Genomic DNA, 60,948 nt, shown 5'->3' on the forward strand with positions numbered 1-60,948 from the left:
TGAATTCCACACGTTTCTTTTCTAATAAAAAGTTCTAAAGTACATCATGATTTGCAAAAGCCAGTTGTTCACTGGTTAATACAGGGGGAGAATGTGAGACACTTTTGAGTCAGCGTGGTCAGAGTGATTTTCAGTCTGGGGTTCAATGGAAAAGAGGCCCATATCTGGTGAGTAGGTGTTCATAAGACCTATTTTTGGCTAGAGAGCCGACAGACAAGCTCAAGTGTTTCCTCTGTTTATTCACACACACACACACACACACACACACACACACACACACACACACACACACACACACGCATGGGCACACACAGAGACGCACAGTAACTCACAGTAAGAAAAGCCACACACTGTGATCACTGATAACCACGATTTGCGCGCTCACACACACACACACACATACACCAGCGCTGCAGCAATGCCGTGTTGTAATCCTCACAAACACTTGACATGGGAGGGAGTGAAGTCTGATAATACACAAACAGACACACACACACAAACAGATTGAAGTCAGTATTTTGAAGAGGATATTCAAGGGGATTTTCAATAAAATGCTCCTGCAGCTAATGTTGCATTCCACATGTAAAAAGAGGCCTCCTTCCATAGACTTCCATTATAAAAGAGACTTTTAATAGCACAGGCCAGGGCTTCTCCAACTCTATTATTGTTCTTTGCATCATGTTTTTTTTTTAGTCGAGGAAGGTCTCGTAGTTCTTTTAATACATCCATGATACTTACTCTCTATCAAACCCTTCAAACCTAACCATGAAATAACCCTGAGTGGAAAGCTAGTGGGGGATCATGTCTGTTTAATGGAGGTACTTTCTGTCAGGTGAAACGGAGCTCAGGTTGACTCTGTCTGTATCAGAGGAGACGATTAGCATTGAAAAAATGATGTGTGGCAAACTTCAAATAGCAACTCAAGACCCATCCGTTCAAACCTCCTTTTGTTGGGTTTCCATTTTTGTACATGTTTAAATATTAATGTAATTTTATTTTAGTGCTGTCAATGCAGTTTTTCTGTTTATTGTTGCAAATTACTTTTTAATGTATGCTGTTAAAAGGTGCCTAATAATAAACTTTAAGTGTAGGATAGTATTGACTGTCTGTCTTCCCGCCTGCCTGCATGTCTGTTCAACTCTATCAGTGAGGATGAAAGATGTTTGCATGTGTCTTGATGGTTAAAGTTAAAATGGATGAGCTTACCGAGTTCCAAGGGGCTCTCCCAGCTTCATGAATAATGTACAAGAGACCAGTTCACCTCCAGACAGCAGCAACACTCACCTCTTCCTCCCTCAATTCACAGACTCTCACTTTCTTTGTGTCTCTGTCTGTGCACACGTGTGTCTCACATGTCCTCCGTTGTGTATGGCCTTTTCCTTTTTGCATTTATAAATGACCTCTAGACCAGTGATTCTCAACTGGTGGGTCTAGACTGTCTGGAGGTCAGCCACTTTTCCTTTTTACCATGCAATAGCTCAGCCGAATGGAACATATGGGTATGGAAATCTCTTTCATCTCCAATGTGTTTCATTTTGTGGTATTTCGTCAAATATAGGGTCATATAAAACAATACGTCCTGGAATTTCAAAGATGGTATTTATTGTTTTTCTTGGTTGTTGTTTGCTGTTGTTTGAGTTGGGCTGTGCCTTTAAAGCAGTAGCTGGTAATAGTGGAAAGAGTGATGCAGGATTGATAGTAACCTAAATAGTAACAGCATGTCTGCAAAGTTTTCAGTCGCCTGCTGCACACACCATTGACAAAATGGATCCGTCGCTCCAATTTAAACCAGCGAGGCTGTCCCCACAGTGGCTGTTACACTCACACTATTTAGAGCGCTAAGGCAACCTCAAGCATTTTTATTTTGCTTTAAGACGGTCTTGATTTGATTTTTACATTTTTGGGCTACAGTAATTGCATGACGGCCTCTTAATGCTGCCAAATTATGGCATAATAATAATACCGTGACTGTTCTCATGCCCAAAAACTTCAACCAATGTGTAAATAAATGAACGAAACATGCTGTGGAGTGAGATCTATTAGTGCAAAATATAAATGCACAAATGGTAAAAAAAAAATGAATGTATCGATTTATTTATAGATGAATGCATTTCTGATAAATGCAATATAAATGGCAGTATATTTTCCAGATATTATGGGGTAAGAAGTTAACAATGAAAGAGTTGAAAAGATTGATTGAACTTGCTTTGCTGCATCTTGGTGGAGCGAGTCAAAATAATCTGGACATGGAGTGAATGGAAGACATTGTCCAAGGTGACAGCGTTGTTGACCAACACCACACACCGAAGGTGCCCTGGCCTGTAACATTAGAGCGGCAGGGTGGATGAGCAAATGACATTAATGATTCATCGCCGGGGTTACCGGCAGAGAGCATGATGTCCCTCCAGACTGGCTAAACGATGATGTAATACTTTAGAGTATCGATTAGACTCACCCCTCAAACACATCACTCCGTGTCTCTCTTTCCTCTATTGTTCTCTGCGTTGGTTGTTGTGTTCACTTCTGTCTCCCTCTCCCTCCCCTCCTTCTGCCCTACACTGACCTCATCACGTTCATCATCAGGAACCAGATGCACACTCCGAAACAATAAAACTCCCATCCAGAGAGTCATAAAACACATCATAATCAGATGGTGCATGCCAAGATCAATCATTTCCAGTCAGACCCTGGATCCTAGGAGGTAGTTTTGGATGCTGCCAAGGGCTGCAGATGCGGCTGAGAGGATTGATGGAGGGGGGTGGGGGGGCGAGGGTTGGGTTACATCTAAAGTGCAGCAGAGGATCGATAGCTTGAGGAGGCCTACGCGCAAAGTCAGAGTTATGGACCGGCCTCTCGTGGGATCTGAAGCCCTGACAAAAACAACAGATTGTCTTTCACTTTGAAAAAGCCATACAGTCGTCATCAGTTTAAAATACAGCAGTGTTGTCAGTGAATGGCTTTTTTACACTGAACATCGGCACTGTAAATGTGTCAGATGTTTGTCTCAGCCCTGTTAATGAAAATATAGGAGATGTTTTTATTGAACTACACTGAAGCTGAGTCTAAATTCAGGTGCCTCTGAAGGCTCTTCAGAGGATGCAGCCTCTGGAGGCTGTGGCCTACAAAGATGATCAAGCCTTCAGATATCAAACTGCATTCAAGCACCATCAAAACGGATCTCTAAAGTGATGTCAAACACAACATGCTACTCACTGAGGCTTACTGTTGGTGTTGTACTCTACAACACTGTAACTGTACTTTGCACATGGCCTCTATTTTGTTTTTTCATTACATCATCAGCATATTTTCACTCTCATGTGGTCAGATACTGTTTAGTGAATTCTGATGCTCTAAAGGTCCCCCTCTTGCATCACTTTTGGACGTGTCGGGGACATTGCGTCATCAGAGACAAGGATGTTCGAAGGATGGTCGAAGGAGGGAGGAAACGATACAAGTTCTAAAAAAAGGAAAAAAAAGAGATTCATAATATTAGTCATAATCTATACTTATACTATAACAAGTATTATACTAAGTTACTGTAATTCATTTTTATAACGAATGAATATGAGCCTAAATACTGCTGGAGTTCTGACTATTGGAGTCTGTGCTCCTCAGAGCAGAACCGATTATGTCACTCTCACAGATCACTGTGCTTCGCTCGGGACGGTTGGATGCAGCCAGTGAATTGTGCTCGAACACGTTGGTGATGCAATGGAGGCCGGAGGCTAATTAACACAGAGAGAGACACACACACACAGAGACACAGAGAGAGAAAGAGATAGCGTGTGTCCCACATTTACCTTGCTGTACTGCACCATTCACAGTCAATCAAGAAATCTGAATTGATTCTAATTATCCCTGGCAGTGGCCTCTTTTATTCCTCCCTTTATCTCCCTTTTCTTCACATCTCTCCAAATTTGTCTCAAGCTGCCTCGCTTCATCTCTGTCAGCTCCACTCTTCTGCATTGATCCCTGTCTTTCTCCTCACCCCTCCCTTTTCTTTCAAGACTCTGTGTTTAGTTGAATGATTTTTCAAACAGTCGCCTGCTGCTGAATGAGAGGGATTTGCTAACACCCTCCTCCCCTCTCTGTCTCTCTCTCTCTCTCACTCAGACACAAATGCATAAACGTCCTTAGCACTGAAAGATGGATCAAAGGGAGTATTCATTGCACAATACTCAAGCCACTCACACACGCACCCATTCAAGCACACACACGTTTTCCATTCATTAATGCCGTGCATCTTAGTTGCACACATCACTGGTCTTCAGTGAGGGAGCGCGAGAAGGGAGCTTGTGCGTGTACAGTTAGCCTATTCTCTCTGCATTTTTCACGGCCATGCGTGACCACGATGGTGCTCCCGTAGCTAAGAACATCTCTCGGTTACGTACGGTAACGAGACGCTGCGTAAAGACGCTGTGGGAACGCCCCTGCGTGACCGCGTCATGAAGCACGTGTGAAATTTAACCAATGGCGAGCTGGTACATCATAGGCGGGGACGCCAGACCAGGGCACTATAAAGCGACCCGAAGGGCAGGACCATTCATCTCTGAAAGGCCGAATCGAGTGCCACGGGCAGGCCGGGAGTATGGCAGAACGTTTACGCAGCGTCTCGTTCCCTTCAGGGAACGAAGGTTACATACGTAACCGAGAGACGTTCCCTCTCAGGTAACTCGAGCTGCGTAAAGACGCTGTGGGAACCCTATACCCACTCACCATATGAGCAAGTGACCGTGGTGTGAAGTTTTGAAGACGCACACTCAGACGAGCACCTGTGCTCCAGGTGTAGCGTTAAGGCCAAGGTGGTAAAACCTCACGAACATGTGGGGAGAGGACCAGCCTGCCGCCATGCAAACGTCGTGTAGCGATACACTTCCCGACAACAGGGCTTTAGAAGCCGCCATACCCCTAGTAGAATGGGCCCGGACAGCCAAGGTGTGGGCTGGCCGGCCGATTCATAAGCAAGTGTGATGGCCTCAACCACCCACTTGCTCATCCTCTTCTTAATTATCAGGCCGCCAGTGTTTGGGAGGCCCGAAACACACGAACAGCTGTTCGGAGAGCCTACACAGGGAGGTCCTGCGGACATACAGGTCTAGGGCTCTGAATGGGCAGAGAAGGTTAAGCTTCGCCTGGTCCGATGCTTTTCTTCTCAGGAACGGGAGAGGACAGAAAGCCTGCAGCACAATAGGCCCGACCGTAGCGGACGGCACCGTGGGAATGTAGCCGGGGGAAGGAAGAAGAACGCCTTCACCATACCGGGTGCAAATTCCAAGCCCGATGGGGCCACCGAGAGGGCTTGCATATCTCCAACTCTCTTGAGGGAAGATATAGCGAGCAGGAAGAGGGTCTTAAGAGCCACATACTTCACTGTAATCTCCGCCATGGCTCGAAGGGAGCACCGGAGAGACCCTCTAGTACGATGGCCACGTCCCACGGGACTCTAGTGCTGGCTGCTGGCCTTAGGCTCAGGGTGCCACGAAGGAAGCGGGATGCCAGCGGGTGTCTCCCCAGAGAACGCCCGTCTAGTGGGGCATGGGCTGCCGACAGGGCCGTCACATATACTTTGATGGTGGACAGGAATAAACCTGTGGCAAAAGCTCCTCCAGTACTGAACCGACTGGGCAGTTAACTGGGTCCAGCTGTCGTTGCCCACACCAAGTGGAAGAGCAGCTTCCATTTACCGGCGTACGCCTTCCTCGTGGCGGGGGCTCTGGAGTGGCGGATGGTCTCCACGACTTCGGTCGAGAGACCGGCTCCTAGGAGGCGGGTCCCCTCGAGGGCCACGCCGACGGTTTCCATAGCTCGAGGAGAGGGTAAACAAAAGACCCCGACGCCTGAGACAGCAGGACCACCCCGATGGGGGTCTCCAATGGAGGGCCTGCAAGGAGCGAAAAAAGGTCCACAAACCATCTAGGGCCGGCCAGAGCGGGGCTACAAGCAGTAGGCCACCGTCCTGACGGACCTTCACCAGAATCCCCCAGGAGCAGAGCAACCGGGGAAAAGGCGTACAGACATGACCTTTCCCATGCCTGCACCTGCCTTGCATCTCCCTCACACATCCTGCCCCGGCCCTCGGCCCCTGTCTCGACAGGGCGTCTGCCCCCATATGGCCAGAGCCCGCAGGCAACGCCGAGTGACCTTGATCAGACGGCGCTAGTTTCCCCTCGGGGAGAACCCCTTGGCCTTGAGCCACCACTGCAACGGTCTCAAGTGTAACGGGCCGCAAAGGATCACGTAGGATGCTGCTGCCAGGAGACCTAACTGTAACCCACATTAAAATATGACAAACGGTTAAAAGCTGCATAAATAAATCTAAGTTAGTTCATCAAAAAGTTAATTAAAAAGATTTATACAACAATAATTCAATGTCTTAGATTAAAAGTGTGTGACGTCAGGAAATCTGTCGCTGCCCCTTTAAGAGACTAGCGACGCTAGACGCGGCACGTCTGGCGCGAAAACAGAGACCGGAAGCAAGAGAGGAGAGAGAGCGTACGTAGCTTGTTGAGCAGAGAGAGAAAAGTGTTAAAATAGATTTTTTGCAGTTGATAAATATAATCTAACCGGTCGGGAACTGACGGGATTTTATGAAATTTGAACCACACCGGTTTCAACTCATCGCCCCATCGCATCAGTGAGGGAATCTCCCGCGTGTGGTGACTCGCTGCCAGAGCGCTAGGAGTATCAGGAATTGAGTTTGAACTGAACCAAGAATTGATTGAACTATTCTTTTTTGGACTGAATCGAACTGGAACTCTTCATTGAGCTGAATAATCAAACTCACATTTGGACTTTAACTGAGTTTAAGGTGTCATACTTTTATTTTCATATTGAGTCGATGTTTGAATGTGATCTGAAACGATCTGTTCTACTATGTTTGATTGTACAAGTTGAAGGTGTTTTCTCACCTGTAAAGGGAAATGAAAAAGAGTTAACTCAGAATTAAAAAATAGGTGCAACCTAGGAAAAAGACTGGTCTAACTTAGATTAGTTTGAGTAAAATAACTTAGGTAAACTGGAGAGCATAAGAGTGAAATACCTTTTCATTCATCTCACCAACTCCAACATTAAGATCCTGCAGGGTATAATTGTTTGTGTACTGTATTTCATGTGTTTTTGCATTCAGTAATTTGCCGGCCTTTTGTATTTAAAGCAGCGGTCTCTGGTGAAATTATTTTTGCTCCACACTCCTTAAAACCTAGAACTGGTCCAGTGGCGCAGTAAGTGGTGTGCTACATAACAGTCTCTAAAACAGTTTCACAGTGAGTGGCTGGCCTAGCTTGTCCTGCTTGACTGCAGAGAGGATCGAAACTACTCGAGCGGGAGACGGATGCGCCCGCATCGTGGTCGAATCCCAAACAACGCCCAGGAAGGTGGTCCTATGCACTGGGGACAGCACGCTTTTCCTGGCATTGAGTCTCAGCCCCAGACGGTTGATGTGGGCAAGCACAACACCTCGATGTTGGGCTGCCAGCCGCACGGGTGGCGCTAGAATCAACCAGCCGTCTATGTAGTTCAAAAATGCGGATGCCCTGCAGACGCAATGGTGCCAGAGCAGCGTCCACGCATTTGGTAACGTACGGGGTGAGAGGGCTAGGCCGAACGGAAGAGCCCAATATTGGTAAGCTTTCTCCCCAAAAGCGAACCTCAGGACCTTCCTGTCGTGGGAGGATGGAAAATAAGCGTCCTGGAGATCTACCGTGACAAACTGATCTGTGCCGCGATCTGTTTGAGAGTGAGAATCTTGAAGTTCAAATCTGCAACTGTGCGGTTCAAACGGTGGAGATCCAGTATCTCTTCCAGACGCAAACCCCCATCCTCCTTTGGAACGGTGAAGTAGCGGCTGTAGTAGCCCGACTCCCTGTCTGGAGGGAGAACTCGTTCCGAGGCTCCCATCCACAGCAGGGTCTGTACTTCTCGCTCCGATGTCCGCGCCTGCTGGGGGTCTGTTACGTTTTGGGGGTGTTTGTGTTGGTTTGTGTCCTGTCTCTCCATGTACAGGAAATCTGCAGGCAAGATGGCTACCCTTCAACCAAGGTGCAGCCGATTGGATACGACCGACCTGGACTCCTCCCCTTCATTATTGGATGCAGCTGGTGCAGGTCTATAAAGACCTGTCATTGTAGATCGTGGGGGGGAGTTTGCAGCTCTGATGGCAGAGCGATTCTGGTGGCTCACTGGTGTCCTCTCTCATGGTTCGGTGTTTATTTCCGTCGTTGGGGTTTGTGAGTATCTTGTTCAGAGAGAGAGAGAGAGAGAGAGAGAGTTTTTGTTTGTTAAAAAAGGTAGCCTCAGAGCGTGGGCTCTTTGGTTTAGTGTGTATGTTACATTTGTTTTGTATACCGTTTGTTATTTGAGTTAAACATTTTTCTTCCTGTGTTGCAAGGGGAGGGGAAAGGGGATATTGTTAGGGAAGAGACCCATGGGTATACACCACCCGTAGCTGACTGCCTGTCTAGATACACTAGGCAAGACCTGGGCGGACCACTCCCTGTACTTTTGGTTAGCGGGCCTCATCCGTGCCCGAGGTAGAGTAAAGGGGGGGGGAATTAGGTCAGTTAGGGAAGTGTTCACCCTTTTTGCTTGTTTCTTTGCTTTGGTCTCGCCCAGCCCCTTTTCCCCTGAACATTTGTTTGGTTTTTCCTTTTAAGGAGAGAATAAACCTCCTATTTTGTTTACACCGTTTGCCTGTGTGTCAGTAGTCGTCACTCACACCACGACCCCATACCTCTGGTCGCCGCGTTCATCAGGGCTCATGTTTGCAGGGGTTGCGCTCCCTTACACCTAGACTAGGGGAGACGTAACAAGTGGGGGCTCGTCCGGGATCGTCAATCTCCCGACTTCCCTGTGAACACGAGGTCCTGGTGGGTGCTGGTGCGAAGGTGTGGTGTTGTAGTGTGGTTTCAGCAACAAGTTGCTAGTTTGGTTTGTAGTAGTGCTGGCGTGTACCTACTAGAATGGCTGCTCCAGCACTGGCGGTTTTTCTAGCGGCTCCATCCCATGACCAGCTGGGAGGGATGCGCAGGTCAGAGTTATTCGCCGTCGCCGATCATTATAAAATCTCCGTCCCAAGGCAGGCCCTCAAGGCTGAGAGTTGATAAAAAAAGGGTTGGTTCACCAGGGGGTTTGTGAGGGGATGGACGAGGGCAGTGAGGCCTCAGGTGAAGAGTCGGGTGATGAAAAGACTGTGGGTGCACTGCTGGGTGATGAACAGGGGTTGGGGGCCGCTGCACCAGTGGTTTTACCTAGGGCCGACCTTTCGCCTCGTTCCTCTGTTGGGTCCAGAAGTGCTGCGGCTAGGCTCGAGTACCGGCTGGCTCGCCTAGAGATGGAACGAGAGGAGAGGGAAAAGGACAGACAATTTGAACTTAGAAAGAAAGAAATAGATGCAGAGAAAGAGGTGCGAATCAGGCAGCTCGAGTTAGAGGCTGGTGTTGGGGTTCCGTTAGCTCCAAACCTCGGTCGGTTTGAGGTGAGCAAGAATATTGCTGTGGTGCCGCCTTTCCGGGAGGCTGAAGTAGATTCATACTTTTCAGCATTTGAGCGTGTGGCTACGGCGCTGCACTGGCCACGGGAGGTTTGGTCCATCCTCCTGCAGTGCAAACTGTCTGGCAAAGCCCAGGAGGTTGTGGCGTCTCTCTCTCTAGAAGAGAGTGGGGATTACGAAATAGTTAAAGCAACTGTGTTAAGGGCCTACGAGTTGGTTCCAGAGGCATATAGACAACGTTTTAGGAACCACAAAAAGCCTCAGACCCGCACTTTTGTAGAGTTCGCCAGGGATAAAGAGACACTATTCGATCGCTGGTGTGCGGCTAGCAAGGTCAAGACGTTTGCTGAGATAAGGGAGCTGGTCCTTTTAGAAGATTTTAAAAACCATCTACCTGACAGAATTGTTGTGCATTTAAACGAACAGAAAGTGCCGACATTGTCTCGAGCCGCTGTGTTAGCGGATGAGTATGCTTTGACCCACAAAATAATGTTTACTGCACCGCGACAAGAGGCTCGACCGCCAACAACGCCTACAACAGCATCTCATGCCAGCCGTGTTTCTCTGGGTGAGACCAGATCTGCACAGGAGACACGTGAGTGTTTTTATTGTCATCGTCCCGGTCACCTCATAGCGGTGTGTCCGGTTCTAAGAAACAAGAAAGCACCGTCACCGGTGCGATCGAAAAGCATAAACTTAATACATTCCATGTCTCAGACAAACAACAATAATACAAACGAGGGTGGGGAGAAGCTAGATCAGGTGTATGCTCCGTTTGTGTCAGGTGGGAATGTGTCTCTTACAGGGGAACCAGTTGGCCAAATGAGCGTCACCATACTGCGTGACACGGGGGCAGCGCAGTCTTTAGTACTAGCAGACAGCCTGCCCTGGTCCCATGGGTCATACTGTGGGTCAAACGTCCTTCTACAAGGACTCGGAGCAACCCCCATGTCTGTACCACTGCATTGGGTCTGGTTAAAGTCCAAACTAGTGTCGGGACGTTTTCGTGTTGGCGTGGTACCAACTCTGCCGGTGGAGGGAGTCACATTTCTGCTTGGGAATGACATTGCCGGTGGCCATGTAACACCCATGTTAGAGGTGGTGGACACACCTACCCTGGAACCTACGGACGACATTTTAGTACAGGCTTACCCTCATGTGTTCCCAGCTTGTGTGCTTACACGGGCCCAGTCCCGTAGGTTGGGGGACGAGGTGGACCTGTCAGACTCGATTCTGGAGCGTGTGAACGGGGAGCCAGCCCAGTCCAGTATTTCCACTTCAATGAAAACTGCAATAGGTAAGAGTGGAAATGAATTCCAATTACACAATATATTGTCATCGATAACCTCACAGAGTATGATTAAGGCTCAGAAGGAAGACGTTAGTCTGAAGAAATGTTTTGATTGTGTAGCGATTTCTGAGGAAGCAAACACAAAAGAGGTGTCTTACTTCATGGAGGCTGGTGTTCTTATGCGCAGGTGGGCAGCGCAGGGTAACGTTCGGGGTTTAGGGGTTGTCAAGCAGGTGGTCGTTCCTAAACCATTCAGACAGCAAGTGTTATCCCTAGCACACGACCCTGCTTGGGCTGGGCACCTAGGAATAACAAAGACTTATGACAGAGTCCTTCGCCACTTTTTCTGGCCAGGTCTAAAGTCAGATGTTGTGGAGTTTTGTAATACCTGTCATGGATGCCAACTAACAGGAAAAGCGAACCAGGTCATCCCTCGGGCGCCACTGCATCCGATTCCTGTGCTGGGAGAACCGTTCGAACGGGTAATCGTGGATTGTGTGGGTCCTTTACCAAGAACGCGGAGTGGTAACCAATACCTTTTAACAGTGATGTGTAGTGCTACTCGGTATCCGGAGGCTATTCCTCTCCGTACCATCACAGCCAAGACTGTAGTTAAGGCCCTGATCAAGTTTTTCTCTACATTTGGCTTACCGAAAGTACTTCAGTCAGATCAAGGTTCAAATTTTATGTCAAAACTGTTTGTAACCTCTCTAAAAGAATTGGGTATTACTCACCAGGTCTCGAGTGCGTATCACCCGGAAAGCCAGGGAGCACTCGAGCGGTGGCACCAGACCCTCAAATCGATGCTCCGAAAATACTGTATGGATAATCCAAATTGGGATGAGGGAGTGCCATTTGTGTTATTTGCTAGTAGGGAAACAGTGCAAGAGTCGTTAGGTTTTAGCCCTGCTGATTTAGTGTTCGGACATACACTAAGAGGACCGTTGAAGGTTCTGAAGCAAAACGTTTTGTCCCCCACGTCGGTCAGTGCCCCTAAGAATGTGATGGACTTCGTTAGCCAGATGAGGGAGAGGCTACATGCAGCCTGCGCAATAGCTAAAGAGTCCCTCTCGACTGCACAGAAGCGTATGAAAATGCGTTATGATAAGGGGACGGTTGAGCGTTCGTTTGTGCCGGGAGAGCTAGTTCTAGCATTGTTGCCCGTTCCAGGGTCGTCTCTCTCAGCCCGTTTCTCAGGTCCATATGTGATTGATAGTAAGCTCAGCGATACTAACTATGTAATAAAGACCCCAGACCGTAGGCGTTCGTTACGGACATGTCACATTAACATGTTGAAAGCATACCGTACACGAGGTCCTTCTAACACTCTCTCCAATAAGCCCATCCAGCCCGCTGTCTCTTCAGTGGCCACTGTTGCGCTGCAGGCGGGGGCGTACCTGGAGGATGACCCGGAGGACGGTCTGGAGTTAAGACATGCAGTGAAACCGGGTGAATGTATGGGTAATACAGAAATGTTGGGAAAGTTACCATCCCTTTTGAAACATTTGGAATGTGAGCAGTCTCAAGAGCTGGTGTCCTTGATTAACTCCTACCTCACGTTGTTTCATGACGTACCTGGATGTACCACGGTTTTGACACACGATGTTGATGTAGGAAACGCGACCCCCATCCGTCAACACCCGTACCGGGTAAATGCATTTAAGAGGGAGAAGATGAAAGGTGAGATTGAGTACTTGTTAAAAAACAACATGGCCAAAGCCAGTAACAGTGCTTGGAGTTCACCTTGTATCCTAGTCCCAAAACCAGACGGCACATCCCGGTTGTGCACAGACTATCGGCGAGTTAATGGTGTTACTGCACCAGACTCTTATCCGTTACCTCGAATAGAAGATTGCATCGACAGCATCGGCTCCGCGGTGTTTGTCACGAAGTTAGACCTGTTGAAAGGGTATTGGCAAGTGCCTCTAACCCCTCGTGCCTCGGAGATTTCTGCGTTTGTGACCCCTGACAATTTCGTGCAATATACTGTAATGCCTTTTGGCATGTGCAATGCCCCAGCTACGTTCCAACGCCTAGTAAATACTGTGTTTGCCGATGTTCCTAACTGTACCGCATATATCGACGACGTCGTAATATATTCGTCAACTTGGGCCGACCATATCGCTACGCTAGACATGGTGTTTGAACGTTTAGAAAAAGCATCCCTGACGTTAAACCTGGCAAAGTGCGAGTTCGGAAAAGCTACAGTTACATACCTTGGAAAACAGGTGGGACATGGGCAGGTTCGGTTGCTAGCTAGCAAGGTGGAAGCCATAGCTAGTTTCCCTGCCCCTGTTACGCGCCGTGAGCTTCGCCGTTTCCTAGGTATGGTGGGTTATTACCGTACGTTTTGCAAAAACTTTTCGACGGTGGTAGCCCCCCTCTCTTCACTTTTGTCACCCAAGGTTCCGTTTAAGTGGTCTCCGGAATGTGAGCATTCGTTCAATTCCGCGAAGCTACTCCTGTGTACTGCCCCGGTGCTTGCAGCCCCTGATTTTAGCAAACCTTTTAAAATGGAGGTTGACGCTAGCGCCGTGGGCGCAGGCGCCGTCCTCTTACAGGAGGACGGTGAAGGGATCGATCGACCCGTTTGTTTCTTTTCAAAAAAATTCAGTGATTGTCAGACAAGGTACTCCACCATCGAGCAGGAGACATTGGCTTTGTTATTAGCCCTTCAATTTTTCGAAGTGTACGTCGGGTCTAGTGTTGTCCCTGTGGTGGTGTTTACTGACCACAATCCGCTAATTTTTCTCCACAGGATGTACAATCAGAACCGCCGGCTCATGAGGTGGGCGCTAATTGTGCAGAGTTACAACTTGTGCATCAAATATAAAAAGGGATCGGACAACATTGTTGTAGATGCGTTGTCTCGTGCACACTAGTGTTGTTTGGTGTTTGTAGTATGTTTTACTGTGATAGAATGGATGGTGCAATCCTGGATAGTTTTGCACCTTTTTTTGGGGGGGGGCGTGTTACGTTTTGGGGGTGTTTGTGTTGGTTTGTGTCCTGTCTCTCCATGTACAGGAAATCTGCAGGCAAGATGGCTACCCTTCAACCAAGGTGCAGCCGATTGGATACGACCGACCTGGACTCCTCCCCTTCATTATTGGATGCAGCTGGTGCAGGTCTATAAAGACCTGTCATTGTAGATCGTGGGGGGGAGTTTGCAGCTCTGATGGCAGAGCGATTCTGGTGGCTCACTGGTGTCCTCTCTCATGGTTCGGTGTTTATTTCCGTCGTTGGGGTTTGTGAGTATCTTGTTCAGAGAGAGAGAGAGAGAGAGAGAGAGTTTTTGTTTGTTAAAAAAGGTAGCCTCAGAGCGTGGGCTCTTTGGTTTAGTGTGTATGTTACATTTGTTTTGTATACCGTTTGTTATTTGAGTTAAACATTTTTCTTCCTGTGTTGCAAGGGGAGGGGAAAGGGGATATTGTTAGGGAAGAGACCCATGGGTATACACCACCCGTAGCTGACTGCCTGTCTAGATACACTAGGCAAGACCTGGGCGGACCACTCCCTGTACTTTTGGTTAGCGGGCCTCATCCGTGCCCGAGGTAGAGTAAAGGGGGGGGGAATTAGGTCAGTTAGGGAAGTGTTCACCCTTTTTGCTTGTTTCTTTGCTTTGGTCTCGCCCAGCCCCTTTTCCCCTGAACATTTGTTTGGTTTTTCCTTTTAAGGAGAGAATAAACCTCCTATTTTGTTTACACCGTTTGCCTGTGTGTCAGTAGTCGTCACTCACACCACGACCCCATACCTCTGGTCGCCGCGTTCATCAGGGCTCATGTTTGCAGGGGTTGCGCTCCCTTACACCTAGACTAGGGGAGACGTAACAGGGTCTACCAAAGTGGGTAGTACCCCGCGAAATCGTCTCCGTCGATTGTGCGCAGGGGCCGGTCTCTGGACGTCTCGGGTCTACAGACACAGCGCCCTGCAACAGCGTACTGGCAGGGAAGCGCTAGTGTAGTAGCGCCGGAACCCTCCTCGGAGGGGGCGAATGGCCCTCGGGCTCGTGCTCACTGGACTCGTCGTGCACAACGGGGGACGGGCGAGCGGACGAGCGGGGACAACGGACCGACTCCCGGAGAGTACCGGGGAGAAGGAAGCACTGAAAAATGCGGTGACACCCTAGCCCCTCCGGTGGGGATACTCTCCGGGCCCTGACCCCTTAAGGCGTCAGGGCCTGCTGGACGAAGCCTTCTTCGCGGCAGCCGTCCTCAGACCAGCCCGGCCCCTAGAGGGCCCCTCCTCGACGAGGGGGTGCACGCAGCGCGACGCTCTGCTGCTGCGCCAGGTGATGCGAGCTTAACGAGCGGCCCCGCGGACGTGGCGCCGATGGGCTCTTACGAGGTAGCACCATCGTATGCAGGCAGGAACCCGCCTGCACTGCCACCGAGCCAGGACGCCGACACCTCAGCGTGGACATCCGGGAAGAAAGGCAAGCACCGGCGCGGAGGTACTCTACGGGAAGGCAGAAGACCGTTCATGCAGCTTACCGGAAGCAGCAGACTGTTGTTTACCCGCCGGCCAGCTGATATGGAACCTGTCGGACCTGTCTCGGCGAGGACCTCCAGCAGTTCTTCTTCTTTTCTTTTCTTTCAGCGGCAGCGGGGGAATGAGTCGTCTCGGCGTCACTAACGCACTAGATGAAGGCACAGAGATTAATGGTCCTGCCCTTCGGGTCCCTTTATAGCGCCCTGGTCCGGCGTCCCCGCCTATGACGTACCAGCTTGCCATTGGTTAGATTTCACACGTGCTTCATGACGCGGTCACGCAGGGGCGTTCCCACAGCGTCTTTACGCAGCTCGAGTTCCCTGAGAGGGAACATGTGCATACGGCCTGTTTGCTCTCATGCATGGAGAGGCACATTACCTAGTGCATGAGTGGACGTGTAATTGTGCGTGCATGCTCCTGTGCATCGTGGTCGACCTCGTCACATTGGCCTTTGATCGGGAACGCGCAAGGAGGAGGCCGAGGCAGAGAAAGATCATCACGTCTCACGTTGTCACGATTTCCTTCCACTTCTTCACCAGCAGGCGTGAAAACATTTTAGGAAGCCTACATTCATCAGCTTTGTGGCAAATGTCTATAAAGGAGGATTTCATCCGTTGCATTAATGTCAGGGTTAACACAAAGATTAATCAAGTCAAATTCATTTCTTTTTCCTGCGACACAGATGTGTCACCTCACTCCCAACAGCACCAGGGACACATGTAGCCCTTACAGATTTAACTTCAAGTTGTGGGGCCTTGCATGATCATTGGTTTCATTGGTGTTTAAATGAAATTCATACAACGATATATTTCAGTACCGCTATAAAAAGAGTTCAAGAAAGGGAAAGTAAAGGAGAAACTAAACCGGAGCTGTTTATGTGCATAAGCTGTATATGGTCCTGCAGTTTACTGGAAGGACATGCATGCATATTTATTAGCAGAGAGGGCCTGCTCCTGTGCCCCCCAAATTAAATAATTTAAATATCTAAATGTGTCAATAGAACAGAGTTTGTTGTTTGTGTTGGTACATGTGAGTGTGTGGACTCTTCATTTGGCCTCCAAATAAATGGTGCAGATATCCTAGAAAATACTATGTCCATGAAGAAGCTTGTCAATGGGAACTAGAAAATGCATTTCCTGCTGAAAATAAATGAATGGAATGCATAAAACTGAAATTAATTTCAGAAAGTTGCTTAAAGTACAGAAATTAAGAAATGATATCTAAACATTGGTGAAACAAATGAAATTGGAAAAGCTTAAAGGAATTTTAAAGAATTGGAAAAAACACAGAAATGGGAGAAGCTCATATCCGCACCGCCCGGCGCCCCCCGCCACGACGCCGCAGCCGCACCGCCCGGCGCCCCCAGCCACGACGACGCCGCAGCCGCACCGCCCGGCGCCCCCCGCCACGACGACGCCGGAGCCGCACCGCCCGGCGCCCCCCGCCATGACGCCCGACCGCCGACCCGGCAGTCCTCCCGAGACCCGGAGGCCCGACCGCCGACCCGGCAGTCCTCCCGAGACCCGGAGGCCCGACCGCCGACCCGGCAGTCCTCCCGAGACCCGGAGGCCCGACCGCCGACCCGGCAGTCCTCCCGAGACCCGGAGGCCCGGCCGCCGACCCGGCAGACCTCCCGAGACCCGGAGGCCCGGCCGCCGACCCGGCAGACCTCCCGAGACCCGGAGGCCCGGCCACCGTAGCGGTCGGCCCCCCGAGACCCTGAAGTCTGGTCGCCGTAGCGGCCGCCCCCCCGAGATCCTGAGGTCCGGCCGGAGGGACCCGACACCGTGCCGCCGACTCTTGGATTCCCCTGGGCGGCTGGGGGTTGTCGGGTTCCCCGCCCTCCATCCCTTGTCTGTTTTTCTGGGTTCCACCCTCCTTTAGGACCGTCTGGAATTCGGTCCTTAAGGGGGGGGGGTTCTGTCACGGTTTGGTGTCTCTTTCTGTTTTAGTTTGAAGTTTCATGTTCCTTGTGGTCCTGGGTTAACTTCACTTCCTGCCTTGTCCTGTGATTGCCTGATTGCTTCCACCTGTGTCCAATCACCTGCACCTCCCTTGTGTATTTAAGCCCTGTGTGCCAGTTGTCCTTTGTCGCGTCATTGTCTACGTCAGTTGCTGTTGGTGCACATGCTGCTGTTTGGTGAGTCTTTGGGTTTGTTTGGAATAAAGAGCACTTTGTTTTGGAAAACTCTGCGTTTGGGTCCTGCCTTCCGCCTGCACCAGCACCCGATCCCTGACAATATCAATCTGAAAAATACAGAAATAATAAACTGAGAATTAAAGCTTATTATTATTTGTGAAGACGCCTGAATCAGTGTGCCGGGTTGTATCAAATCATTCAGTGCCATGTTCATTTTACTCAAATGAATGATTACTTTTAGGAAAGTACCACATGGGTTTCAGGCTCACTGACAGTACAGCTGCTTTACATTAACAAGGGAAATTACTAAGTGTAAAGAGAAAAGATTTGCTATGGCGATTTCATAGAGCACGGGTGTCGAATGAATGTAAATGATTATAATAATATCTCAAAGAACCATATAATATCCCAAAGAACCATATAAAAACACGTAGAACCATCCAATAGATGAAGTGGCTCTTAAGAATGTAACAGTTCTTTGTAGAACCTAGAGCCTTCTAAAGAACCATTTAAGAACCTTTTTATCAGTGGGTTGGATTGTGTTTTTTTAAACACTTGGGAAATAGAGATATTAAGTTGTAAGACATTTTAAGATGTTATAGTTATGTTTCACCTTCCACAATGTGGGGGCTTCGTGGGCTGCTGTGACTGTGCTGGGTTGAGGGTGTGTGGGTTTTTGAATAGCTCTTAGTTTGGACTCTCCCCTGAGACCGGTTGTCCTTGGGCCAGCCTACAAGGGGCTCGGGCCACAGAGACAACACAGATCACAGGATCACTGAGCCACTCAAACTCCTCCACCAAGTTAAGGTGGCGATTCACGGAGGAGATTTTTTTTTTTATGTGGGAAACCCAAGAAGGGGGGGGAACACAGGGGAACCCCCAGATGGTGGGTGGGGGGGTGGGAATGGAGCTGTCAACCCTAGGTGTTAGTGGGGTCTTAATGAAGCGGTCATCAACGGACGTTTACCGGAGTTGGGAAAACCTTATTGCACTTCTGTGGTACAAACTATATTTCCTTTAACTAAAATAATATAGTTTTATTGCAAAGTGTGGTAACACTTTACTTGAATGGGTGTTCATAAGACTGACATAACATTGTCATAACCATGACATGACAGCTGTCATAAATATCAATGAATACTTATGACAGTTGTCGTTAAGTGTCATTCGGTAAGTTATGTCACTTTTGATGCAAAGGTGACATTGTTTGAGATGTCCTTGTTATGACAACTTGACATAAGCCAAGACAACAAAACCTGTCATAAACATGTCATAGCAGACCTCACTGTCAAACTTAAGAAAAACGTTTCATATCTTAGAGCGACATTAAACCGTCCTATATGGATGGTTTTGACACTCGCTGTCATAAAACCATTACAATTGTGTCATAAATGTTGTCCCTTTCTTTAAGATGTCGTTAAGTGTAACTACACTGCCAAATGACTTCATAACAGTGTCACGACTGTTTTCTTTGAATTCAAGTAAAGTGGAACAATTCGATTCTTCAATTAAGATGTCATTTTATGTTATTACATAGTCAGACCAGTTTATAATAGTGTCATAACTGTTTTTTATGAATTCAAGTAAACTGGAACAATTAGATTCTTCAATTAAGATGTCATTATATGTTATTACATAGTGAAACCAGTTTATAATTGTGTCATAACCGTTTTCTTTGAATTCAAGTAAAGTGGAACAATTTGAATGTTTCGTTAAAATGTCATGCAAACCTTGGGCAAATCTGAAGAAAGGAAAAAGTAAGAAACATAATTGATAAATTGGGCTAAGATGAAACTAAGATTTATTATTTAAGACATAAATAGCTTGAATAAAAGTAGAGGGGCTGGTGGAACGGAATTCCTAATAATATTATTCTACATGAATTACACATAAATAAATCACTGCTAAATATGTTATTTAGATATATAATGAAAAAAGCTACATTTGATATATTAATACTGTACCTGTTCATGAACTCAAGCCATTTTGTCAGAGGGATGTGAGACTTGGCGAATATTGAGCCATTACGTACAGACTTTGGGAAACTTTTATGCTTCTTACTTTTTCCTTTCTTCAGATTTGCCCAAGGTTTGCAGTTGAAGCAACTTGCCATGATCACTGACAGGATAGCAGCAAGCTCCAGGACATTGACAAGAATGGCAAAAGTACTCCGAAAGGTTGTCACATTACATACCAGACTAGTCTCTAACTATTATTAGGTATAAAACAGATACATAAGTCACCACTCTAGTCAATTGGATTCTACATTGCTGGAGAATTATTTGGTACACTCAGTGACACATGCAATGCAACTTAATTCCTAAACGTGTGCATACATATTTATCAAATTCCATACTAAGGCATAGTTATAGCTCAAGATACAGATATTTTATTTTCACATTTGAAGGTGTGCATTGCTGCTGTCAAGCGACTGAGGAAAAGATCGATGAGGATTGGTGGTCATCATCGATTTGTTGTTATTGATGAGACCAAATTTGCCCACAAACGAAAGGTGGGCTATATATTTGTATGCATCTGTACAAATTTTAGATCAAGATATTATAAGGAGTAATATTTTATACTTTATCCGTCAGTGCACGTGGGAAGTACACACGTTAAGATGTAATACAGTCCAAACCTTATTAAATATTGTGTTTTCTCATTTACTTTTAGTACCATCGTGGTCGATGTGGCAACACTTGGCGCCGTGAACGGCAGTGGGTCTTTGGGATGTTGGAGGTCGACAGGAATTCCAGAAGACCCATTCGGAGACTCGTCAGGGATCGCAGAAGGAAGACACTTATAGGTCATTTTAGACGCCATGTCAGACCCAGAACATCCATCCTCAGTGACGAATGGCGTGCCTACAAAGGGCAACTTGCCCAGTATGGGTATGATCATTATTCCGTCTGCCATAAAAACAACTTTGTGGACCGAGAGACTGGTGCTCTTACTCAGCATATTGAGCGTGCATGGCAAAGCTACAAGCTGGAAGTATGGCGCCACAGAGGGAATCGTACTCCTGAATCACTCAAGCTTCATCTTAAGATGATAGAGTGGCACCACTGGTTGGGTGTACGCCATTACAATGGTGTGTTGGGCAGACTTTTCCATGATGTGAAAAAACAAGTAGAAAATAAAATCTGACTCTCTACAATGTCTGCTGGTATTTATGCATCTATGTCGTGTCAGACTCATATGTTCTCTCCTTAGCAGATACTTGCTTGTGTTTTATAAACTGTCACTTTGGATAAACATCACAACAAAATGTTTTGTGTTGGAATACATGAAGGAAACACTACCTGTTGACTTGTTTGTTGCTTTTGTTAAGGTATTTATATCATCTGAAAGTGTAATAACACTTAATGACATTTTAACGAAACATTCAAATTGTTCCACTTTACTAGAATTCATAAAAAACAGTTATGACACTATTATAAACTGGTCTGACTATGTAATAACATAAAATGACATCTTAATTGAAGAATCGAATTGTTCCACTTTACTTGAATTCAAAGAAAACAGTCGTGACACTGTTATAAAGGCATTTGGCTGTTTAGTTACACTTAACGACATCTTAAAGAAAGGGACAACATTTATGACACAATTGTAATGGTTTTATGACAGCGAGTGTCAAAACCATCCATATAGGACGGTTTAATGTCGCTCTAAGATATGAAACCAAACGTTTTTCTTAAGTTTGACAGTGAGGTCTGCTATGACATGTGACAGGTTTTGTTGTCTTGGCTTATGTCAAGTTGTCATAACAAGGATATCTCAAACAATGTCACCTTTGCATCAAAAGTAACATAACCTACCGAATGACACTTAACGACAACTGTCATAAGTATTCATTGATATTTATGACAGCTGTTATGACAATGTTATGTCAGTCTTATGAACACCCATTCAAGTGTTACCGAATGTATTAATGTGATCGTTTTAGCAGAGTCATTGTGCATCAACAATACAATGAACATAAGTTATTGATAACTCGTCCTATCCTCATAACCTTATACCCCGGGATGATTTGTCATATACCAGAACATAAATTCTTTAGCTTGTGTAAAAAAAACTCATATTTATATACAGTTATGCACAGACATTTCAGATTAAAAATATTTTTATTTTTTATTTAAGCAACATTTCATATTAAAAAAGACGGGCAGCTGTATTTTATTTGATGTCACAGAGCAGAGCAACCCCACGCATGATCCAATGATCTGGGGACTGGGACTTCATGGTCGGCAACGCCACTGCTGTGATGTAATTGAGGTCTGTTCGCCTCGGTTTCTTGTAGACGGGGCAGACATACAGCTTCGGATCCACGGGGGCAGTGGAGTTGATGGCAAACATGTGGATGACAGGCAAGGCTGTGAATAGCACTTTGGCTGAGGACTCAATGAGATGGGTGTTCTTCTTGTCCCAGCCAGCGCCCTCCAGGTACAGACCATGAACATAAACTCCCTCCTGTTGAATAATGCACATTTCCTTGAAGCATGAATATCAGTTGTTCACTCTTTTCAAAATCAAAAAGTGCAGTCACAATTTTTACCATATAACAAAATAATATAAAAATTACCACACTTATTGCAATATCCCTCTAAGTACATTATAGATGTAGATGCAAGTCATACTTTATATCTGCTAGAATTATTGATTTTCTCCATGCGGTTTGACTCACTCTGGGTGATGCTGTGATCTCTTCCTGTGAATGCTTTAGCACTTTGTTGGTCAGCGTGACACTGTCCAGAGCCCATCCTTTGTTAGCCCTTGTTACTTCTTGCCTCATAGCCGTTAAGAACCCTAAAAACATCCCCATTGAAGACATTAGCATAAAATTCTACCTGGCGGTGGAAATGGCTGGAGGTCTTCATTGGATAACACTGTAACTCTATTGATGCAACAAATGTAGATTCTTTGAATTTGAGTGTTAATATAATTTACTGGTGTGACACAAACATAATAATGTCTTTCTGTTAAAAACCCAGTTTCTCACCTTGCGGGTTGAAGAAGCCTGTCATCCAAAATGTTTTAGGTCTGCCAATAAACACCCAGCTATTGAACTGTTTGTTTCTCTCCTGAAGCTCTGTGAACCAAAAGCCCAGTGTGGACGACTCCCAGGAGATTTTCCTCCACAGGTTTGGCACACGGGCATCAAAAATATTGTCCAGGGCATCACGGAGGTTCTAAGAGCCAAGAAACATCAGCAGATTCACAGCACAATTAATAATAATTTTAGAATTAGGAATAAAAATGACTTTTGCACTTTACTTCAAATTAACATGTTCAGAAAATATTTTCTGGTGCGACCAAATGATTGACCTGACCTCGCTCATTATGATAGTGCCATCAATGGCTAGTTTCAGCTCAGTCAGACTAATGCGAACCACATTGATGATTCTTTGCATTCGATCGACCTCCTGACGTAGGAAGATGTTCATTGGGTTCATAGCTCCCATCTTCAGCAGCTTGGATGTGACCTTAACTCGTAAACATTGAATAGTTTGGGTTTTAGTGGGCGCAGAAAGTGGTGACTAAAACCACAGTGACAACAAAAACAAAAACATCTCACCTCATGTGGCACATAGTTGGGGGGCAGTTTCTCCAACATGTCCTGCGCCAATTTGTAAACGATTGACTCGCGGGTCGCTCCTGATCCACCGCCGCTTTCCTTCGGCTGGATATTTGTGATTGTGTCTAGCACCTCAGCAGATGTGTTTGTCTGATACCTGGTGCACAATGAACACAAAGCACTGCTAGCAAACAGCCAACACTCAATATTCACATCTAAGAAGAACAGTATCTTTGTCATTAATAGTTCGAGGATGTTCTCTTACGTGATATCAGCATTAGAATGCAGCCCCAGCACCTCAGGTGAATCTATAGCGGGCAAGTTCTGAATACATTCCATGTACTCGTCCACTGTCTTGCACACAGAAATGTTGTACCCCGTGTAGAAGCAAAAGGACGGGTCAGACATCTTTTTACTGAACCACTCCTGCAATGAAAAACACCCATTGTCATGTATTCTAATAAATCAATAATAAATAAACGGGTTGATCAAGGAGAATGAACAAAAAAATGGTGATTATTACACGGGCAAAACATTTGAGTAGGCGTTTGTCATAGTCATCGGTCACCCTTCCTCCATATTGCACTTCGGCTAGCATGTATCGCACAGTGACCCAAGAGACATCCTGTGGGAAAGCACAAAATGACAAGTGAGGGAAGATGATAAAGACATCTTTAGAGTCAGACTGCCGTCACCTCATTCTCACCTTCCTGGGTCCGCAATCATCCAAGTGTCTCTCAACAAATTCGACACTTGCAGTGAAATCAGCGGAGTTAAATTCATATGGTATGTTCCAACCCAATGGTCCAAATTTACGTCGTTCCTCAAAAAAGTAATAAAACACATGTTTAAGCATCATATAAAGTGAATGAGCATTAATTAATATTTTTTTATAACTATATTTGAAAGAACAATATGCTAACACTTCTATGTTGTTTCATGCATTATAAACATGTGTTGCAGTCTGCTTGTAGCATTTTATAGTCATGTTTAAAGGATTCTTGCATTCATTTTACTTCAATACTTCAAAAAAGGTACAGCAACTTGTTGCCCATTCAATTCATTCAGTATAGATTATCTTCAATCACAATATACATTACATACAATATAAAACCATGAGTTACAATGTAATTGAATTAACCTCTATGAAAATAAAAATGATCATATGATGTAAAACTATGTCAGGATTCCCTTTAGATTTGACTTCACTCTGAGTCTTAACTGTCTCAATAGGTACACGTGACTTCATACCTGTACAGCGGTGTGGAGAAAGGCCACACTGTATAGGATAGGCTTCCACATGGGCAGGTTACTGACTTCCAACTGGTTCTGGGAAATTCCGGCAAATGTTCGTTTCAAGCCAGCACGCACTCCTTGGGGTGGATCGTTGGTAAACTTTATAGAGGACTAGAGGTAAAGAGGTAAGAAGAACGTGCTGAGAATGTACATGTAATGTATTGTGCACACTCTATTTCAAAAGGTTATCTGAGGAACTAAAGTAATACATGCGGTAAGAATGTCTTCATTCAAAATACATAGCTTTGTAAAGTGTCACCTGTAGGAGTGTGATGGAGAAATGATCGTGTGGTTCTGTGGTGATCCAAACCCTGACGGTATCATGCATGGTCTCAGCCGTTGAGATAGTTTCCAGCAACTCATCCATAAAATCCAGGCCCAGGTGGCAATTTTGCAGAAGGACCCAGCCTCCCTTTACATATGCAGATCAGATCAGGTGAAACAGTCATCACTTACTGTATATTCTACACAAGTATTCATTCATACAGTGTAATGGTTCATTTACGTATACATACCTGCATCATTGATGTCTTAAGAAGCTTCCTTGCATGCACCTCCTGCCCTTGGCCCATGGAGACAGCTCTGCATTCTATAAGACAAGCCAATGTAGTGAGATGACAGCACAATTCATCACATGCAGCACAATTGTGAAGAGGCAAGATGAGAAGCTTGTAAAAGTTCTACGCTTTATAGGGCAGTAAAGCTCACCAAGGTTCAGTTTCTTAGCCAGTGCTTCAATTTGGTCTGTGGGATCTGAACCCATAGAAAGGAAGCAAATTAAAGGCGTGCGAGGATCACTCTCCTCCCATGTGCCGTGAAGGCTCAAGATGACCGGTTCGGCAAACTTCTCGCCCAGGGATTCTCCTACATACTTTTTGGCCTGAGACAAGGTACGGTCAGGACACCAAGACCTGGGAAATAATATTGTGTTAAACATCATATTGTCTATTTGTCCTTAAGCAACATAATTAGCAGCAGGATCCAACCTTATCAACAAAAGTTTAAGGAAGACATCGAGGGAGTTGTATCCATCTGGGATCACACCGTCCTCTGGGGCATCAAGATTGAGCCATGCTTTCCAGAGTTTGCCCTTTTGCGATACCTACAAATAATTAATTCAGTCATTGGTAGCTTGTAATGACACTTTTCAGATGGCAATTCAGATTGTAGGGACCTCAAACTCACCTGGGCTGTGATATTAGTGAACTGTGGCAATTTGCCAAGTTCCACTAAATTTAGCCATACCATATCAAGGATCCAACTGAATGGTTTAGTGGGGCAGGTCCTGAGGTCAAGAGCAGCGCCACCTATTTGAATGTTAAAAAGGAGTCATCATATTACACGATGCCATAACAAAAAGAAAGATGCATTCATTTTTCCCAGCAGTGATAATCGTCTCACCTTTAATTAGTATTTGAAAATGCTCATGCTCTATTTTTTTATTTTGCAAGTCAATCTTGAGAGCCAGCAAGAGTGTGAAGATAAACTTGTGGTTTTCATATAGACCTCTCACTGTGTATCTGAACACCTCATAGGTCAGACATTCAATAATGTTTGAAATCCGCTTTTGAGTTTTTGACGACTTCTCCGACCTGCAAAATAATTATTGTGAAAGTAACAATGGCAAATAGGAGTGTGACACAAGCTGTCTCTCTAAGACACGATGACAACGGTGCAAGGGGCAGTTATTTACTACAGCAGCACCCTTGAGTGTGCATTACAGCACCTATATAGCCTGGTCGCTTTCTACCCTTTTTACCAACTGAGACATAGTGGGGTGTAGCGCGGAGTTAATTTGCCACATAGTGAAATAAAAGATCCATGAACTCAGAGATGGTTTAGACATATTTCTTAAAAAAACTGTTTTGGTGAAACCATACCTTGCCAGTGACAGGTCAAAGATTTTGAGGAACTGACCGAGGGACGTTTGGTACATGACATTGACCATGCTCATCTCTGTGATGAGGAAGTAAAGGATGCTCCCTCGGGAGGCAACAGGACGATATTCTTCTTGAGCTATGTTGATCTCGACCTCTGCTTTTGCTGCCACACTGAGCTTAACACCAACTTCTACTGCAGTGTGCTTAGTTGTACTCAGGATGCCGATCATTGAGTCATCATCGACCAAGGAACCTTTATTCACACGTACAAAAATCATTTTATTTGTAGAAATACATAAATACATTACCATCAACTAGCTCTGACCTACACCAGTTACTGTTGTGTCACTGTACCTTTTGTGCTGCTGAGTTTGTACAGCAAGTTGTCTTCCAACTCCTTCATTTTTATCTTATTGGCAGTTACATCCTCAATTAGTTTTAATCTTTCTGCCTCCAGTTCCTGTCAAAATGTGTAATCATATTTGTATCAATATCTTACAACTGTTTTCACCATTTGCTGTTATATTATTATATATATTATTAACCGCTAAATGAAGTACAACATGGATACTGACATATTTCTCTCTGAGGATGACGCGTCCAAGTAGCTGGTTCTCGAGGCCCTTCATGTTGACAGTGAAATCAATGATGGATGTCTTTGCACTGACTTCTGGGGTGAATGCTGGGTTAGGCAGTTTGGTGGTTATATACAGCTGGAAGCCATCCATTACGCCTACCTCTTTGTCTCCCACTTTAACCTACACAAGACAAATCCAGGATTTTGAAGAGGACTCATTCTGGTTGTGTTGCTGATTTCAAGCTGCATTACCTTGAACCTGGTCCCAGATTTAATAAAGTTTTTCTCAAGGACATTGTCCAGGGCAGGGTCCAGGTCCTCACACACGTCTTCAATAAGAAGTGGGTGTCCCAGAGAAAGACAGTCTTCCAAATGAGAGCGAAATAACTTGTTGTTGAGTGAGGTCACCTGAAAGAGAGATCACAGATTAGTTACATACTACGTACTAGTAAAAGAGCTCATTTGTGTTGAACTGCATGTGAACTGTACCTGGAGAGAATTAGCCTTTTCTTTTTCCTTAATCCAAGCCTTTCCCTGAGTCTGGGGATCTATGAGGAGGGGATATCTTGTTGCTTTTGTGACAATTATGCCATTCTGCACAGACAAATCATCTCCTGGAAGTCCTTGAAGGTTCCATTCGCTTATCTTAAACCGAAACAGGAGTTTGTTTTATCAAATGTAGAACTCTTTGTGCAGTTAGAACAAAAGCAACAAAAACAAAAGCAAATGTATGTTGCTCTTACAGTGGTAGGGTTCACTAGGTCAGAAATGAGGCTGAGATTTTCTGTAAAGGGGATTTTATGATTCCTGAGCTCCTTTACCCAGATGTCCTTCAATAACATGTCACGGAAACTCTGGTTGAATGGCCCACAATAAGACAAGAAGCCAGTGAGCTGGAGCACATCCCCCACAAGTCTGCCAAGAAGAACAAAAAAATGACCTCATTTAAATTCTTACGATCAATGAATAGCTAATTTCACCTGAAAAAAACAGGCGAGATGAGCTATATAAAACATTTTAGTCTCTTGGGAATACATTTCTTCAATAGCAAGTTTTCTCTGTAACCGACCTGTTGATCTGTGATTTAAATTGTTTGCTTTGCTTTATCCAGCGAACTTTCTCTTCACTAAGTCCATCTATAAGTGCAGATGCAGCCTGCATTTTATTCCTACACATCTCAGCATCGTCCAACAAGTCCTGAAAAGGAATTTATTTGATGTGAGAAAAAAGTTTGATCTCGTTTAAAATACTACTAAAATGTTTCATAAGGTTAAACCTCGCCTGTTTCTCTTTCATGGCAGCGTCACATTTGGCCTTGACTTTGTCAAACTCTGCTTGCTTTTCAGCCAGCTGAGCCTCAGCCACGCCTAGCCTATTATTAGCTGCTATTTGCCGGCTGGCCTGAATGGCTATGTTAGCCTGCAAAAAGAGAGGGGGAATTGTAATGAGAAAAAAAAAAAAAGAGAAGTATCATGAATGTAATAATGCATCTACAATGCAGTCCTGTTTCATGAACACCATTAAACAGGCATACAACAGAAGCAGAAGTGAAGTCATTAGCCAATTACATCATACAAGGGATAGTTGCTATGATGAAGACAAACGTTACCTTGAGTGGCAGCACTTCTTTGTTGATACCATAGAATGTGGCCATTGCCCGGGTCCACGCTAGCAAACCAGCAACATTACCACATACTTTCTTGGCGTTTTCCATTGTGTAATCATTCATTTCAAAGTACAGCTGCAGCAGCTCTGTTGTTTCCCCATTCATTTTGTCTTTTTGGAACTGCTGGAGGGACGTTAAAAAACCAGATGCACCAAGGAGCTTAAGAGTGGACAAGGGGAAATTGAAAAAACACAGAAGTAAGTAACTTATTTTTAGAATGTTGTTATTATTATCAAAACTCCAAAATACAGAATACTGGACCTTAAATCCAAATAGTAATATTTTCTATAACCTTTTGTGCTTCTATCCAGGATGGCTTAATACACAGCCGTTCTGGATCAATGGAGACAGAGTCCAGCCTCTTCTGGAACAACAGCAGGCAGCAATCCGTAATCCTCATTATCAGATGTGGAGGCTTGGCTAATTTCTTCACGGTCGCAATGTCAGCCGGCTTGATTGTCTGTAACATTTTTAATTGTATTACGCAGTGCACACTGGCTGGTATGAATACATTTCAAGTAAAAAAGTCAAACAAATCTTACATTTAGCGCTGCTGTAGCCTCTGCTAAAGCTGGCTTGGCAGCCTCAAGTTTTCCCTCTGCAATAGATTTCTCCATCTCAATTCCGTCCACAATTTTCTGGGCTTTATCCTTCACAACTTGGACCTCGTTCTTTACAATGGTAGCCGCTTCAGCACTAACAGTCACCTCTGCCACCACCTATGGGAATGCAATAAAAAATGTCTGGCATAAGAAATGATGTTCCATGAATACCAAAAGTTGCTGATCTTTCATTCCATTTTCAAAATCTGGGTTGATTGCATAACTCCCTTTGACTGATTAATGAACACAATCTGCTCTGCCACCCAACTCTGAATCCAATGTGTGTGATAGTTGCTTTTATGTCTTTTAGTATAAAAGTTACACGTTACTAACGATCCATCCATCCTTCCATATCTTGTAAATGTTTGCAGGAGACTTATTGTTAAATGTACCTTATCAGCTTTTCTTGATGCTATCTCTATCTCTTTTTCCTTGACTTCAAGGTCTTTGGACAGTTGGGCCACAGACGTACTAGCCTCCATCAGTTTGTCCAACCCTAGAAAGTGGTAACAGCTTTTAAAATCCGTTCCCTACATGTCATCTTTGTACAGTGTAAAAAAAAATCTGTTGAAAATACGGTGAAATACTGGTCGCTGTGGTTGCCAGAGCTCCACCGTAAAAATGATGGCGTCATTGTATTAGACGTATGTTTAACTGCAAAATTCACAGTTCAGTTATTTATTTACGGTAATTTACAATAAAAACAATCTACGGTTAAATACTGGCAGCTGTGGTTGCCAGAACTTCACCGTAAAAGGACAACGTCCACGTATAAACTTGAGGCTTAAAAGGCAGTTCTGAAGGTGAAAGGGGGTCAAACACAGTATTAGTATGGCATTCCTAATAATCCTTTAGGTGAGTGTATATTTACAGTGTTTCACTGTCAAATACATTTAACTGATTTCAATGTAACAGTCTGTTACTGTCCGGATTTGACGTTTTGTCACCTTATATTTTACTGACAGTGTAGCATAGCGTTGCTGCTGAAGCTTTCTTACCAACATTCATGCGCTCTGCTAGTGTGTTGATAAAGTTGTGCTTTTCAGAGTACAGTGTTTTGTACCCATTTACGAATGACAGGTAGGATTTAGGGGTGACATGAGTTCTTCTTCGAAACCTGAAAGATAAACAGAATACAACTTTAAATTCAGGTAAAATACTTTTCTGTTACATTTGAGAGTATGCAGATATTCTCAAGATTTTAGTGCCTTGTGTAAATGTGTGTTGTACCTTTCAAAGTAGCTTTCACAAGTATCAGATACATTTTCATGATAGGTACCCATGGTGGTCACCACAGAAGCCTTCACAGCTGCAGTACAAACCATTGGAAACCCCGACAAGAAATAATTGGACACAGCCACTAGAGCCTCTTTAGGCCAAGGGGTGAACCAATCCATAGTGCAGCCAGAAATTAACCCTGGGAACTTCAAGGATCTGGAACGGAACTTCTGCCCTGCCTTTCAAGCAGAGTAGATAACGCAATTCAAATGTCAATGGTCCCCTTTGCTGGGGAAGCTTTGTAAGTTAGTAATGTTAAATACAGCAATTAGCAGCAATGAAACATAACAAATACAAGGGAAATAAAAGAATACAAAGTATCAGACTACCTTTAGGATACTACTTTTGTGTAATAGATATACCTAAGTTCAACCTACCGGCGAGAAGCAAAGAACAACATGCAGATTCTTTCTGGCCCGGGATATGAAGTAGTCATAAAGATTGTCAAAAGTTGGTGGCACTCGAGGAAACTCCTTTTTCATCACAGGTATCAGGTTCTGGGTTATCTCAGTGATCTCATCTTTGGCAAAAAGGTTTGACACCTGCACAGAGATAATTGAAAGTGAAGTGAAAATGTTCCTCCGAGAACTTAGGGAATGATGAACTATCAATGAGAACTACTACATACATTATATTTCAATTTCTTACACTTTAGAGTAAAATCTGCACTGTAATCCAAAATATTAATTTGATAATTAATTTGTTTAAGGTTTCACTGTCGGGAGGAGTTCCTCACCTCTCCAGAAGAAAGAACATTGTTGAGGCACTCAAGAAAGGCGTCTTCTTTTATTTCATTGTCTGTGAAGATGAAGGTGATGCCTTTTCCGTCAACCCCGGCTGTTTTGTACAACAGCTTCAGGTCATCCATGAAATTGCTTATATTGTATGTTCTGATGGAAAAACAAAAACAGCAGCGTAAGAAACAAAGTATATCCTGTATCCTGCAGCTGTGTAAAAATGGAAAGGTTCACAATTAAGGACATCTGGATAACAACAATCCATAAGATATTGTATTTTATTGTTTTTTAACAAAGAAAGTATAGAGTATATTGTCTTCACAATGATGATGAAGTATTACCATACTGATGGAAATGTACAAATTAATTACAACAGTTAATAATAATGTACATATATTTGATAGCCTTTATACAAACAGAAATAAAAACTAAATGGAAACTTTTCAAGTTTTCCCCTTATCGTGTCGCTTCATGGCAATCTTCTTCCTATCTCCTACACAAAAGCTGACAGTTTTCCTTCTCCTGTTTCTACCTTGTCAATGTGATCTGGAAGATGCTGTATCCAGCTATGTATGAGGCCAGGCGAGTCAAGCTCTGTTTCCCTGATCCACCAACTCCCACAAGCAGGGCATTTCCATTGTCAGTTCGAAGGATTCTTGAAATCTATACAAAAGCAAGTCTCAAATAAAACACAATAATGTAAGGCGTACTTTACAGGATATTCATTGGTTGGCTTGACTTTTAGTCTGACCTTGACAAGATGAGTCATGGCATCCGTGAAGAACACCAGATCTAAATGGGAGCCTCTTACAATCTCATTATGTTGAGCCTGATACATTATTAGCTTTTCTGATAGGAACTCAAAATTTGGCACCTGTAAGAACATCAGTTTGTTTTGATTTTGGTGACAGTTTTATACATCAACAGTACAGATATAATATAATGATCTAAATTCAAAGTTCGTACCAGTTCATAAATTTTGGGAGCATCAAAACAGGAATTATCATCTTCTTCTCCAGTGGGCTCGAGAGGATCTCGGAAGAAGTCCACAAAGTAGGGATCAGGATGAAGTTCAGGGACAAGACATGGGTCAACGTGCTCTTTAATCACACGGGTTACAGCCTTCGTAAACCACTCTCTGTCCCCAGAGGATATGCACCTATGGATCAACATTCTTTCAGTATGCAATATTATCTTTTGTTGTACTTAAAAGGTGATTTGCTGTATGTAAGCACTGCACCTGTCAGCAATCACTCGTGTACATTCACTTTTGAAAAGTGCCAGGAGAGTAGGCACATCATTACACTCCTCGGCCTTAATGTTTAACATCCCTTGCCAGATCCTTGACAAATCTCTCAAATTGAAGATGTAGTGGAACTTGGATGGTGTAGGAAGCATTTTTACCTACAAGGAGAAATTTAATTGAATCATTTATAATATCACATAATTATGTCAGTCAGGGGTGCCAAACTCATTTCAGGTTCAGACCAGATACTGCCTACTTCGATCCAACTATTAAAATCATGGGCGGGGTGGCGCATAGAGAGACACGACCAGCCTCTCGTCTGTCACAAGCGGCCGCGCATGCGTGGGGATCTTTCTGTAATTCTCCACACGTCTACAGTACGGCCTGATTTGGCCCGCGGGCCGTGAGATTGGCATAAGTGATTACCTTTGTCCACTGCCATAAAATCCTTGCAGCAGACACAAGACGCTTCACCATATTTGAAATCTCAAGCTTGAACTTCCTGCAAGCATGGAAATATCCACAGCCGATTAAACCTGCAGAGAAAGAGCATGACAAACATTTGGCGTCATTCATAAATCCTTAAGTAAGACAGAAAATGAATCATTTTTGAGACGGCTACCAAAGATCTTATCGATGGATGTGTTGGACGGCAGAGTACAGTTTATGACAGTAAACTGTCTCTTCAGTCTTTGCGGAATGTCGTTTCTCCCACCACCAGGATGAATCATAGCAGCCAGAATCTGTACGTCCTTAATTGTGGTAAAGTCCCCTGGTTTGTCCAGGTTGTACATGCCGCTCATTTCCATCATCTGGCGTACTATCTCATTGGTAATCTAGTTGGATAGTGGCATACAGTAGTTATTCAAACAGAACATGAGTGAATATATATATATTTAAAGAATACTGCTTTACAAGCACCTGATCTCCCCATTCATTGACAATGGGCATGTTGATATCATCAATGAAGATTGTCATGTTGCGTCCCCCTGGGGGTCCATAAGTGCTGCCCATCCTTTTCTCAATGTAGCTTTCCATTGTACGCTGTAATTGGGAAAACAATGTGGGTTCCCAAAACCCAAAACCCAAAACGATTCCAATCTGTACAAAGCCATGCAAAGATAACATGATACATATTCTACCTGAAACATCAGCGGTTCTGTGGCAGATGAGAAGTTCAGGGACTTCGACAGGTCCGTCTCAGGATCATATTTCTTTGTGTAACTTTTTATCATTACTGTCTTAGCTGTCCCTTGTTCACCAATAAGTAGTACAGCCTATACAATTACAGCATTCATTGTTCAATGACAAACATTAAAGCACAAAAAGTAAACACATGAATGAAAATACTTAAATTTTAAAATGTAAAATAGATTAGATCACCTTGCGTTGTTTGGCAATAGTCTCCAGCAAGAAAGAGGTTCTTGTGTTATCCACATTTGGCACAAGAATGGAGGCGTAATCTGGCACAGAATCAGTCGGATAGACATACTCCCCCACAAGGACATTCCAATGACACCATTCACCTGAAACAGAAGTTGGCCAACATGAAGTTGTAGACCTAAGATAAAAGTGCTAGATGAAAATGCCAAAAAGGTGGCAGTTATTGTATGAGAGGACTGTACCGTTTGTGCTGACCATGTACTCAAATATGGTCTCTCCTGACTGTGTTTTAGGCAAATCGATGCCACTATCATGGGCTCTAAGGTACTCCTCTAGTTTGTCTCTATCCTCTAACTCCAAAATGGCTCCCAGGCTCCACATCAGGCAGAAGACAAAAAGGCGTTCAAGATGTTTACTACCGGCCAAGCCCCCTGCCTCCTTGGTTGGAATGAGGCCCTCCAGCAGATTCACTGACTGAGGGGGGAATCATACTCAGATAATTCAGTGTTTCATGGGAAAAGTTTAGAGGCATGTAATGTGTGCATATTTCTGATTACATACCTGCATTATGTAGTTGCATTCCAGAAGCTCCATTTTGGGTTTAAGATTATGCTTCATATACAAGTAAGCATCGTCAAACATCCTTTCATACAAATTCACAATGCTTCCTGCTTCTTTTGGAATGTGCTTGTGAGCCCATCCCTACAAAAAAAGTCCAGTTTTTACCTGAGCACTTTGTGGGAAAAAAAGCATTTATTTTCTGCAAACACTGTCTCTTTGTACCTGGAGAATGGGCTGCCAGCTAAGAGCCGAGGAGCTCATGAAGACCATTCCCACCCGAGATACAGTAGCGGGGGAGGCATTATCCATGTTGTGCACCTCAAACACCAGCTTGCAGGATGGCGACATGGTAATTCGGTCACCATTAGCCAGGGTTAGAGTTTTGTTATCATCCAGCACAGAGTTCAGGTTCTCAATCCATATGGCGTCCACAGGGCCATCAAGCACAATCCATATGAACTCCCCTGAAGTGAAAACATTTTTAAAACCATCATGATTCAATCCTTCAATTCTCAAATTCTTCTTTTCACCTCTTTCACATTTTCATATCCATTTTCTTTATCTGTAGTTCTGTCTCAATAACATCTTTAGGGGTATGCATACATCATGCCATTAGGCCAAAAAGTGATTGTAATCTGTTTGCAAAACAAAGACAAGACTAAATGGATTCAATCTTGCTTTGTGATAGAATTAAATAGTGAGTTGTAGGCAGCGCAATCTTTTATATATAAAGGCAATTTGTGAGATGAATTGAGTAGTATCAATTAGAATGTGTATTTAACTTTGTGTTACAAACCTTTCTTGGCTTTCAGTGTCCTCCTCCACAGAGTGGAAAAGATCCCATCAGTCCAATCATTGGTGGCTGCATCAAGACGACCAAACATCTGTGGTGCAGTGATCGCTTTGGGGTTCATGCGCATCTCCCTGTGCGGCGATCCGCATTCACTCAGAGCTCGCATGAGCGTGTTGATGACTGTGGTCTTACCAGCACCACTTGGGCCCAACGTCATCAGGCCATGACGCACTCTTGAAGTCTCGTAAAGCTGATAGGGACAGTAGCATGAACTAATTAGTTACGTACAATCCAAACTACAGCTTCAGAACACATAAAACACAACATGGGCTTGAAGTGACTGAGAGGCTTTTTAACTATTAACAGAACATAAAAAAAGAAATACTAATGCCTCTTTGTGACAAACATAAGTAAACGAGATAATCAGCAAGAGGACTGTCTATATCTATACAGTTATGGAGGCGTGGGAAGACCCTGAAAAGGGGCCGCGCTTGACGCTTGCTAAAATAAAATGAGAGGCTTTCTAAATCTGGTTCTCTGAAACTGCCATTTTTTGTCCAGTGACAGTAAAAATTAAATTCAAAAGAATGTTTCTTTTGTAGTGACTTTAAGATTCAGAGGAAGATCTTTTGAGGTACCTGAACCAGTTTAAGGTTCCACGGTGGGTGGTTGACAATACCAGCCAGCTCAACTTGATGGGAAACAGCAGCTTGAAGTTCAACATACGTGCTCCCACCCAGCAGGATGCCAGGGAATAAGTCATTGATTAGGCTATGGAAAAGGGGCTCATCCTCATCCACCTGAAACATACCAAAAGATTCACATACAGTCTCAGCTGACTGAGTACTATGCTTTCAAATTATATCATATAATGCAAAGTGGTTAACATGGAGTTTCGTTATACTAATTTGGAAAGATTCATGTCTCGCAGCACTCTCATGACGGTGCTGGACTCGGTGTCATCAGGTTGTGCTCTTTTATTGGCCCCAAGTGTTCTTAACACAGACAGAATGTTCCTCAGGCCAAAGTCATAGTGAACCTGCCAAAAAGCAGAGGCTTTGTGTTAGTAGGTCGATAATCATACAAAAACAGTAATCAAGCACTCACAACAAACTTCTAACCTGTTTTGTAAGCTGTTCTTCACACAATTTATAGAGGACAAAGAATTTCCGGGATAAGATGACATTCTCATTGAATCCACAACTGGCTAATTTCACTCTCATGATGATCTGCCGGAGAAAAGAGAAGAGAGTTGACCATGGGTTAAAACTAGCGCAGGTGAAGTAATATTACTTTTAAAAAAAAGTAGCCTTGACTCACCTGCCGGTCAGGCACCATCATTGAAACTGTCCGGAATTGCACCTTTAGGTTTTCAGGAAGTTCCTGACGACCTGCATATCCAGGGTTCTAAACATGGAATTACAAAATGTTATTGTGAGCCTTTGTGTATATACAGTGTATGCCTAGTGTTTCTTGTGAGCTTCCTATGTATTTGTGTATCCTACCATAGTGATAAATAGGCCAAACTCTGGATTCAGATTTACAACGTCTCCATCGGTAAAGATGAAACTGCTTTTGTACTTTTTGCGTGCTGTCAGAACAATGCAGATCTGCTGCGCAGCAACCGAAAGCACGGGCAGGTCGATTCTGTTAAACTCATCAAAACAGCCCCAGGATCCAGACTGAGCAAGGCCTGAAAAGGAATATATCATGAGATCACTGTAGTTCTATGTCCCACTGCTGGATGTTTTACCGGGATACCGTTACCTTTGTATATCCTGCCAAGTCCTCTGAAGTCCATCTGATCCGAGCAGTTGAACACCACCACATACTTGCCGAGGCAGCGACCCATGTCTTTAGTAGTTTCAGTCTTTCCGGTGCCGGCTGGCCCAGCAGGGGCTCCTCCCATGCTCATACCCAGAGCCTGGGACAGTGTGATATAACACCTGTTGGTAAAACAGTTTTCTGATTTAACATCACTATATGAAAAGTTAATTCCACGATTAGGTGACCAAATCCAGTTCATCTTCTCTTGCCTGTCAGTCAGAGGAGTGATGACCAGGCGGTCGGTACAGCCTAGGAACTCATTCTGATAAATAAAGTCCACATTAGTAATTGACACAAGGACATGGTCCTGGTCATGTCTGAAGTAAAATCTGCTCTGCTTCAGCCATTCAAAGTCACTGAGAGATTTTACACGCTTTTTGACCTGAGGACACAGTAGAATATCAATCACAATGTGTTACACAAATGACTATAAAAGCCGTTGAATAATATGATACGATCCATGACAAGAAAGATTTTTTAGAAAACCTACCAGGTCATTAAATATATCACTCTGGTGAACATGGATTGTGACGAGAGTCTCAAATTTGACTCTGTCAAATTTGCTCAGGTCATGAGTGGTTTGATTAATGAGTTCCCTGAGTAGATCAAGAAATTTCTTTTTGGTAAATGGCATGGCCTCCCTGTCATCTTCAGCTATCTTTAGTGCCTCTTCTGCATCTCTGGTCCAAACCATCTGGATTCCGAGCAAGCCAACCTGAAAGGTAAAAGCAAATCAACACAGGATATAATGCATCTCAAGAATTTCTGGTGTGCATTTTAAAACATTAAAAGAACTATTAATGTTGCAAATCTTTCATAATATTTCTTAATACTAAAAGTGTTATAATTTTTGTTTTTCAACTAAACTTTTACACGCATGTAAAGAGGATTTTTTACCTTGGTGAGTACAACATCTACAAGCAGCTATGGTCAAAAAATGATTGTAACTTGTTCCACTTGGCTCATGGTGCCAGGCTAAACAATGCAAAAAAATCTTTCATAACTATTCCCTAAACAAGTCTTGTATATAACCGATATCTAATTCAAAGGTATTAAGCATGACAACTGCCCTCTGACCTGTGCTTGAAACTTGTTGAGGAAAAAGAGAAGATCGAAGTCTGCATCGTTGATCTCCACATCTGAAGCTTTGATAACAGAGTGTAATGAAGCCCGCTGTTGTAACAACAGCTCCCCGAGCCACAGCTCCACTGGTCCCTGTGCCATGATAGGACTATCCAGCTGAAACCACAAACACACAATAAAGCGCATTTACTCAAGTGGAATTTAAGGTAGTTTAGATTTTCCTCGTTGTTTTCTTTCTACATTGCAGTTAAAAGTCATTTTAGTTTGGTTTTTCACAAACATAACACATACTATACAATGCAACAAGGTACTTTAAAGTAAGAATAACACATGCAGTTCTCAATTACATACCAGTAGTTTTTCTCCCTCTTGTGAAATAACTGCCAATATCTTGTCATACTCAGTTGGATGAAACTCCACTTCATTAATATTGTCGAACACTCCGAGAAGATGTGACTGAAAAAAAGGATTGCAGCTTTAATCATTAGTCTCATTATGAGAACATGATGGGGACCAAAAACATCAAAAATATTTTTCAACTGTATGTTGAGTGAAAATAAGTGTTCTAACCTGAATTGTGTGAGAATCACTGGCTTGCCCAAGGATCTCCAAAAGGGCCGGATCAGAAACAAAGAAGAACCGTGGGAAGAGAAGCCTCTTTTTCTCCAAGTACCTAACAGATCACATCATCTCCAGTTAGCACATCTCCTCCCAGCAACTGGGGCAAAGCATTTACATGAGGATTCATTACAGGAAAGGCAGAGACATTATTAATACACAAGTTATTTAATAACAAATAACTTTTTGCATTTACTTTAAAACAAACAAGACGTATATGCTGCTTCAATCTCTCTCTACACAATTTGTAGAAAGACTAGGAGAGATCCTTGAAATTGAAATAAATGCAAAAACAATATACTACGCACTAACACGCCCACAAATAAAGTAGCAACTTTACCTACTGAAAGAAAAGAACTCAAAAAAGATTTACCCGGCAAGAGATTTTTGACAAGATTCCAGTTGTTTCTGAAGATCTGTTAGGAGCTCTGCCAGAGTTGTATTGCCCGTACAACACTCCACCACATTTGGGACTTTTTGGGCTCGCTGCATAATCGTAATCCAGGACTTGTCAATGTTCTGAAAACGTTTTGATTCCTACATTGGGAAATATGAATTATGTTTGTATTTTACTATGGAAGAGCGGAACATTTTTTTTATACTACAAAATATGAACTATACCTGTGGGAGGTCTTTTGCTATATCACCCCCAACAAACACAGCCTCCAAGTAGATCCATAGGTTTTGTACAATAACCCACTGTTCAATGACTTCAGATGAGATTGTAAGCTTCGACACCCAGTCCTGGATCTCTGCTTTGTAGTAGGTACAGTACCTATAAAATAACCAAATGTATGCATCTATACGTCTCAATGTTTTTTATAGCCTCAATCTCTTTTTTCTACTTGGTGTTTATTGTGGATTTTGGTCAGCATTTTGAAATCTCATTTCAAGTTAGTGCTTGCTCCGCTGTACCTGTTGCTTAGCAGTGATCCTAGCACCATCAGACTATCCTCCAGGATGGTAAGTATCTCTGCTGTGTCACCCCCTTTCAACATCAGTTCACCCCTATCCTTGAATGTCATCAAGCTCAGGGTCTGGCTGATCCAAACTTCTTTCACTTGTGACAACTTGGCCTCAATATCCTTCTCCTTAACAGCTGAAATGCAGATGTCCTACAAATGCAAAAAGCCCAGTTTAGTAGCGTGGAGAGCATAGTAAAATACAGGTATTGTAATTTGAGATTAGGGCAGTTTGCAACCACTGTATCCTAAATCCAGACCAACCTCAATATCATCCTTGTACTTCAACAGAGGTGCTTCCATGATATTCTGCAGTGTGAAGGTTTTGGACTCCACCTCAAATGGGTGCCCAGTCAAGTCTGCAATCCTGTCCCAGTGTCTCTTCATTACAGATTTGTTTGCCATCATCTCAAGCAGAGGGCATGACTCATTGAAATCATCAATCGTCTTCTTCAGGTCTTCGAAGGCTTGCCAGTTTTTCAGTCCTTTTGGGAGCTTTCGGCACCTACATAGGGTTAATCATGGATGTCTGAAAAAATTCTTGTATTTTTTGTTTCCACTACATTTATTTGAGAAACTCTCTTTTTTACAGAAATAAAATATATAATATTGCATTAATCTGGGCAAGATGAATTATGTTCCTTAGTGTTTTCATATTGACACAGGCCTAACTAAAAGAAAAATTGTTCCCCATCATATAAAAACAAATCAGAGCAAAATGTAGATTGGTTGTATCTCCAAAGTGGGAAGGTTTAACAAATACTTTACCTGTTCTGAAAATCTAAAAGTTCTCCATTGATCTTCTCAATATCCAGATTTGTCCATAGAATGCCGAAGTAACCGCTTATCTTACTCATCACTGCATCATAGAGGCTGTAGAGTTTCTGTAGCAGGTCAAGCTCTTTTCTAAAGCAAGCATAGAACAATGTACTGTATATCCATCGGGGTAATTACATTACAAAATAATACAATTGATATAATAATCAAGAATTGTCATTGTTCTGGTAATGTAGGGGATGTTTTTGTAGAGTTGTAACCCACTTTTTAATTTCGAGAGAGTCAAATTTTGTGACTGGCAAGCCAAGAAGCTGCTGCCCAGACGTATATGTGGTGAAATTTCTCCACACCTCTTCAAATCTGACCTGAAAAAAAAAAATGTTTTTAAAGAGATTGTAAAAAGAAAATTCAGTTTATTAGAATAAAGATTAAAATACAATCACCAAAAAAGACCAAAATGAAAAAAAACAAATGAACCTTGATCAAAAGTGTTTGTTTCTAAAACAAATTCATATTCGTTGTAATCCCCTCCTCACTTATCACCTCTTGATACTATGGAATTAAGTGACTTGGTATAAAACGTAAAGTTTGTAGTAAAGTTAAAGTGGAGGATCTTGAGACATTAAACAGATCTTAGGATTTCAATCAATCTTTATCTTGATTGAAATGTTTTTAGCCTTTCCTATTTGTTTGAATGCTGTTCATCCATTATTGACCAGTATATAGTAGTAGGATACACAATGATTTAACTTTACTTGATAGATCTGGAGTCGGCGGCTAGCTTCCTGTGGAGCTATTCCATCAACCATGGGGCCTTCCTAAAAACAAGAGAATGATTAATTTAAATGAATCAATAACATACTACTAGTGATCAGACTTAAAGATTCACAGATTACTTACTGAATCATATCGTCTTAAAAAAGTGGCAACATCATTTTGGAAAATGGCAACACCAACCAGAAGGTTTTTTTTTAACTTGGGTTGCCTAAGTCCAAGCTCATCTTGGACTGATCTCTGTGACAGTCAGGATAGAAAAAGCTGAGTGAGTGAAGAACACATTCTATAATATCAAAGCCATCAAAAGTATGAATAAAGAGATGATACTAACGGCTTTAGACTGAAGCTTAGTGAAAAAATGTCTCATGTTATCCACTCCCTCTGCTTCTCTTTTGGGCACCTCTATTTCATATTTGGTCAACGTATCATACGCTTCCTGCAAAATGGATCATCAAATGATCGTTATTCAACAGCTATATGAATCAAGTTATAAAAGACAAATAATGTAGAACTTAAATTTGAGTGGAAGAATTCAGTAATTCTATGAGCACACAGATTTAAGATTGAGCACAAGAACCGTTCATTTTGATTCCGATGGAAATCACTATCTCCACGAATATTGTTTTGGTGTCTGTCAAGTCTACAAACTAATATATCTTTAACACCTAATAAATGCAGCCCTTTGGAGCAATTGTTGGTCTGTACAAAAAATAGATTGCAATTCCCACCTTAATGGAAGTCAATGTCTCGTCAGTTTGAATTTCGGTATCCCGGAGTTTAGACAGGGCCCCCATGGCGCGACGCACATCTTCCAGATTAGTCACGGGGCGAGATAATTGTCCAAGATATTTGGTGGTATGTATGCTGGTGTCAATCATTTTCTTCCTGTACTCCTCCTTCAGGTATTTACACAACAGTGTCTTCCAGGCTTTGGTCTCAACTTTCAAGGACGTCTTTAATGGCTCTGTGCGGACAAAATACAATTAATAACACAGGATTTGCATTCCCCTACTATATAACACACATCATTCAAAACCCAGACACAAACTACAAGGGATAATGTAAACAATTCAAACATTTTGCTCTTAAATTGAATGTTTTAATAAGCGGATGCTTATTCTTGGTTCAGAATGTTTCTTTGTGTGGAAGAGATGGCAATTTTGGTCAGTTGGTGCATCACTTTCGTTCAGATAGAAATATCTTTCCAAAAAATGGGTAGCCCTTTAAAACTTTTTATAGGATCCACTCTGTCAACTTTTTCCAGTTTTCATGCGACCACTAGATCACCCTTTTGGGTTTTGAGGGACTTTTTCTGTGGGTGTGCAGCAAAACTTTAACTCTCTCTCTCCATTCTGAAGTGGAATTTAACCAGCAGCAGACATTGTGGAATGTTGTGTAAAGGTCAGAAAAAACACTCAAAATAAATGAATAAATGAAAGTAACTTCATCTGGTTGTTGTCTACATCATATTACGATGACCTTACCTGTTGACATTTCAGTTGCCCCCAAAACAATGGTGGGTTCGATACCATTAATTTCTTGTTCAATTGAGTCATAGCGTTGGATTTCATATTTCATCTGGATCAAGGATGGATGGCCTCCCATGAATTCCTTAATGATGGACATGATGGTATTATTATAGGAAAATGTACAGTATACTTCTCTTTCGAAGGTGAAAACAAGAATTATGTTCAAAGTAAAACAAACCTTGACTTTGACGTTCCTGTCTTCCTCCCAGATCTCACTGAATTGGTCGAACTGCTTTAGAACATCGGATACTTGTCCTCTTTGGGAGCTGAATGCTGATTTCAGAACGAGTGAAACCTTTTTGATTTCTCTTTGTTCAACAACCCTGTGATATAAATTCTCCTTTTCTCCACCTGCGAGATCACAAACATTACATTTAAAAGAGTTGTGCACAACAATGTGAATTTTCTCAAGGAAAAGTTTGACAAAATACCATGAATAAGAGGACACAATGATGTGGTGAAAAAAAAACTAATTCTTAAACTTTTTTTTTTTTTTTAAACAGCCATGTATAACAGAAAAAGGCACATGGTTTGTTATTCACTCAAGATTTTCATTACATTTTTTATTAAGCAGTATGCAATTCCTTTCTACTTGTCTTTCAGGGGGGTTTCTTCACCTCTGTCTATGCCAACAATGGTTTACCTGTCTTATTTGCACCATCGAGACTGTAGCCCTGCTGCCATACAATGCCCTTGCTGATTTCCAACACCATGTCAGTTAGTTGATTTATGCCCTGTTGGATCTCATCTACATTTGGAATAATTACCTGATCAGAAAAAATAACAATTGTTTAACAATGGTAAGTGATTCAATATATTTATTGCTATTCAAGGATACTTATTATGAACTGGAATCAGTAACCAATGAGCAGTAGAAACTCACCACTTTGGGAATAACCAGTTGGACTGCACATGTTATGAGCGGGACTACCTTAATCTTAGATATTGACTTCTGGAAATTACCAAACGTCCCTTTTATTGATGTAGAGCTGTAAGGGATCATATGGTTTTTCTTAAGTATTGGAATTCTGTTTATACAGTGCATAATGGAGATGCACTTACCTAGGAACACAAATACTCTTTTTCAAGATATCCAGAGAAAGTTTGGTTGATTTGACCAGTGCTTCAAATACCTTTGCACTAAAGTATTCATAAAGCATCTTAAAGTCCTAAAATTGAGATTTAGAGTTGAAGCATTAACATATTTGTTGGTATACTGTATCTAACAGCAATGTATATATAAAATACCTTTTCAAATTTGATGGCTTTATTTCTGTCTGGACCTTCATCCTCACTAGTGGGCTTCTGGCTCTCACTGGAGAATGTAACACTCTTCCTTCCTAAAATGTTCACAGGGAAAGAATAAAATGTACACATAGATATTATATACAGAAATATTTTTTTATTTAAGTTACCAAATGACAGTTACTACAACACTTAAAGTTATGATTTAACAGCACCTGAAATAGGTTCCCTTGCAGTCTTCTCTGTGTCTTTTGAAACATAAATGGAACCGAAGACTTTCCCCAGCTCCTTCACAGCTTCTTTAATACAACTACACTTGGAGTTTAATGTCTTTGCCCTCTCCTTACATAGTTCCTGAAAAAAATATATAAATTAATTGGTACATTTTTTTAAGCCACTTGGGATAGACAGAAGCAGCACAACATTGACTGGTCTTTAACCTCCCTAAATTCTACCACAATACTCCACTTCTTCGCTCTCTTCACAGGCTAACATATTGTAGCACTTTAATTGTACTTATAATGGCACTCATCTTCTTCTGAGTTTGTATCTCTATGGTTGAAATGCACTTATTGTAAGTCGCTTTGGATAAGCTAAATAACATTTAACATTGTCAGCTTCTTAAATGAAAGTTATGATAACGCATATAAGATGTAAAGTATTTACACAGGACCATTTTCATTTATTTGGAGTTTTGGTTCTGATGAAAGTAGACTATTATTCATTCTCCTGTTTTTGGTCTGTATAAATTTCCCCAAGGCAAATATCTAGATAGCGAGATTGCTGTGATGATGAGAGTTGAGCAAACAGTAAAGTTGAACATCATCTTTGAGTTATGGAAGGAACAAGACATTTGAGCAACATCATTTTGCAAAAAGCCATTTTCTGACATTTCATTCACAGCTAATCAATCAATAAGATGATCAAGCAATTAATTAAATATTAAAGTAATTGTTAGTTAGAGCCCTACTACATACCTCATTATGGTCAATCAATTCCTGCATTGAAGACGCATGACATTCAGGGAGCTCAATTAGCATAGTCTTTGAGATGTCTGTAAGGACATCGTCAATGTGTACCTCACAGATATCCAGCACCTGAAAATAAATGTATTTAAATGCTTTGTGCATATGGGTGTGTGTGTGTAATTTTATACACGTACATACACACATTGCATTACATGTTTTTATTTTGCAAATTAATAAAAAACCCATATTTGAAAAGGAAATATTTCTATTCAGTACAATACCTTCTTTAGAAGATGTTTGAGCTCAAACAAAGCAGTGTCAACATTTTGAAAGAACTTGTCCAGCAGGAAGGATGACCAAGTGAGCAGCACTGCCCCTTGGCGAAGCACAGATTCCACCTTTTAATTGACCAAAAATGCAAGATCAATAGCACAGAAAAAGAATCTCTGGAAGCACTGATAAATTAAACAATTTTAACTTTTTCTTAAGAACCAAAGCCATATATTTTTAATTATTAAAAGGCTTGTTCCAAACTTAGAATGTACACTTTCTGGTGCAAACTACAGATTTCACAATATGATTATATGCTGTATTTTTTAATTTATTGTGTTTAGAAACTGCTTACATTTTTTATCTTTGGAGCCATCAGATGGGTGAATTCGGCCGGAATACTCTCACAAGTCGACTCATAGTCGGCCAAAATGGTCTAAAAAAATCAAATAAGACATTTCAAGTAATTTTAATTTTAAGGAAACCATCCATCTCTAATAAGGTGTACTTTACCTGCAGTCTGAAATGGTTGGCCTTTATTTCGCTTTCCAACTTGACCAGACGCAAAGCCTGTTGTGGAACCTCCAGACCCATCTTCAACAACCGCTTACCATCACAAATGACCTCAGTTACTTTAGGGTCAAAGTTGAGAACTAATTTATTAGTTTCTGGGTGACGAACCAGCAGTGTAATGTTCAAGACTGTTGAATGTGTAGCAAAAATGGCAGACAAAGCATTAGAAATTAATTTTACTACTGGGGGGCATTGTGCACATTTATGGCATAAACGTATTAAGTCAGATTGAGAAAACCAACCATATGTAAGTTTTGATACTTCATCCATCCATGCTCTGTGGTAAACACATTCAAACTCTACAAACACAGCTGCAGTTTGGTTGTACATTTTGACCACATTTTGTCCCTCAGGGCTGCACAAGATGTCAGAGTTTTTCTGTAAATCACAGCAGATATATCCAACATTAAACCAATGCAGTACGAAATAATTAAGAATTTTATGTTGTTTTGTTGGGAGAAATACAGCCTTACTTTAATGTATGTGATGGGTTCCTCAATTTTTTTGTAGAGATGCCTAACCCAAGCTATCCTCCCAGCCACAGGAGGCATGTTTCTAGCTAAGGGAGGGTCATCTTTCTTTTGGTTATAGAGCTGCAAAGACAATGTACTAAAGCAGATTAGCTCCTTTATGTGAAAACAGCAAAGTTAAGAGTTGTTGTCATATTTTATTATCATTATCTATTTTAACTCTAAAATGAGGATACCTTTCTCACAAACTCTACTTCAGAGGCATAGTGTTGAAGAATGACACTCAGGAGTTTGGAAATTTCCATCTCAAGACAGGGCATATTCAGCCTCTGAAAACTGCAAAAAGGAACTTGTGAGACTAGTGTTACATTTATATTTGTATTATATTGCCAAAGAATCCAGTTTAAATAATCATAGGGCAATCCTATAGGGTATTATACTGACCGCTGTATTAGGGACAGAGATTGCTGAGATGAGATGATGTGTGTGAAGAATGAACTCATAAATGCCTTGAGCTGTTTCTGTAGATAAGGACAGCCAAAATATGAACATGACCATCCATATTGGAAGCAATGCTAAATGTATAAGAGACAGCGACGGGATAGAAGCTTCTTACACCACATAATATAAACAGAAGAATTAAATACATACCTCAATGTGGCTGATTTGAGTCATAAACTTTGTGAAATCTGTATCAAATTCTGTCCTTGGAGCCAGAATATCATACGGCAACATTTTCATGTTCAGGGAAACCGTGTGGAATTGCTTGGCAAGAATCTCAATGCCCTCAATGTTAGATTTTTCAAGAGATTTGAATGTCTTGAACACGGTAACAATGTCTGTGATCTGCAATAAGTACCACATATTGTTACATCTTTAGTTGTTATGGTAAAACCGCAATTCAAATTGAAAAAAAAAAAACATTGTGTGGGACTGCACCTTTTGTAGTTGCTTGCAGAAGCCCTCAAATTTGTAAAAAATCTGCTTCTCTGAAACCGCAAATGACCCTTTTCCAGGTTTTTCCATTATTTTTTTCTTTGTCTTCTGGAAGCAAGACTGATATTCCTCATGTAAGCGGATGCATTCCTACCGAAAACAAAAGATTATTGCATTTGAAAACAGTTACATGCTGTTGTCAAAGTATTAAGTGTCATCATCACCTGGATTTTCTTGACCATTTCTTCAGCATCCTGGTCCCATATTAGAGATGTGCCATTGACAGTAATATATGATTTGCACGCTGTAACCATCTGATTTGTGACCTGGAATTTTTTTCAGGTCACAAATTTTGTGTAATTTATAAAAACAATAAATTATATTTTTCTAAAAACAAGACGCTTACTTTTATTAACAGTGCAGATATCTTTTCACTGGTGTTGTAGTACAGGGAAACAGTGTAAATCATTCGAATAGCATTGATGACATTCTGCACACTTTCCATCATGGTGACCTGAAATCACACATCCATGTTTATAATTAATGTTATCATGAAAAATTACTTCACAAAATGTAACAAACTTGCATGAATACATCACGTTCTTAAAAGTTCCATCCTGCATGTTTACCAGATCTTTGTTGAACTTTGTTGAGTATGTCAAGTTGTGATCCTCTCTTTTTCTATAGTGTATTCTTAAAACGAATCGGTTACTTCATAAGCCTTGAGCATAGCCGTCTCTAACTAACTATAGTTGTGTCTTTGATTATGACCTTACGTCCACTAGAGGTCACTGTTCACCCTTTACACTCTCTTTGATGGGCTACTATGGTGATGGAATTTATATATATATACACTCACCGGCCACTTTATTAGGTACACCTGTCCAACTGCTCGTTAACACTTAATTTCTAAGCAGCCAATCACATGGCGGCAACTCAGTGCATTTAGGCATGTAGACATTGTCAAGACAATCTCCTGCAGTTCAAACCGAGCATCAGTATGGGGAAGAAAGGTGATTTGAGTGACTTTGAACGTGGCATGATTGTTGGTGCCAGAAGGGCTGGTCTGAGTATTTCAGAAACTGCTAATCTACTGGGATTTTCACGCACAACCATCTCTAGGGTTTACAGAGAATGGTCCGAAAAAGAAAAAACATCCAGTGAGCGGCAGTTCTGTGGGCGGAAATGCCTTGTTGATGCCAGAGGTCAGAGGAGAATGGCCAGACTGGTTCGAGCTGATAGAAGGGCAACAGTGACTCAAATAACCACCCGTTACAACCAAGGTGGGCATAAGAGCATCTCTGAACGCACAGTACGTCCAACTTTGAGGCAGATGGGCTACAGCAGCAGAAGACCACACCGGGTGCCACTCCTTTCAGCTAAGAACAGGAAACTGAGGCTACAATTTGCACAAGCTCATCGAAATTGGACAATAGAAGATTGGAAAAACGTTGCCTGGTCTGATGAGTCTCGATTTCTGCTGCGACATTCGGATGGTAGGGTCAGAATTTGGCGTCTACAACATGAAAGCATGGATCCATCCTGCCTTGTATCAACGGTTCAGGCTGGTGGTGGTGGTGTCATGGTGTGGGGAATATTTTCTTGGCACTCTTTGGGCCCCTTGGTACCAATTGAGCATCGTTGCAACGCCACAGCCTACCTGAGTATTGTTGCTGACCATGTCCATCCCTTTATGACCACAATGTACCCAACTTCTGATGGCTACTTTCAGCAGGATAATGCGCCATGTCATAAAGCTGGAATCATCTCAGACTGGTTTCTTGAACATGACAATGAGTTGGCTGTACTCAAATGGCCTCCACAATCACCAGATCTCAATCCAATAGAGCATCTTTGGGATGTGGTGGAACGGGAGATTCGCATCATGGATGTGCAGCCGACAAATCTGCGGCAACTGTGTGATGCCATCATGTCAATATGGACCAAACTCCCTGAGGAATGCTTCCAGCACCTTGTTGAATCTATGCCACGAAGAATTGAGGCAGTTCTGAAGGCAAAAGGGGGTCCAACCCGTTACTAGCATGGGGTACCTAATAAAGTGGCCGGTGAGTGTATATATATATATATATATATATATATATAAAAATTCAGTTTGCCATACAGGGTTTTACTAATCTTTTCTGTAAAATGTGAACACTTCACACACACATTTCAAAATGATAAAAAATGCCTTTATATCCTGGTCGCTCAACATTTGAGGAATTATTTTTTATTCTCATATACTTATAATACTCTAAAGCAAACATTTACCTTCATTTTTGTGCTGCATATTAAATTATACAATCATGAAAGACTGACAAATAAAACCTTTGATATTAACAGCTATTCATCACATCACTTATTGATTATACATACCGGGTCACTGTTGTACAGAGGTTGACAAACTTCCTCCAGCGTGGAAAGGAATTTTACATTGTCTTTTGCCTCATTGGTCCGATTTGTTATCCTGGCATCCAGCTCCCACCACTTCTACAGGGGTACAGGTTTGAAAAAGTTTAAATTTGAATGTAGTCTTAAAAAAAAAACCAAAGGTTACACATTTTAAAAATAGAACTTCCATTTTCATCCCCATTAAAAACAGCTTCACTCATTCGGTTTTTGATAATAACTACAGCACATCCGCAACTGTAACATTTCACCATAGATATTTGTTTTATTGATTTAACACAGCAGTAATCAGTCATATTGTGTTTATACACAATAACTATCTAATCATCTAACTATCATCAGATCAATTTAAAACTTGGCAAAAATTATTTAGGGCATTTCTTTGTTTAATTTTGACCCTCAAGCCTCCGTACCTTCAGGATCTTGGAACGGCTGATATGGAGCACCATAACCACTGCCTTACACTCTGGGCCTTTAAAGTGAGTGATGATGGAGTTGAACCGTACAGACATGGTTTTCCAGTGTTCTAACTCACTTAGTGGCCCTTCAGAATCAACCGCTTTCCTTAACAGATCACTTTCAATCAGGACCTGAAGATAATACACACAGAAGAGGATTTCCACAGCAATTCCATCAGCCCACCTACAATAACATCCATTCAGGAAGTGATATGCTTTTAACATTTCAAAATATACAATTTACAAGTGTATTTTCTGATCATTTCTAGTTCTCTAACCTTTTTTCTGTTCACATAAATTTTGCTGACTCTGTTGAGTAATAACAATAAAACTTAATGTTACGGACCTGCTCAATTTGTTTGTACCACTGCATCAGATTTTCTTCCAGTCGATGCACCATGTCAAGATTAGCAGCTGCAACTTTCATGTCATTAACGGAGGCCAACGTAGAGAAGTCAACGTCTGTGACTGCACTCAGATGTACAATACTCTCATTTCTCATTTGGATGTCTGGGGTACAAGCAAGAAAGATAAAGATCAAATTTACTTAAAAAACACCCTTTGTTTACCACAATAGCATTGCATACAGATAATGAATCCATTCATTTAAAAGTAATAAAGTGACTTTTTAAACTGAATGGTTAGTAAGTAGTATTGCTTTTATATCTTTTGAATATGAAAAATAATGTAACTGACAACTTTGATAAAATAATGACTTACCATCTAAGGAGTTAATACAACGCTTCATGGTGTACTTGAAATCCTTGATTATTTTTTTCCCATGGCTAGACTTATCTAAGTCACCCCAGTTTTGAGCTGCATCAAGAGCTGGTAGCACAAGGTTGAAGGAATTCTTTATTCCTTTAAAGAGGCCATCTCTGGCATCGATCATTGAAAACAAGATCTCCTACAAAGCGTCAAGACAGTTTCAACCATCATGTCACAAAATCCAAAAGCAAAGAAGCAAAACTTAGCCAAGTACTAGTTACATTTTCTTCAGCAGTAATTATTTACCTAATTAATGCAAGATGTGCTTTAAATTAAAGCATTTGTATTTAGTACTTTAAAAAAAACGGTGAATACTGATTGAATTCATGAAGCCTGATGGATATAGGAATGCCAATGACTCAAATTGGCCGAAGGGTTAAATAGCACTAAAGACTTTTACCTTCAGTCATGATAGCATCAATTTCAGCCAAGGACTGCCCTAATGTTAAGGGACTGAAGGCCTCGCCTTTTTCCCCCCAAATGTATCCTTTTATAAAGCCCCAATATTTCCAAGATTTAAGTTTGCATGATCTTAATCAATCGTTTATCTATGATGTTCTGTCTATTATGTAGATGAATATTTGATATTATGAAGATCAATGTAGTTTATGTTTTAACACAAAATGCAAATAAAATGTAAAGGCTTGAATACATACGTTCATGTTCAGCTGTTAGATATTACTATTTTTGCACATTGAGATGAATTATGGTTAGCTAATCATAGAAAAAGAGCGGTGCATTCAACGAAATATGAACATGAAATCAATATATTTTACGGGCAGGCAAGAACCTCATTTAGTACATACATAACAATGTAATTAACTGCCAATTTAACAGTTTTTGGCTAATAAAATAGTCAAATGCCAAAATGTGTCCATAATACCAAACCATGAATATAATACAATTACAAAGACACTACCGTACATAAATGACTGTCTTACCTTACGTATGTTTTCTGAAGTCACAGGAACGTCCACTCTGATCCGTGTGAAAGTGCAGCAACGGCCTGTAAGGCATGTCTGATACAGATTGGCTACAAACAGTCTCAATATTTTTTCCCCTTCGGTGGTCCCATGATATGAACGTCCACACTCTGAAATTGTATTTTATTTAAACGTATGTTAATGAGATGAAAAACAGTGATGGGCCTTTACAATTGATACGGTTTATGTTTACGTACGTTTGAATGTTCATCATTACAGGGACCAATAAAAAATCAATCTTGTTATGCAATTATGCCTACCAATTCCTGGTATTTCTGCCTCTTGATACACAAAGGAAATGGTTTTACAACCTTCTTTGGCGAAGAATTTATCAAAAGCATCCAGCTATTGAGTAAGCAAACATAAATGGTAGTTAGAGGGCATGAGAGAAATTCAACAAGAAAACTGTAGAGAACCAATGTCAGAGGCAAATCCCCCAATAAGATGTGTTGATGTGTAATGGTTGAAATGCTGGTGTCAAGTAATATCGCTGCAGTTTGTTAATTAATTAATTATTAGGAATTATATTTTACATGGTGTGCGGACAGAGTGAAGCCAGAAAAAATAAAAGAGCAGAGCAGAGTTTTTGTTCCGGAAAGTAAAATAAGAAGATAAAACTGACAAAATTATTTTCCAGGTGAAAAAATGATCCCTTATCAATGTTTGCATTCTCATTTCTTTTTCTTTTTTTAGAAACCAGATTGTGGCTGTATGGAAGACCAAACTGTCCAAAAATCTTTTTTCCCCATGTATCTAATGTTCAAAGTCACTTGTCCACTACTCACAGACGAATCTAAAATAAATTCCTCTACTGTCGTTGGATCCAAATACAGCCCGGCAGCCAGCATGTCAATAATGTACTTGTGTGCAGGGGAGAGGAGCATCTTTCGCTCTTCTCTGGCCTGCTGGTATTTGGCCTGAGAAAGACAAGGGTTACAATAGCAATTATCTTGCACTAGTAAAACATCACAACGAAACAGAATACTTTCAATGTGAGCCTTTACATGGGTTCTGAAGGCCAATAAAGGTGTTAACGTACCTGACCACCATGCTCGTTCATCTTTTTATCATGTGCATCCATCACGAAGAGCTCAAGCAACACCCCCTTTGCTGTTGAAAAAAAGAAAATCAGTTGTTCTGCTCAGTCTCTGGTTCACATTTTTTTTATTAATTTTTTGAATAACTAATTAGTTGATCCAAACTGCCACATGAGATTGTTTCCTACATCCATTAAGCCTATTACACCAGATATGTTTACTTTTGAATTTAAAGTCTACATATGCACATATACTATACGTATCATGAATAGGGCTGGTTTTTATGAACACACAAACCCATTGTCACAGAGCTGTCACAAAGGGGGGGTGGGGTTGCCGGAAGCAGGACTCAAGTGCAGAGTTCAACAAATACAACTTTATTAATCTAAATATCCAAATCAAAATGCCTGCAGGCAAGATGCAGACAGGACAGGGACCAGGAACTTAGAACATACAGGACCGATCATTCAAGGTAGAACATTCAATGACGCAACAGGGGACAAAAGACACACAGGGCTTAAATACACTGGGAAGGTGCAGGTGATTGGACACAGGTGGAAACAATCAGGGACATGGCAGACAATCACAGGGTTATGACAGGAAGGCAGGAAGTGAATCTAACCCAGGGACACAAGAGGCAGGAAACTACAAAATAAAACAGGAAACAAACCCAAACCGTGACAGCCATTGTTTGTCAAAACTCATGTCAGGATATTTAATGATTGGACAAATTATAAAAGAATGCCAACAATGTTCAAATAAAAAGCAAAGTCACTAGAGACTGTGTACAACATTTTTTCTATACATGAGTAACTATGAGAGATGTGTATTTTAACAGTGTTAAGCGTCTTAGAGTATTTTGAAAAGCACTATATAAATAAAATGCATTATTGTTATTAGGTTCATTATTATTTTAAGGTACTTCCATATATATATATATATATATATATATATATATATATGCAAATATAGAGTGTGTGTCGTTAACAATATGCTTTAAGGGCATAATAATCATCCGTGTGTTTGGTGTTGCAAATGCGTTAAGTTGTTGCTGTACCCATATCATATTATTACCGTTCCCATTTCATATAGAAAATACACGTTTTTGATGAAACGCGGCCTAAACACAGTTCGCAGCTGAATTCAACAAGTTGTGGCCCGTAAACAAGCTAGCCAAAACATTGTAAGTTACTGCATGCTTAAAGCAACATTGTAAAGTATGGTACTGTGTAATATACCTGGAAATGTTACTCCAGAAATGCCATACGTTGCAGATGAATTGTTATCTTGTTTATAATGTATAAAGTAAACAATCTATAAATAACGGTTTTAAAACACCTGCTGTTATCATTAATAGTCACTTTTTGATTACTGTCTTGATTACATGGACCCTAACGGAAGATGAGAGAAAGGTACTCCAGACGTACTATGCGAAATTTGAAGCGTATGTGACGCCCACAGCTAACCCCATTTTCGCGTGATATAAATTCCACGAGAAGATTCAAAGGGATTGTGAAAGTTTTGACCAGGGTTAGGTAAAAGACTGTAACTACCCTAATATTGATGAGGTGATTAGAGACCGGATCGTTTTCGGTACAAACTCCCCAAGAGTCTACTCTGTCATAGTCCGGATTTAACGCTCGAGAAATCGATTGACATTGCACGCTCACATGAGCTATCACAGCAACAGCTAAAGACAATGGGTTGCCCCGCTACTAATACAGCCAGCCAGTCTGTTCATGCAGTTAGCATGAGGCCGTTCAATTCCAAACAGAAATACCACGGACAGAAAAGAACTGGCGGGAACGATGGCAACAGCAAGGAGTGTGGAGCATGCGGTAGAGAACGGGGGAATGTCCCTCAAAAGGACGTCAGTGTAACCAATGCAAGAAGCCCAACCCCTTTGCTAATATGTGTAGGACAAAAATACAGTATCAGCCAACAAAATACAAGCCCAAGAAAGTCCATAGCGTTTCAGAAAACACAGAACAGGCACCAGCGGACCTGTATATTGACACGATCATAAAGAGACATGCAAATACAGCAAGGGAACAGGCATTTGCAGAGGTGGAAATCGGAGAAGCAAGGCACAAGCTAAAGCTCAAAATAGACACAGGTGCACAGGCTAATGTGATACCAGTAAACATATTCCACAAGATGTTCGGAAGTATTGCATTAGGTCCCTCAGACAGCAACATCTCAGGATAAGGTGGACAGAAACTTGAAGTTAAAGGTGCTTGCAAGTTAGCATGCAGATACAGGCAGAAAACGGCCGTGCTAGAGTTTGACATAGTGTATGCAGAAAATGCTCCTCCTGTTTTGGGCCTACGTGCATGTTTAGATCTGAACTTGGTCAAGCTAGTGCACATGGTCGACGCACAGCCGAAAATACCCACCAGCATCACTGAAGAGTTTGCGGATGTATTTAAAAGGCATTGGACTGTTTCCTGGGAAATTAACTTTTCACCTGAAACCCTCAGCAACACCGGTGGTGTCCAACCGCGCCGCATCCCATATGCACTGCGCAACAGACTCAAAGAGCTTGACGAAATGGAGAAAATGGATGTAATCCAAAAGGTCACTGAGCCGACTGAGTGGGTAAACGCACTAGTGGTGGTGGAAAAGCCAAAGACAGGAAAGCTCACAAAGCTATCCACAGACCCCACTATCCACTTCCCACTCTAGACGATGTCACACCAAGACTAGCCGGAGCACAGTACTTCAGCGTACTAGCGTACTACCAGCACAGCTGCTAATGAGCAGGCATCTGCGCTCAATCCTGCCAATCACAGGAAGACAACTGCAACCCAAGCTTGTCAGTCGCAGCGCCGTGCTCAGCAGAAGGCAACTGTGTCAACAGAGACAAAAACAATATTATGACAGGAATGCTAGGACACTGCCAGCACTTCCAGAAGGAGCCACGGTCTGTTTCCAGCTTCCCACAGGGACATGGGAACCTGCCAAAGTCATCGAGCCAGCAGGTACCCAGAGGTCCTACAACATTTGCACTGATGGAGGTCACATGCTCAGGCGTAACCGGCGTCACCTCCTGCAGACGTGTAAAAGTGACGCAGACCAGGTACTTTCACCAAACCATCAGATGGAGCCGGAGGAAACTAAGCAACAAGCAGCACGACACCGCAGGTTGCACAGGTTCAAAACAACCACCAGACTGCACTACCACCAGATCAGGCCTTGTAGTGAAGCCTAGAGACATATTGGACTTGTAATACCCAGCAGAAAAGAACTGAAGGATAGGTTTATGAGGAATAAAAATGTTTACGTTTGATATACTTGAAATGCTGTTTAGCATCAAACTGTTAATACATGTTAACTGGTAATTGTCCTTATATTTCCTTCAGTCATGCAATGTTCATGTGGATTTGGCATGTGTAGAAGCCTATATGTATTTCTTCAGAAATGTTTAAATCGACAATGTTTATTATCCCGTTTGGCAACTATAGCCACGTTTTGTTTCAAAAGAAGGGGGATGTAGTATCTTGGATTGGCCGTCGCGAGTTGATGACGTCACGGACGTGCGCGGTGTGTGAGTATAATAAAAATGTATACAACGTTATACAACGGTAACGTTAACGGTTTCTAAGAAACGTTAACTGTCAGTTACTGTTAACGTTTCTTAGAAACCCTTAACATTACCGTTAGCCAAGATGCTAGCCGTTAGCGCCAATGTCGTGGCGGTTAAATAAAAAGTTAGGTTAGCAGTGGGTTAGCTCATGAAAACATTGCCTGGTCTATGTTAAATAACATCGAAACTAAGATTTCGTTAGTTACTTTGGTTTTGTGTTATGTACGTTAACTTTTAACGTTTAACGTTAACCTTTACGTTAGACAAGCGACGATTCAGTTGATTTTAGTGTTGACGTTGACATATGTAAACACTAGCATCAACTAGCCTTAATGCAATTCAACTAACGTTAATAATATTACTAATTTCATTAAGGCTAGAGGTAATGTTAATTCAACGTTACAGAAATAACTTAACGGTACCGCGGGGTGAGAGTAACGTTAACGTTAATTCAACTTTTAAGTTAAGGTTAATTTTACCTTTTGTATAACTTGTCTAAAATGATTTCAACTCATATTCTGCTTACCTAAACTCAGTAGACCACATGCTCTCGAAGTGCTGTTCCTTTTCCCCCAAAGGCTCGCTGTTTTGTGTTTGTTGGTTGACCGCTGACAAATGAGATTCTTATTCAGCCCGTATCAGGTGAACTTCACTTACGTTAACGGTTGAGTCATAACCGTTATCGTTTACCGTTGAGGCGCCGCGCGCTCCAGCCGTTAGCGCCAGAGACGACGCGGTCATAGTTATGTTAGTGCACCTATATGCTAACAGTTACGGAATTAAACGTTAAACAGGTGTTACACCGAAATCTGTGACCCATCAGGAACTGTGACCGCAGAGGACGCTGTTTCACATCGTCTGCTCGTGCGTGCTAGACAATGGAGGGCGAAGAAGAGCGCCTAAGCGAACGGCGTAAAAGAAAAAACTACATATTTAGGGGAGGTAACCTTGCTCGCAATTAGCCTCGTGGTCACACATTCTGACGGCTGCTACTTGTCAGATATGGTGACCTCTGAGGTACTGGCTCTGTGAAGACTCCAAATAAAAAAATATGTGTCCAGAGTAATGTGACGAGATGAAATAACAACCCCAAACAATATTATGAAGTTTAACTCCTTTATTAAGTAGTTACAGTGGGGTCACACATTCTGACAACTTAGCCAATGTGCTGGTCCATATGATGTTTTCATCCGTGGACGTAATGTATTAACGTTTACGTTTGCGTAGGCGCTCTTCTTCGCCCTCCATTGTCTAGCACGCACGAGCAGACGATGTGAAACAGCGCCCTCTGCGGTCACAGTTTCTGATGGGTGATGGGTGATGATTATATCATCTGAAAGTGCATTAACACTTAATGACATTTCAACGAAACATTCAAATTGTTCCACTTTACTTCAATTCAAAGAAAACGGTTATGACACAATTATAAACTGGTTTGACTATGTAATAACATATAATGACATCTTAATTGAAGAATCTATTTGTACGGAGCAGCTGCGGTCACTAACGAGCTCACAGGGGCAGAGACAGACAATGATTTACTCAGAATGTACACCTCAAACAAATGTCGCCTGGAGCAAAACTAGCCAGGTGATCCAAAAAATAATGTGACTGTGAGAGACACAAGACTCTACCGAGCGCATGAATGTAGTTTTCATGTCTTTATATGTTTTAAAACGGCTCAACTAGCAGTTTACAAAACATGTACCTTCTGTTTTAAAAAAAATAAATGTCAGCAGATTTGTATTGGAGCCTATGGGGCTTGAGACAGACTTTGTCTCACTCTCGGGCTCCTCACGCAAAAAGTAAATAACTGGGATTCCATACCCGAGTCCGACAAGCACAGGCACGACATCGTTTTAATCCAAAAATGAAGCCTGAAAAGTAAATATTGTGCCTGTGAGGCCAAAAGTGCCATTTTTTTACTGAACTCTGACACGGCTTCCACTCTGCTCCACTCTATGAAACGCAATACACACGAATGTAAAACTCAGAAATGGACCCAAAAACTAATGAAACATAATTAGTCATTATGAAAAAAGTAGAATAGATATCAACAAGCTGTTTTTTTAATAAAATTGTTAAGACTTGTGTCAACATTTTAAAGTTGGTGTCTCTAGCTGAAAGATTGGAAAAGCTGAAAAAGCTGAAAGTTGATGAAGTTTTAAGAGGATTTAAAAATGAACTCCACAGGAAACCATGTTAAAAAAGTTAATGATTTTAATTCATATAAATTCAATTATAAGAGCTAAAAAGCTGAACATTTTAATATTCAAACCGTTTTAATAGCTGGAAGTATGAAGGAGTTGAAATGTGCCACGGAAGAAATAGAGGATGAATGAGTCGGAATAAAGATTAGGAGACCAATACTTCAATCATTCATCAAACATTCAAACAATAAACCCAATCCCTTACATTGAAGATTTGTTTGTTGCTGTGCCTTTTTTCCAGATTTGATCTCATAGGCAAAACAGACACACGTATAGATCACGTTACCCCTGAAGACTCTAGCATATTTTCATCATTTTAAAATCAGCAGACCAAATGAGCGAAAAACCTACAATGTGATTCTTTTTCCGAATGCCTCACGAGGGAAAGTACTTTCCACGAGAAGACAAAAAACCTGCGGGAAGTCACAACATCTGATCAGCAGAGAGAGATGGCTTTATGACAGAACCGTCCCTTCGGCATGAAGTCTGATAGGCGCGGCTCCAGCCCTCTTCTTTTTCGTGCCTACGTGTTTAATCAACACCTTCATCTAGCAGGAAGCTGCGTACGTAACGGGGTTAAGGAGATGAGGGACCGACTTTTCTCCCGTGTCACAAACAGCAGTGGGTTTCCAGCTCTAAATCTTTCCTCTCCTTCACTGCGTCACTTGTTTGTGTGTGTGTGTGTGTGTGTGTGTGTGTGTGTGTGTGTGTGTGTGTGTGTGTGTGTGTGTGTGTGTGAGTGTGTGTGTGAGTGACCAACGACAGAGGAACTTTCAGTGTAATTACACACACTTTGACAGCCGATTACTTCCTCCTATGAAAAAGAAAGAAACGAGTGGGTGTGACAAAGTGTGCCACCGCATCTCCTGACTGACATGTTATTGTGTTATTGTGAAGCCATTTCTGACCTCCTTTTATTAAATGGCCTCCTGTAGCCTCTCGTTATCTTAAATTATTGATGTATTTCGAAGGGATTCTTTCTGTAAAACCGTGCCATGTTTAAGGTGAATATATATTCAATGTCAATAATTGGATTACAGATTATCTATTTGGTTTATTGTGCATTTTTATGAAACGCACAGTAACACAAAGTTAAACAGTAGCTATAAGTGGTTTGAACAAATGTATCAGAAAACATCCCTCAGGGGAAAACCAAATATAGAGCAGAGCTGAGAGACTAACTCTGGGTTTCAGGGAAAGAAGAACGATAACAATAACAGACGCAGCGCCAAATAACCTCATCAATATACTGTACTGATGACTCACCTCGTTAGAGACGCTTTGTATTCTTTTCACTTTGCTTCTATTCACAGCTCCAACAAAGAGACTCAGAGCCAGGCACGAATATGAATGAACTTTGGCAAAACATTGTGCCTACTTTCAAGACATATTGTCTGGGGAGATGCGTAACATGCAAAGGTATCTTTTCCTTATATATACAATATTATATATATATATATATATATATAGTTTTCTTTCATGTATAGTCACCTGAAAAAAAGACTCTTCAGTAACAGCAGACAAATGAACACTGGCTGTGTGTGTGTGTGTGTGTGTGTGGGGGGGGGGGGGGGGGGCGCATTTGGGAGTCCTTTTTTCGTGTGACAGCCGCTGAAGTTCAGCTCCACTCGTTGCACAAAGGAGAAATTTAAGTTGGCAGTGATTTGCAACCTCGCCGCTACATAGTGCCAATACTCTGGAGGAAGTACTGGGACCAGGAAATGTCTACAGTGCCCTAAAGAAATCCCCGAAAGAGAAAAGAAAAATGCTTCCTGAGGTGTAACATTTGTATGAATTCAATAGTCTCAAAAATCTTTTATCCTAATAATGTAAGGCAAGGCGTTTGTATTTGTTATTTGTATAGCACGTTTTAACAACAAGGCAATTCAAAGGGCTTCAAACAAAAATAAAAATCCATATTTTTTCTTTTAACACAAAAAGTTCCAGTACAATGAAATAGACTGCAGTATTCAAGCAGGAATGCCTGTAATATATATATATATATATATATGGAACAAAGATTGTGCGAGATCTTAAGGTTAAAGGTTGTGGTTATCTCATTAATTTCTCATGCGATTATTTTTACTTCAGGAAACCATTTTCATATTAAACTTACCTCACATCACAGAGCCCCCTCTGTGTGTTTCTTTTCTTCTATCAACTAATCAGTATACCTCACAATAAAATGGCCAGTGGCAGATGTCTCTCTCTCTCTGTCTCTCTCTCTCTCTCTCTCTCTTTCTCTCTCTCTCTCTTTCGGTGCCTGTTTGGGAGGTTTGTCTCTTCACAGTGAGACACATATTGTGTAACACGCTACCCAACAACACTGTGTTCAAAAATACCCAGTGCTGCGCTCCACTGTGTGCGAGTGTGTGCGAAGGTGTGTACTATGTGTAAGAAAAGGAAAATTGTGTGTGCAACGTGTGAAAGTGAGCGAGTGATACAAGTGAGTCACCAGAAAA

At 42.0% G+C, this 60,948-nt stretch overlaps 1 protein-coding gene across 1 annotated transcript; it reads right to left on the reverse strand.

Annotated features, from left to right (window-relative positions):
• Positions 1–21,507: 21,507 nt before the first annotated feature.
• LOC119194124 (dynein axonemal heavy chain 8-like) lies at positions 21,508–56,934 on the reverse strand. The gene is made up of 93 exons (XM_037448230.2): positions 56,803–56,934; positions 52,693–52,763; positions 52,439–52,570; positions 51,914–51,998; positions 51,612–51,763; positions 50,623–50,809; positions 50,249–50,412; positions 49,858–50,034; positions 49,412–49,525; positions 47,442–47,549; positions 47,260–47,361; positions 47,039–47,185; positions 46,751–46,945; positions 46,544–46,620; positions 46,336–46,435; positions 46,103–46,222; positions 45,872–46,007; positions 45,570–45,757; positions 45,412–45,492; positions 45,068–45,184; positions 44,796–44,915; positions 44,034–44,172; positions 43,822–43,913; positions 43,636–43,742; positions 43,457–43,562; positions 43,217–43,340; positions 42,752–42,924; positions 42,529–42,655; positions 41,773–42,008; positions 41,376–41,480; positions 41,168–41,281; positions 41,023–41,085; positions 40,532–40,632; positions 40,259–40,396; positions 39,755–39,995; positions 39,444–39,643; positions 39,150–39,303; positions 38,902–39,065; positions 38,481–38,583; positions 38,262–38,366; positions 37,905–38,066; positions 37,318–37,542; positions 37,037–37,209; positions 36,768–36,946; positions 36,506–36,693; positions 36,321–36,407; positions 36,122–36,229; positions 35,905–36,039; positions 35,639–35,800; positions 35,004–35,250; positions 34,430–34,671; positions 34,208–34,348; positions 33,889–34,120; positions 33,647–33,789; positions 33,406–33,540; positions 33,185–33,307; positions 32,886–33,099; positions 32,690–32,799; positions 32,258–32,421; positions 31,984–32,176; positions 31,769–31,891; positions 31,550–31,680; positions 31,017–31,170; positions 30,658–30,822; positions 30,233–30,459; positions 30,001–30,119; positions 29,395–29,498; positions 28,943–29,119; positions 28,693–28,860; positions 28,344–28,559; positions 28,016–28,153; positions 27,804–27,931; positions 27,478–27,649; positions 27,224–27,379; positions 26,987–27,142; positions 26,733–26,915; positions 26,512–26,617; positions 26,158–26,410; positions 25,679–25,869; positions 25,463–25,584; positions 25,264–25,379; positions 24,986–25,188; positions 24,793–24,866; positions 24,537–24,689; positions 24,233–24,388; positions 23,688–23,804; positions 23,505–23,606; positions 23,247–23,407; positions 22,982–23,138; positions 22,737–22,889; positions 22,406–22,595; positions 22,091–22,212; positions 21,508–21,876 (listed from the first exon to the last, which is right to left on the reverse strand). Exons 2-93 carry the CDS (start codon positions 52,732–52,734, stop codon positions 21,583–21,585), a joined length of 13,686 nt encoding a protein of 4,561 aa, XP_037304127.2. The 5' UTR covers positions 52,735–52,763; positions 56,803–56,934; the 3' UTR covers positions 21,508–21,582.
• Positions 56,935–60,948: the final 4,014 nt, after the last annotated feature.

This window comes from Pungitius pungitius, chromosome 8 (genome assembly GCF_949316345.1).
Source record: "Pungitius pungitius chromosome 8, fPunPun2.1, whole genome shotgun sequence".
Classification (NCBI taxonomy): domain Eukaryota; kingdom Metazoa; phylum Chordata; class Actinopteri; order Perciformes; family Gasterosteidae; genus Pungitius; species Pungitius pungitius.

Bases quoted from the DNA above. Each gene is read 5' to 3' on its own strand.
- LOC119194124 (XM_037448230.2), bottom strand. From the start codon at position 52,734: ATGGATGCACATGATAAAAAGATGAACGAGCATGGTGGTCAG. The intron at 24,867-24,985 runs GTGAGCTTTACT...CTTGTCTTATAG, and splicing joins GGCTAAGAAACTGAACCTTG to AATGCAGAGCTGTCTCCATG. The intron at 23,408-23,504 runs GTAATAATCACC...TTTTCATTGCAG, and splicing joins TACTCAAATGTTTTGCCCGT to GAGTGGTTCAGTAAAAAGAT.